General features: G+C 44.8%; 1 protein-coding gene across 1 annotated transcript; it reads right to left on the bottom strand.

Moving 5' to 3' along the window:
* Positions 1-13,045: 13,045 nt before the first annotated feature.
* On the bottom strand, positions 13,046-66,378 carry HSPA12A (heat shock protein family A (Hsp70) member 12A). Its single transcript, XM_075215582.1, has 12 exons — positions 66,165-66,378; positions 46,119-46,207; positions 41,285-41,412; positions 38,570-38,756; positions 35,361-35,465; positions 32,400-32,516; positions 25,897-26,047; positions 19,033-19,119; positions 16,823-16,927; positions 14,691-14,949; positions 14,150-14,253; positions 13,046-13,914 (listed from the first exon to the last, which is right to left on the bottom strand). Exons 1-12 carry the CDS (start codon positions 66,190-66,192, stop codon positions 13,280-13,282), a joined length of 1,995 nt encoding a protein of 664 aa, XP_075071683.1. The 5' UTR covers positions 66,193-66,378; the 3' UTR covers positions 13,046-13,279.
* Between the last annotated feature and the right edge of the window lie 1,535 nt (positions 66,379-67,913).

Below are 67,913 nucleotides of genomic sequence, written 5' to 3'. Positions count from 1 at the left end.
AGAGTTTTGATCATGGTGACCAATTAATAACAGTAATGAATAATCTGCGTCATAATCCACAGACTGCAGCGATCACTGTATCAGTTATACTGAGCCTGTTGTATTTACACAGCACTAATCATATTGTACAGCGCTGTGCAGGCTCTGCACCATTAGAGCTTACAATCTATTTTCCCTACCACACACCCTTGGGTCCATTTTGTCAGCAGCCACTTAACCTACCAGTATGTTTTTGGCATGTGAGAGTAAACCGGAGCACCCGGAGGCAATCATGCAGGAGAACATATAAACTCTGCGCCGATTGGACCCCACCAGAATCAGGTCAGCTGACAGATTCTTCTACCTGTTCTTGTGGTCTCAATACCTCCTGCTGCCCATGTCTTAGGCTCATTAAATGCTTGATTGGATGACGGAATGTTGGGGCTCTGTTTGGAAAATGGGATAAGTACATGAAATAAGAAAACTCAATTTGCAGTGCACGTGCCAAGCATATCGACAGCTAAAATACTATTTACCAAGACTCATATAAAAGTGAGAATTAGCTTTGTGACTCTTTTATCAGTCTTTGGGGGGCTGTGTTTGAATTAATATTGTGCTTAGTTTTAATTATTTTAAATGTATATACTAATTAAGTATATGTAAACAGTCTATTTAACCCTTCCTTAGTTTTGAACTGAGAAGAAGAGGGAGCGTCTGGGCCTTATACCAATATCAGCAGAACTATTACCTGGGACACGTGTTGTAGGAAGTGGTGCTGATCTAGCAATGTAAGGAGACCACGAACCCAAAGGCAGGGCCGTAACAAGGGTGGTGCGGGCGGTGCCGTCGCCTAGGGCGCAAGGCCAAGGGAGTGCAGCAGCCGCCCGCACCTGCCTCCATACCTTCAGCCTTTAAGTTCCGCTTAGGGGCCGAAGAGAGAGAGAGATATAGTAACTTACAAGAGTCTGATGCTTCTGCCCTTAAGTTCTGCAGTGGAACTTAAGGTTAAGGGCAGAAGCATCAGACTTTTGTATCTCTCTCCCCCCACCCCCCGTTAAATTCATGCCCACTACAGTTTATGTAATTAAGTGCATAATATATGTTAATTTATTGGAATCCCACCACTGTGTGTGTGTTTGGTGGTTTGGTGTATATATATATATATATATATATATATATATATATATAAGAATTCTTTCAGTAAAGTGCTAGCCACACCCACACATTAGGTTGGCCACACCCACTTGTCAAATGCCATTCCCACTTAGATGGTGGGCGTCGGTGCCCTGTCTCGCCCAGGGCACTAAAATGTCTAGTTACGGCACTGCACAAAGGCACTACTGTCTGGTCTAACATACGTTCTGAGCGCTGTCTGCTCTAACATACGTTCTGGGCGCTGTCTGCTCTAACATATGTTCTGAACGCTGTCTGGTCTAACATATGTTCTGAGCGCTGTGTGCTCTAACATACGTTCTGAGCTCTGTCTGCTCTAACATACGTTCTGAGCACTGTCTGCTCTAATATACGTTCTGAGCGTTGTGTGCTCTAACATACGCTCTGAGCACTGTCTGCTCTAACATACGCTCTGAGTGCTGTCTGCTCTAACATTTGTTCTGAGCTCTGTCTTCTCTAACATACGTTCTGAGCGTTATCTGCTCTAACATACGTTCTGAGCGTTGTCTGCTCTAACATACGTTCTGAGCGCTGTATGCTCTAATATACGTTCTGAGCGTTGAGTGCTCTAACATACGTTCTGAGCGCTGTCTGCTCTAACATACGTTCTGAGCACTGTCTGGTCTAACATACGTTCTAAGCGCTGTCTGCTCTAACATACGTTCTGAGCGCTGTCTGCTCTAACATATGTTCTGAACGCTGTCTGGTCTAACATACGCTCTGAGCGCTGTCTGCTCTAACATATGTTCTGAGCGTTGTCTGCTCTAACATACGTTCTGAGCGTTGTCTGCTCTAACATACGTTCTGAGCGCTGTCTGCTCTAATATACGTTCTGAGCGTTGTGTGCTCTAACATACGTTCTGAGCGCTGTCTGCTCTAACATACGTTCTGAGCACTGTCTGCTCTAACATACGTTCTGAGCGTTGTCTGCTCTAATATACGTTCTGAGCGTTGTGTGCTCTAACATACGTTCTGAAAGTTGTCTGCTCTAATATACGTTCTAAGTGTTGTTTGCTCTAATATATGTTCTGAGCATTGTGTGCTCTAACATACGTTCTGAACGCTGTCTGCTCTAACATACGTTCTGAGTGTTGTCTGCTCTAACATACGTTTTGAACTCTGTCTGCTCTAACATACGTTCTGAGCGTTGTCTGCTCTAATATACGTTCTGAGCGTTGTCTGCTCTAACATACGTTCTGAGCGTTGTGTGCTCTAACATACGTTCTGAGCGTTGTCTGCTCTAACATACGTTCTGAGCGTTGTCTGCTCTAACATACGCTCTGAGCGCTGTGCACACAGATATGCAGATGGTAGCTCTTGGTTTTTATTCTGGTGCACCAGACGATGTACCTCATTCAGCCAGCATGGATAAACCAAGTACAGGGCAATCCAGGATGGAGATCACGAGTGATATGCTGGCAGTGTATAGAGCCCTTTTCAAGGACTTACAAAGAGCAAGTGGAGCAAACACCATTTTATACCCCATGATCATCATCATCACCAACTATTTATATAGCGCCACTAATTCCGCAGCACTGTACAGAGAACTCATTTACATCAGTCCCTGTCCCATTGGGGCTTACATTCTAAATCCCCTAACATACAGACACACACACACAAACCCACGCAAACACGGGGAGAACATACAATCTCCACACAGATAAGGGCATGGTCGGGATGCCAAATGGCAACTCCTGATGTTAATTAATACATATAAAACAAACAACCCTTTTACAATATCCTATTTTGTCCATGGTAATTCTAAAGCATAATGCATCTTACATAATATAAATATTCACATAATATAATCTGGATGTCATTAGATTGAACATGAGGGTAATTAATTGATAACTTTTAATGCAGGAGAGCTGGCTCCTCCTAAAACAAGACACAAGGCAGGGTCATACAAAGAGAATCATAATGTAGTACAACAATGACATCAATACTAACATCACTATATAATAATATAGTGTTGGTCTGACTGCAGGCTAATAGATGAAAACACCAAAACCAAATTATTTATTATATTTTGTAACTAAATATATAGTATAAAAGTAAGTTAAAAACAACCATAAAACCGCGATGCCCATCAGGCAACAGCAAATACAGAGATAAATTGTGATATTAGTCCCATCAAATGTGTGATAAATGTTCATGTATTTAAAATCATATTTCCACTTATATTTACCTGACAAATACTGATATTTAGAGCTCCAGACAGACATGCGGACAAATCTCACTCTAATGATAACAGATGCTGCATGAGCAGGCGCCCAATCAGAGAATGTCAAACAGTGATAGAGCCTCCTCATAGGCGTGAACTAAGGATGAAGTACCGCCCACATCAAGTCTGCAGTGTAGAGCCATTAGGAATGATGTCCGTGATTAAACTGCTGGAACAGCCAATTTCCAGGCAGAGTAGGGGAAGAGAGTGGATTTCCAGGCAGCTGGAAACTCCCCCTCCCCCAGTGTGTGCTTGATATTGCTTGTCTAAGTAGGGGTGCAGAAACATTCATACCCAACAAGACCTGGAGAGGAGAATGGGAACCCCGTCAGTTCATGGAGGAACTCCCATTAGGTATCTTTCAGGGAGTTTACAATCCACTCTCTCAAATGTGCCAGTTGTGCGCAATGTAATCTGCTTTCAGACTGGTGAGGGCCATCTGAGGGATTAGACCTGTACAGCGTAGGCAGTTTAGTATGGGGTCTCTTTTCCCCCCAGACCAGAGTGGAGAGAAATGTATTTATCTTAGAGAAAATCCACCCTGGAAGATATAGGGGAGCATGTGTAATGGGCATAGAAATGTGGGTTGAAGGATCATCTTAATTAAGTTAACTCTACCAGACATGGACATAGCGGTACTCAGTCACCGCGACTCGCTTCCAGTGCCCTCCAGGTCAAGGTGACGGCCGGGACGTCATTTCCGGGCAATGGTCGGACGCTAAACCTCCTCAGCGCCGCGTCCCAGCAAGGTAGGAAGCCGCACGTGCGCGCAACATGCTCACCAGCCTGCGGGCTAATTAAATATATTATTGTTGCCAATTAGCAGGGGCTGTGGATACTCTCAGAGCTAGGCTTTGATTGGCTGTGTCTTGTATTTAAGGCAGGGAGGGCTTAGCCTCCCTGCCGGTTGTAGCGTCTTAGTTTTCTACTTGTGCTGACCTGCTCTGATACTCTGCTGGATTTCTGTTGTGACCTTCTGCCTGTTTACTGGACCTTGCCTGTTTGCTGGTGACCCTGGCCTTTTGGCCTGTACCTTGGATTCTGCTGTTCTGCTCGTGACCTTGACCTTTGGCGTGTTTTCTGACTATTCTACCCTGCAAGTGACCCCTGACCTTGGTTTTTGTCTGGCCATCCATTACCATCTGTACTGTCTCCGGGCCTGCGCTGTGGTTAGTATAACGAACCTACACTACTTTGGAGTTAAGTCCTGGGGGCATCTGAGTACCTGTGAGCGAGTGAAGCTTTACGGGAAAGATGGCTGCTATAGGTGAAGACATCCACCTATCAGTTCTGCAGGTTCGTTATCTGACTAGACAGCCTAGCACATAGGTCGTTCCTTCCAAGTAGAAATTTGGGCATGGAGATATTATAGGACCGTATCAATGTTGAGGGGAATGCAGTCTTGCACAGAGTTAGATATCTGTATTCCCAAATATTTAAACTTAAGTGTCCATTGCAAGAGGTCTTGCGCATAATCAGTTTGGGGTACCCCCCTGCGGACGGGAAACAGGCTGGACTTTGACCAATTGATCCTAAGGTTGGAGAACTCGCTAAAAGCCATTAACAAGGTGTAACAAATTAGTGAGGGAGTCATCGGCATCTTTTAAAAACAAAAGAATGTCATCCGCATAAAGCGCAATTTTGTCTATACTTGTTCCAGCCTTTAAGCCAAGTATCCCAGGATGATATCTAGCCACACATGCCAGAGGCTCAATAGCAGTGGCAAACAGTGCCAGGGAGAGAGGACAACCCTGTCTCGTACTTCTGCCCAGGGTAAAGGGAAACCCTGTTTACACTTATTTTAGCCGTAGGTGCTGAATACAGCAGTTGTACCCATGTCTCTGAACTTAGGTCTGATAATGAATCTTTTCATAACCTCCCAAAGAAAGCCCCACTCCAAAGAGTCAAAGGCTGTAATAAGTGTATGAGCTGGAGCTCCATGTGCGGAGGTTGAGATGGGAGTCCATGAATTCTCTCAACAGCAAACTGAGGAATGAAAGCGTCTTTCCCAAATTTGTGTGTGGGCCAATTTCTAACAAACTCTCAGGATTGGAGCCCTCAGCCTGCTCAGGCAGACCCAAAAACCTCAAGTTATCTCTTCGAAGTCTGCCCTATAAATTGTTATGATCTGCCTCTGGGACTATTTTGGACTTTATTGTTATGTTACCCTGCAGTACATGTGGAACACCAGAGGTGCCGCTGTTCTGTCTTATCAGGGGTTAACTAGCACAGCTAGTCTCATATATATACTGAGGGTCTCATATATATACCTGCCTCTCCCAGCTTTCCTTGCTGGTCATTAATGTTCCTGAGCCTGTTTATGCTTGTACCTTGAATTACTGCCCTTCTTTCTCTGTGTCTGTGGATATTTATGCTTAGCTAGTTCCTGGTTCCTTGTACAGCATTAATCAATCACCTGTATTTTCTCCTGGAGGTAACCTGATATGTGCATTACTCTTGCTAATCTGCTATACCTGAGAATCTGATTATACTCTGACCCAGTCTGTGTTCATTGCATCACCTGGATTGTTGTTTTCTCTGCAATAAACAGTTCAATGTTTTCACCATTTGTCTGGCTCCATGGCTATAAATGCAAACCCTGGTTTGTGGAACAGATTTCGGAACACAAATCAGGCATCTTTTGTTTGCATATGTTGATTTAAGTCACCAACTGTGAAATTTGACCTTTCATGGGATTTGTAATATCTTCCACCCTTTCTCTTATCTTCTGCACATCCTGGTGAATAAGAGACAAATCGGAGTGTACTTCTCCAGTCCTACCCATCACTCTCTTCTCAAAAGAGGTGATTACAAGGAGGATCTGTTGAAGGGAGGAAGTGTTGTCTGGGACTTGATCAGTTGACGCTGTGGAGGGTCTTGTAGAGCCACGGGCGTCTCGGGGTTGCTGGCAGAGGAAGAGCTGGCAAGGTTTTCCAATTTTGTTGACTCTGGGTTTCTATTAGTTTTCCCCACAGTGGCAGAAATATATAGAGAAAAACATGTCATGGTTATGTGCGCAGTCTGAGGGAAAGTAGCACAGGGTGTATTTAAAGATAAAGAAGTAGATTATCTTGTTATTTAATGGCCACTAGATGGCAGGATGACACACATGGTGACTTAAGTACTTTCAGATGCAGAAATTTCTTGAGCCACAGGGTGGCAGCACTCATTGGCCCACATCAAACACACAGTGTAGTTGTAGAGATAGATCAGTTCACAGGATAATACGTGAGCTGCAAATATACTTTGTTTAGAAGGCTCTAAGCAGCTGACTCTGCAGCCTGGAGTAATGACATAATACTATTGCTGGTTACAACAAGAATGATGATTGCTGATCCCAGGGTAAAGTTTATCTGGCTGAGCAGTTTCTTGCATTAGCTTGCTGGTAAGATGGTGCTGATCTAGCAAAGACCCCGAGTGTCCATTACTGGAGAAACATTTCAGACAATCAATCAGCAAAGTCCTGTCCTTGCCTGCAGAGCTTACCATCCACTCGCCACTTCGATGTCTGCTGTCACAAATTACTATGGGATCTGTCACTGAAGTCATATTTCTGGGGTATTTAATCACAATCAGGGTTTCTGTTTCCACCTACTTAAAATATTAATTGTTTGGTGCTGATCTCTAAATATTACATTAAGGGGGAGATTCAGTTAGAAAAAATATGCGCAATATTTCCGCGGAGCGGCCGTGGAGACATCTCGCGCTTATTCTTTAGTGAGATATCCGATAATTTTTGCTCGCGCCCCCTAGAGCTGTGAGCAAAAATAAATAAGCGGATATTGTTACTGTGCTAATGGTATAAATGTTCTCAGGAACATTACGGCTAATTGAATCACATCCTTAATGTGAGTTTTGCTCCCCTCAAAGTGCTAATTCCTGCGCCGTTAAATGACAGTGCTGTATACCTCGATATAAGGTCGGAGAGAAGCTGAAATACAACGTTCCCATATGATTGGCTGCAGAGATTGGGGAACACATAGCGGACTATAGGTATATACATTGTGACTGATGTGTAATGTATCAGAGCGAGGACACAGAGTCACACACGAGGACAGACTGGCAGAAGCGCACTAGACAGTATTTGCATATATCAAGGAAGTAAATGTTCATTGTTCTTTCACTATATATTTATTAATTTTATTTAATAATTTATGAGTCGTCCAAAATGACTGAGATGTTAGAGACTGACAGGGAAATTTTTATTCACCCCGCGATTTGGCCGCCATGTTTCTGCAGCGGAGACGTTGTTATTTATCAAGCAGTGCGCCAGTAACCCAGCGCTTCCATTACTTTTACTGTAAAATAAATATCATCTTCCTTCAGCCCTGATAAACCCTCTTACGGCGTGTAGCACACAGTACAGTAGGTGCACCTGGCGGGATGGACTAAATACACCCACAGGTAGAGCTGGACCTGCCCCTGCGGGGGCAGGACACGCCCCCTGGCGTGTTATTTGACCAATATCCCTGAAATTATAGGCAAGTCACGATCAACGTTGTGTCCAATGCAGAAGCTGCAGTGACTGAGCTGTACTGGTTGCCACTTGTATAACTAGTAATATAGATACATTGTAACATTAACGTTCCTCTGATGTTCTGGCAAAACTTTATTTAGGATCTTCCCCTCAACAAAAAGAACAAAGCAGGAGCTCTGGTATCTCTTAATTACTCTGCACCATTCTCAGTATGTCTCAGGTACTTTACTGATAGAGCCAGATACCTGCGCACTGGATGGTGGGTGTGTCCCATGTGTGTGTCTGTGTGTGTCTGTGTGTTCCACGTGTCGGTCTGTGTGTCCCAAGTGTGTATGACATGGGAGAGGAGGGGGACACAAAGCCCTAATTTTAGATGCTTTCTAACACTGTTTAGTAAAATACAAAGTCATACTATGTGCTAGCAAATTTTGAGGGGTATTCAATTGTCAGCAAATTTTTTGACCGCGTTAAGTCATTTTAACGCGTTTTTTTTTTTATAATTTTCGAGCGGGTTAACTTTACCTGTGATTCAATTCCATTTTTAAGGCTATGTTTTTTTTTCATGAAACGGTCGCGCTCCAGAGAAGATCTATTGAAAGTATAGGGTGTGTGAGAGGCAACTGTGTTAAAAGCTATTCAATTGTTTTTTAAAGCGGCGCGTTAAACAGGCAAATATGCTGCTTTATCTCGCACCTCCTTGGGGTGTGTTAAAAATAAAAAAAACTCTGAAAAGTATTTGAAATAACGTAAAAAGTTAAACTTATGTTTATCACTAACGCCTAACTTAAGTACCGTATTTGCCGGCGTATAAGACGACTTTTTGGACCTGAAAAACATGCCTCCAAGTGGGGGGGTCGTCTTATACGCCGGGTGCCAAACTCAGGGGTCTAAGGGGTGCCGCGGGCCAGCCATAAAAAAAAAAAACCAGAAACACTTACCAATCGCGCGGCGCCGGGACCCAGCATCCTCCTCTCTCACGCAGCCTGTCATCAGTGACAGGCTGCGTGAGAGAGGAGGATGCTGGGTCCCGGCGCCGCGCGGATTGGTAAGTGTTTCTGTTTTTTTTTTTTTTATGGCTGGGGCGCGGCAGAGGGGGGAAAGTGAGAGAGGGAGAGAGGGACAGATGAGAGTGACAGGAGGGGGACAGAGGAGAGTGACAGCAGAAGAAGGTAAGTGTTATTAGTATGTGTTATGTTATGTTTGTTTTATGTTATGTCATGTCGATGCAGAGTGTGTGATCAGCATATATGAGTGTGTGTGTGATCAGCATATATGAGTGTGTGTGTGTGTGGGGGCCAGTGACTTCATGCAGTGTGTGTGTGGGGGCCAGTGACTTAATGCAGTGTGTGTGGGGGCCAGTGACTTCATGCAGTGTGTGTGTGGGGGCCAGTGATTTAATACAGCGTGTGTGGGGGCCAGTGATTTGATACAGCGTGTGTGGGGGCCAATGATTTAATACAGTGTGTGTGGGGGCCAGTGATTTAATACAGTGTGTGTGTGGAAGGTGTGCGGAAGAGGGGGTAGTCTTATACGGCGAGTATATAACAAACTCTATAATTTTGAGTGGAAATGTTGGGGGTCGTCTTATACGCCCAGTCGTCTTATACGCCGGCAAATACGGTAAGTTGATTTTCTTGTGAAAAAATAATGACATAAAATCACTAATTAATTATATTTATGTATGTGTTTGGTACAAATATGAATGTAGTAATGTGTTTTGACATGGTATAGATGATTCTATGGTAAAAAATAGTTCAATTAAAAAATATGCTAAAGAAAGTACTGTAATGTAGATATTATCAATGTGTTATACAACCTAATGTATGGAAATGTATGCAAAACCTTTTTTTTGTGTTATACATGATTGAGTTAAAACTCCCCTAAAATCTCGCAAACACAATTTTTAACGCGTGGGGGCAGCGTTACCTCGCTCACAATTGAATACCCCCCAATATGTCTTTATATTTCATTGAATAGTGATTAGAGCTACAATTAATTTAAACCAATGAAATCTCCCGACCGTTCAGTCCCAGACTCCCACTTAGAAATCTGCACTTTATGCTCCAGCTGGGGGAATGTTAACTTGCAAACAGGGTTTAAAGCGAGTATTCTCTGGAACATTTTTTAAAGTTCAAGTATAGCTGATTCCCTGCGAGCATCCGGCGATATCAGTGTCACCATCGCAGGTCGGCTGTCCTGCAAAATGACGGTGGTTTCATATGAACTATATATTTTAATTGTAAATAAAAGAATTGAAATAAATTCAGCCTTATTCTTTGGAATTTCACACATATTTGTCACCATTATGTTTTTGCTAATCACAATATTTTTCCCATTGGTGCGCCCCTAAATGAATCACGTGGAAAGCGTGTTGTAGATGTGTCACAAGAGAACCTCTGGGTTATAAAGTGTTGTCATTATGTATTATACAGTATTATAATCAGTTATAATTAACTCAATAGAGGGACATTGAAACCATAGAATTCTACCAAATGCAGGAACCTCTTCCATAGGGCGGCGGCTGGAGGGAGCTGACCTGGGAATACCGCATTTCGGGTGATTTTTCTAATGGTTTTCTTGACATTGTAGGTTTGTATAATGCTCTTGGTACATCTGGGGGTAAATGTAGGAACCTCCGGATTCTTCAACTCCGGCGAGTTCAGCGTCTTCAGCGCTTAAATTTAAAGCGGCGCTGCCTTGTAAAGGGAGACTTCCCTTTACAAGGCAGCACCGCTTTAAATTTAAGCGCTGAACTTGCCGGAGTTGAAGAATCCGGAGGTTCATACATTTACCCCCTGGAGTTAATTATGTGCTAATAAGCTGCTAGGATACCAATAGATTGTAAGCTTATAGGAGAGAATCCACAATCACACAAAGACAAAGTGTGTTTCACATCTAGTGAGTATTTATTATTTGCAGAAGAAGACAGGCTATGCGGGATGATGTATAAACCTTACAGGCACAGTGTGGTTTCCACGGTGTTAAATAAAAAGAGAGAGAATATTGTGGCTTGTTGTGAACCCAGAGCGGACTCGTTACACCGAGAACTGATACATTCTGCAGATTCTGTGTCACAACCAACGTGGATCAAGAGATGCTGAAGTTGTTGCAGAGGTTTGTGGATTCCAGGAACATTATTATAAATAACCAGCTAGATGCAGAAACTGAATTAACTTAATGGAGCATGGAACAGTAGAAATAAACATATGTACATTATTGTATATACAGAAACTTATATATAAAATATCTTTATTGTTATGAGGCTGTAGAAGGGGAAAACATGGGGGTCTTTAAACCCCCATCAACCTGGAAAATGTCTATAAATTATATTGCCTCAGACGTCCCTGGTTTATAACCCATAGAACCAATCAGATATTAGCTTTTATCACTCTCACTTGTTTTACAATGAAAGCAGATCTCTGATTGGTCGTGATGGGGATCTGCTAGTAATTAACCAGAGATAGGCTAATGGCGATGGCTGTGTGGCCGCCACCGTACTGCAAACATAAAACATGACAGAATATTGGACAAAGCGCGGAGGACTCGGATATGACAGATAAGAGGGCGTCTGGCATCGCTGGGCAGATTGTGACCTGATTGCTCAGGAACTGGGGCGTTACTAGACGTTTGTGGGCCCCATAGCAATAACTGGGTGAGGGGCCCTATGTACGGCCCAATGGTGGGGCCCGCACAGGGAAGACAGACCCCCAGCTCCGGGCTTCATAGCAGCTGCTCCTGTGGGAGTTACGACCTTGCTCAGGAACATTGATTGAGATTTAGGCTTTGCCAGACATTCACCGAATCACCAGCCAAAATACATTCTCTCTTTACTGGCCAGTGAGCAGGGGGAGGAAGCGATCGCTTTATTGAAGCTGCACAGCACAGTGTAAGCGTTACATAGTTTCTGCAGAGTCCTTCCCTCAGATAATGACATGGCTGTAGTCTAATGTGTACGTATAATTACTGGTAGGGGTCCTGGACTGTAAACAGAGGTGGATGGGTGCTAATAACAGGGGGCAGTCATGCGTCATAAGCAGGTTAAGGTTGGATTGTTTGTGGCTAGAACATGCGTGGAAGCGAGAACTGACCGCATGTTACCTGCGGCTCAGATCCGGTCTCCTTTATCATGTGACGTACCTCTATGTATACCGATCGGTCACACTGAGTTTACACAATGGCAGCTACTGCGGAGCGTCGGGTCTGGGCATGGAGTATGGTGGCTCTTTATTAAGTAACATATATTGTGTATGTTATGTTTAATAAAGTACGGCCTTTCGGACTACAAAATGATAATGAAATATAATAATTATTACGTTTATTAGTGCACATCTAGTTAATGACATGGAGCACCGGTACATTGATGACATAGGCCTATTTTTTGTGGTCTACTAGCTAACAACCCCCTGTGATAGGACATTATTCTCATGGAGTTTAAAGAACCTTCTTAATGTAAACATCCATCAAAATGTTTCTGTCTTTTATGCTTTGGTAAACTGTATAATGTGTAAAGTGTAAAGTGTAATGTGTAATGCCACTTATGTTGTATCCTTGTTATAGTACATTTTAAAACAATTTATATTACTAGTGATGGGAATTTCTGGCCAAATTGGAGGCTTCTGCAACTTAGTAACACTAAAGTGGATAAAATATTTAATTATTATACTTTATTTTGTTATCATCTTTTAATTTCTAGTAGAGAAATACGCCCAAGTGTGTAATAAAAGGGGAACAGATGGTGTCTGTGAAGGAGAGTGTTTAAATACTACCTGTCCCATGTGAGGCTTGAGAGTACCACTTATAATAATAGAGCAGAATAGCATCGGATTACCCTCTATAATTGTGGTTCTCTAGTCATTCTAGCTGCCTAAAGGCGAATGACATTTTCTCCATTCACACATTGATAAATGACTGCTATAAACTAAGGCCAGATCATGTCAGATATACTGCAGAAGGAACCTGCGTTCCAAACTCATGACAATAAAAGTGACAGTTCAGTTATGACCCTGTGTTCTGTGGCCCACATACCATTACCAGTAGGCAGTCTGGGGACAGATCCTCACTCCCTATGGATCCAGGTAAACAGTAGCTGCCACTGTGCAAATTAATTGCTAAATATTTCAAAATTGGACTATTGGATAATCTCCTGGTGGTCTGGTATGATAAAGGAAGACAGGAAACAAGAGGGGCCTGTGGTGGAGGGCAGGGGACACAAGAGGGGCCCGTGGTGGAGGGCAGGGGACACAAGAGGGGTCTGTGGTGGAGGGCAGGGGACACAAGAGGGGCCTGTGGTGGAGGGCAGGGGACACAAGAGGGGCCTGTGGTGGAGGGCAGGGGACACAAGAGGGGTCTGTGGTGGAGGGCAGGGGACACAAGAGGGGCCTGTGGTGGAGGGCAGGGGACACAGGAAGGCGAAAGATAAAAAAGTTCTAATTCAAGAAATCAATGTTGACTTTTACACTTTTAGAGGTGGCGATGTCGACCGCCATAGCTTTTAGCTCAGTGTCCCCAAACTGCATGATGGTTTGGATCTCCCTACGGCTCGGAACCCCAGAACTTTCCACTCCTGTGAGATCGAGCCTCAGCGTGCCACACTTCCGCACTCCGGGGTCGGTGATGAAACTGACGTCTTCCTTCTCTGAGCTGTAGATGTTGATGATGATGAGTAGCTGAGAGGGTCTGGATGGGGTATAGCTACGTTTCACCGTCTCCCCCAGAGCCACCGATTGGTCAGCCAAAATGAAGGTGTCGAAGACATCTGTGCACCATCGGGTGCCGTCCTTGAGGAGGAGTTTCTCTGGCGGGTGTTTCCCTTCAACATAGCGGTTTAAGACGCCCACTCCGTATGTCATAGGAGAACGGCGTACTTTAATCACAGCAGGATCCAGCCCAAACAAGACAGCTCCTTTCAGGATCGTTAATCCTACATCATGGGGGATGATGACTCGACACTGGTTCCCAAATGCTTGCTGCACAGCCTGTTGGAGCAGGGGGGATTCTGCAAACCCACCAACCAAAAAGAGAAATTTCACTCCGCACACCTCAGGCTTTTGGAATAGATTTGCTGCACGACAGAAGAGAATTGGCGGGTCAATAAACTTTTCAAAATACAAGTATTAAAACAGTTCACATCCTGCATTAGAGACATCCTATCCTGCACTCACCAACAGCATCTAACCATAAGACGTGAGGTACCTTCAGCAGTAACTGATGTAAATACAACGAGATGTGGTTTGATACTTAGTACAATGAGACCTTTATTTCAGTTCTCATGGGTAAAAAACCCGACTTGTACTTACATAAGTGTTCAATTATGTGGTCAACAGTGGGCTTGAAGAGAGCGTTCATTGCATCTGGATTCATCCGCAGCATTCCCTGTGAGGACCACTTGACAAAGTCCACACTGAACAGGAAAGAGACGTTAGTGGGAGAATTTCCAGACGGTACAAGATTCTCATTACGCTGCACATTGTTAGCATCGCTCTTAGCCGGGAGGCCCTGTGATTATGGGGAGAGGCTGCTTTTCTCATTCATTTCTAAAGAATCACAGATGTAAAAACAGCTGATATTTCCCAGCTGGGAGAACAAGTAGCTCAGAAGGGAGAGATGGAGGATGGGGCTAATCCAACTCTGTCCCTCCTGTGACCACTAAGGGTTATATGGACGGATGTACCATGACGTGTGGTTTATAAAGTGAAGAATCAACCACAGGGAATATAACATTATTTACAAGGGAAGATAAATGTGTATTCTCCTATAAACACTCACACGACATTCCAGATATTTATATCAATACCAGAGGTGACATTAACAATACTCACGTGTGGATCTCACACTCACTTGCTTTTACGCAGAGCGTGCTCCACGCTGTGCCCCCGGAACTTCTTGTAGTAATCAATGAAGGAGAAGGGTAACGTTATGTTCAGCGGGTTGGTCCGGTCAGGGGCCGCAGCCCTTTTGCGAGACTCGAAGGCGATCATGAGGTCCACCCAGGCTGCCGGACGCTTCACTTTAAACTGGTCGATGAAATCGTCTCCAAAAATTTTACAGAGCAGTTTCTCAAACTCGTAGTCAACACCAAGAGAGCCGTACGGTCCCCCTGAGACAGCAAAGAGTTAAGGATGGTCTTTACCATTGTAATAATTATAGTCTTTTTACTACAAAGCAGTGTGATCCTATAACCCCAGATAGTGTCGTTGTATTAGGCATCGTTCCCAAGGCTGTATGGTCAGTAGCACCACACATTCAGTGGTCTCCATCGTGCACAAGATACAAGTCAAAATTATAGCATTAAACATCCACGTTCTCGTCAATGGTCCAGCTCCTTATATCTCCTCCGTCACCTGCAAATATTCCCACCCAAGGTACCTCTGCTCCATATCAGACCTCTAATGTCTCCAAGACTTCTCTCACGCTGCACCTGTTACCCTCATGGCACCACCAGGAACTCCATTAGTCTAAAATCCTTTACAAGCCTAGGTGCTGGGATCTGACTAGTTGGGCACCAACAAGCAGACATGAGATTGTGTTTTGTTGAACAAGATCATTTACATTAGATTCAAGGAATGGATATAAGTCCCAACATTTAGAATTATGAAACTGGGACAAAAAAATTCCCGCCCCTGTTCCACCCAAACCCCGCCCATAAATGTGCAAATTGGGTAACTCTCAATTCCGTTTTGGTTAAGTCCCACCTCTTTTGCAGCCCGCTAAGCAGGGTGTTCCGCCAAAATCAGGATTGTTGGGTGGTAAACATAGAGAATGTGCCTTTATGGGACGCAGAATATTTTACCCCCCGCAAAAGGGTTTATATTGTATACATCCTCGGACATCACGGAAAGCAGGTTATACTACCGCTGGGACGAAAATTGCCCCTTCCGGGTGCAGTTTCAAAGGGAACTAGAAATTTCAACCAATATAATATTTAAAAACAAAATAATACACAGTCCCGATTTACTGGGGTAACTAGAATTCCACTGCTATTCTGTTGTGTTGGGTGGACTCGTGCACCAAAGTATTTGTAAATACCCCCAATATTCTGATAGGAGGACGTTCAGATCCTTACTGTACAATCAGTGACCAATAGTTATTATAGGGAACACGCAGATCCCACCTATACAATCAGTGACCAATAGTTATTACAGGGAACACGCAGATCCCACCTATACAATCAGTGACCAATAGTTATTATAGGGAACACGCAGATCCCACCTATACAATCAGTGACTAATAGTTATTATAGGGAACACGCAGATCCCACCTATACAATCAGTGATCAATAGTTATTATAGGGAACACGCAGATCCCACCTATACAATCAGTGACCAATAGTTATTATAGGGAACACGCAGATCCCACCTATACAATCAGTGACCAATAGTTATTACAGGGAACACACAGATCCCACCTATACAATCAGTGACCAATAGTTATTATAGGGAACACGCAGATCCCACCTATACAATCAGTGATCAATAGTTATTATAGGGAACACGCAGATCCCACCTATACAATCAGTGACTAATAGTTATTATAGGGAACACGCAGATCCCACCTATACAATCAGTGACCAATAGTTATTATAGGGAACACGCAGATCCCACCTATACAATCAGTGACCAATAGTTATTATAGGGAACACGCAGATCCCACCTATACAATCAGTGACTAATAGTTATTATAGGGAACACGCAGATCCCACCTATACAATCAGTGACCAATAGTTATTATAGGGAACACGCAGATCCCACCTATACAATCAGTGACCAATAGTTATTACAGGGAACACACAGATCCCACCTATACAATCAGTGACCAATAGTTATTACAGGGAACACGCAGATCCCACCTATACAATCAGTGACCAATAGTTATTACAGGGAACACGCAGATCCCACCTATACAATCAGTGACCAATAGTTATTACAGGGAACACACAGATCCCACCTATACAATCAGTGACCAGTGTGTACCTGAGGCTTTGTACAGCTCTTTCAGATGACCTTCTGGTAACCTGATTTGATGGACGGTCAGGTCGACTGTGCCGCCACCACAATCTACCACCACATAACGATCACCTGTGAAAAGGAAAAAACAAATATATTATGATGGAGCGGAAATAATAAAGCAGATTTCGTATATTGGCTGAGGGATGCAAGAGAGCCCTCCTGATTGGCTGCCTGAGTGTTAACTAGCCGGGCTCGTCGGAGATTGGATCAGTTTGCAACACATGCATATTGGGAGCGTCCGGTCCGTTTCGTAGGGTGTTTCTTTCTCCTTATGGATTAAAAAATTCCCATTGAATTAGGATCAGGAAAGAACAAAGATTTATAGGGAAGTATTTATTTTGGTGCCAACATTTAGGGTCTGATTCATTAAGGATCTTAACTGAAGAAACTTCTTATTTCAGTCTCCTGGACAAAACTATGTTACAATACAAGGGGTGCAAACTAGTTTTCTGTTTTGCACATAAGTTAAATAATGACTGTTTATTCATGTAACACACAAATACTTGATAGCTTATTTGTACACTGAAATTTAAAGTTGATATTTGTGTGCTACATGAAAAAACAGTCAGTATTTAACTTATGTGCAAAACAGAATATTAATTTGCACCCCTTGTATTGTAACATGGTTTTGTCCAGGAGACTGAAATAAGAAGTTTCTTCAGTTAAGATCCTTAATGAGTCAGACCCTTAGTTATTAGTTATGAGGACAATATTTCATTAGTACATTATTATCACCGGGGACTATTATTACAAAGGGCATTACTACATTATTATTACCAGGGGCATTACTACATTATTATTACAAAGGGCATTACTACATTATTATTACCAGGGGCATTACTACATTATTATTACCAGGGGCATTACTACATTATTATTACCAGGGGCATTACTACATTATTATTACCAGGGGCATTACTACATTATTATTACCAGGGGCATTACTACCTTATTATTACCAGGGGCATTACTACATTATTATTACCAGGGGCATTACTACATTATTATTACCAGGGGCATTACTACATTATTATTACAAAGGGCATTACTACATTATTATTACCAGGGGCATTACTACATTATTGACAATGGAGACAATATTTCTTATTTTATAGTGAACATTTGTGGCACTACAATTGTGTAGGTCCTTGTGCCAAGGTGCAGGCTGGGACTTAAGAACGTGTCATCCATTATAAGCAACTATTTCTGGTGATTTTCAGTAAAGATTCTGGGCTACATGTTGTCTCTTATTCCTCATTAGAAACCAGTGCGATTGTTCCTGGTCTGACAGAGCGCAATAACTCCGCAATTCCAGCAGATGGCGCAGTGGCACCAAAGTGCATTACCCACAGGGCCGGTGCTAGGGTCCATTGCGCCCTAGGCAAAATTGGCGCCCTCTCCCCACCCCGCAAAAATCGGCGCCCTCTCCCCCCCCCCGCAAAAGTCGGCGCCCCCCTTCCATCCTCCCCCCTCACCCCGTCTTTTCTTACCTTGTCTCACCACCGCCGCCTCTCTGCTCTGTCTCCTCCCCTCCACTCACTGACACTAGTAAGTGGAGGGGAGGAGACGGAGCAGAGAGGCGGCGGTGGTGAGCAATAGCCTCTTCCCCCCCCTCCCCATGCGTCTGAATGCTGTGCGGCGGCCGTGACAGGTATGGTCAGCGGTCGCCGCACAGTTTTAAAATTAATTTCCAGTTCTGTGGCGCCCTCCAGAGCCCGGCGCCCTAGGCAAGTGCCTAACCTTGCCTAATGGGAGCGCCGGGCCTGATTACCCAGGATGTAACTGTGATTGCAGTGAAGCAGCAAGTTGGCAAATGGCACATTACCCGTCACTGCCATCAGCAGCTATTACAGAGCTGAAGTCCCATTTATCGGATGACACTAACAGACTTATTTCTACCTTATGTCAGTAAGAATAATAAAGCTGCCCTGTGATACTGAGCGAGAGCGGGGAGGCTGCTCAGCTGCCGCATGCGGAGCTACCGGCGATACCACGGCGGTAGCGGTGACAGTCTCTGTAGATGGGTTTTCTATGTGTGATAAATAGGCCGCTGTGTGTTATAATGATCAAGCACAAGAATGGGGGTAGTTCATTCTGTCACTGGTCCTTGTTATACGTAGTGGGGGCGGGGGGTATACATTGTTACTATCACTAATGTTTTGCAGAGGTTGTACCTTGTTCCAGCTCCGACCACAGCTCTCCTATCACATTTTCCACCAGAAAGATCCGACTCTGCCGGTTCCGTCGTACGTGGTCCTTGGCTGAATGTAGACATGAAATAATTATTGTCTCCTGATGCCTACACAGTGATGTATGTCAGCAGCTATAACATATCCCACAATGGTACAACCAGCCCCTCCTAGTGACCCTGTGATCCTAGTGACCCTGTGATCCTAGTGACCCTGTGATCCTAGTGATCTCCTGTGATCCTAGTGACCCTGTGATCCTAGTGAGCCTGTGATTCTAGTGATCTTCTGTGATCCTAGTGACTCTGTGATCCTAGTGATCTCCTGTGGTTCTAGTGACCCTGTGATCCTAGTGACCCTGTGATCCTAGTGACCCTGTGATTCTAGTGATCCTAGTGACCCTGTGATTCTAGTGATCTCCTGTGATCCTAGTGACCCTGTGATTCTAGTGATCTCCTGTGATCCTAGTGACCCTGTGATTCTAGTGATCTCCTGTGATCCTAGTGACCCTGTGATCCTAGTGATCTCCTGTGATCCTAGTGACCCTAGTGATCTCCTGTGACCCTGTGATCCTAGTGACCCTAGTGATCTCCTGTGACCCTGTGATCCTAGTGACCCTGTGATTCTAGTGACCCTGTGATTCTAGTGATCTCCTGTGATCCTAGTGACCCTGTGATCCTAGTGACCCTGTGAATCTAGTGATCTCCTGTGATCCTAGTGACCCTGTGATTCTAGTGATCTCCTGTGATCCTAGTGACCCTGTGATCCTAGTGATCTCCTGTGATCCTAGTGACCCTAGTGATCTCCTGTGATCCTAGTGACCCTGTGATCCTAGTGACCCTAGTGATCTCCTGTGACCCTGTGATCCTAGTGACCCTGTGATTCTAGTGATCTCCTGTGATCCTAGTGACCCTGTGATCCTAGTGATCTCTTGTGATCGCCTGTGATCCTAGTGATCTCCTGTGACCCTGTGATCCTAGTGACCCTGTGATCCTAGTGATCTCCTGTGATCCTAGTGACCCTGTGATCCTAGTGATCTCCTGTGTACAGACCGGTTATTACGAACATGATGTTGCTGGTCAGAGGTGGAACTAGCGACCTGCGGTGCAGGGAAGTGAGGAAGGAACCGGGGCCCACAGCTCGCTAGTTCCGACCCTCTGCATCTGCCATGCAACGGGCCCCATTATCTCTAGGGGCCCCGGTGCAACGCTGTACCAATGGTAGTTCTGCCACTGTCGCTGGTGATATTACTGCTCATAGAGTGGTCGGGGGAGGGCGGATATTGGTCTAATAAACTGCTGCATCTCTTTATTTTTTACATGTGAGAAAATAATATTAATGTCAGTGTATATTATATTGCATTGCTAAAAGAGTAGCAGCTGCTTGGAATAAACAGCCAGCAGAGGCGGTAAAGAAATAGAACAGGCTTGGGATAAACCATTCTGAGAGTAAAACAGGGAGATTAGATGGAACTATTTGTCTTTATCTGCTGCAAATAACCCATATACCCCTGGTTTCTACAGAAGAGGAAATAACGACAGTGAATATCAGATACGTTTATACATTATTATCCCTGATTTCTCTGATTGTTCCCTTATAGAGGTCGTGAGACATCCGGGTGATCAGTAGAGAGGCCTGAACTGTTCCTCTCTCCCAATTGGGAATTTGGGAAGTATGTGTTACAGCTCCTGGCCTCACTGTGAGGGACTCACCGGACATGTCCGGAGACGCTTCAAGGTGTGGCCGGGTTGGAGAGTCAATCAGCGCTCCCCGACCGACCATTAGACTTTGGCGCCGGCTTGGCTCGCGGCAGCAATGTGCTGCCAACATTGGGCGTCAGCGCACCTGCGTCTATTTAAGACGCCTCTGCCCGCGAGTTCGGTCGGCGGTGGCAATCAAGAGGAGAGGACAGCGTGGGACCGCAGCAGAAGCAAGAAGAGAAGACAGCAACGGAGACAGAGAGCCCTTGTCAGGGCTAAGAGCTACTCTGTCTCCTGAAGACCCGACGGCGACAAGAAGAGGAGAAGACACCCGGCGGCAGTTCCTGGATGACGGCGGCAGCAAGAAGAGGACCTACGCCGAGGTAACGAGAGGTCTCCCTGGGCACCACATCTCCCGGGCCCGCGCCTGCACTCTGTCTAACCTAAACCTTCGGCCCATTGCTCTCTCATCGGGCACAAGGCCCGAGCGGCATCCTGGGCACTAGGACTCAACACAAGGTAGGGTGGGCCACGGTAGGCATTTTGGGGCATTATGCAGGGAGGGGGGTACAGCCCCACAAACAGGGCACAAGGCCCTTAGTAGTTAGGACTGGGCATTAGGCCCATAGCCAGGAAGGGGGCACAGCCCCACAAACAGGGCACAGGGCCCTTAGGTAGTTAGTACCAGGCATTAGGCCCCATAGTGAGGGAAGGGCGCATCCCAGAGTTCAGGGCACAAGGCCCTTAGGTAGTTGGTGCTGGGCATTAGGCCCCATAGCTAGGAATTGGCGCAGCCTCGTAGTCAAGACATAAGGCCCTTAGGTAGGGTCAAGTGTATGCCAAGATTCACGGCGAGTAGGGATTAGGCTTTTGTCACCAAGGGCACTAGGCCCGGAATGCCTCCCAGTTAAGCAGCAGGCTCTGTGCAGGGTAGAAGGATTTACTGTGCATTGTGGTACTGTATTGTTTTGTGCATACTGGGTTTTGAGGGGGGTTGTGATTACTCTCCAGGAACAAGACATCAGTGTCCAAATGGAGGTAGGCTCTGCTGCCCGGTCTGTTCTCTGGCCACACTCGAGGCCGGAAGGGGCAAAGGGGAACGGTGAAAGCACCACGCCAGAGGAAACGCCACACGGTAGTCTTCACGCCCGGTAAGTCCCGGCCCCTCGTAATGTTCCAGAGATAGTGATTGGGTTCCTCGCTGGCATTGCAGCACAGCCCTGGGTGTGTTACCCGCGGTTCCATTTGGGTGCCTGTTTCTGAGTTCCGGCAGGTTAGCCTGACGGTTCTAGTGCAGACAGTGTACCGTGGGGTCGGGCGTGGTTCACCTGAGTTCCGGCACTGCTCCTGACGGTTCCAGGTGGGAACCACCAGACCCGGCGGCACTTTGCTGGCAAATATAGCCCTGTCACCTAAACTGCTGGGTGACCCTCACTACTGGTGAGTAGAGCATTTGGGCGAGTACGTTCTCTGTCCCAAATACTCGCAGCCCCCGTGTCCAGACTAGAGTAAGACGGGGTGACGGCAGGCGGAATCGAGTGTGTTTGTTCCTGGTCGTAGCCCCGAACAGCCCCTTCCCTCTCCCTTGATAGGCACGTCTCTCTCTTTTGTCTCGTCTGCAGGAGGAAGAGGAAGGGTACGGACCGAACTACGGTGGGTTAACTACAGCCGGAAGAAGCAACACCTTTCATAGCAGTCCCTCGGGATCGGATGAGTACCTCCAGTGTAGACCAGGGAAACAGCCCTGGTGGGTACGCGGGGTAGCGACCCCCACATCACCATTATTGTACATAGAGCTCAAATGGAGCGTTACTGTATGTACAGCTCCGAGGGAGACCAGCCCCTCTGCATTAATAACAGAATATCGCAACATGATCAGACCAACGCAGGTCCTTTATTATCTCCCCACTGTCAGCACCGATAGACACAGTGTATCATGGATCTAACGGTGACTCCCATCTATCACTGGTTAAATTGAAAATAGTAAAAGGTACAAAATAGTTTTAATGAAATGAAAATAAAATGTTCCTTTGTTTCCAGGTTCTATATTTCGCATGTTTGGTTTCCAGAACTAGCTAATTTGGGTTAACTTTCTAATGTTTTACTAACAAGGTCAAAGTAATTATAAGAAGAATCAGGGCAAAGTATATATGTTTCTATTTTGCAATCTTTTTACTGTAAATGCTGTTAAGAAAATATATATATTCTTACTGTCCCACCTAAAAAATTATATTTGTCCAGAAAAAGACATTGAGGCGTCCACCAGTGTATACAAAACCTACATCATAGAGAACTGTGAAACGTGTTCTGCTGGTGACGGTATAAAGGACTTGTGGCCATGAAGGGGTTATTTTACAAGATGAGGGTAACTCCATCGCCCCGCTGCTGGTCGGGTGTCTGAAGTTCCTGCTCACCCTATAGAGGGTAACACGGCTGTTTATGAATAGACTGATCAATAAGTCTGGTGCTCCTGAATGTAACATCCTATAGAGATACATGTAATACACATCGCACGTACACTGCTCTCTCTAAATAACATATAGAGCCAGGCAGAGAAGTGACGCGTTTCACCCCTTGATAACTAGATCCCTGAATGTCATTTGTATGAACAGTATAAAGTACACCTAATACTAAGTGGACAGTAGGTGACATTCAGGGCCTAAGTCATTAAGGCAAACAAGGAGTAAATGTTCTCTGGAACAAACCATGTTACAATGAAAGGGGGTGCAAATCAGTTTATTATTTTGCACATGAGTTAAATACTGGCTGTTTTTCCATCTAGCACACAAATGCTTGATAGCTTTATTATTACACTGAAATTTAAAGTTGATCTAGGACATGTCCTACCCTAACTATGAATCTGTCCCCACATTTTAAATTTACCTCCCCCTCCAATGTAACATGGTTTTGCCCAGGTGCAAATGTTACTCCTTTTTTATGCTTTGCTCTCCTTAATGACTCAGGCCCTCAGTGTACAATACATAACGTCTGTACATGTACAGCCTCTCGCAGTGATTCCTGAAGCAGTGCGGACCCTGAAGGTCATGTGGGCTCTGGCGTTATAATCTTGCATAAACTAAGAGTTCAGCGCTTAATATTACTGCTAGACTCCAGTCCCTATATAACAGGGCATGTCACAATAGTCCTTATATAAACAGGGCATGTCATGACAGTCCCTATATAACAAGGCATGTCATGATAGTCCGTATATAACAGGGCATTATTATTATTATTTTCCTTTATTTGTTAGGCGCCACAAGGTTTCCGCAGCGCCGCACACAGTACAAACAGAAGACTATACAGGGTGAAACAGTATAAAACAATAAACAAATATACCAATACTTCAGAAACTCCAGACTGGCTAATGCAATAAACACGGAGCAGAAGAACAGGTATGTAGACAGGAGGGAAGAGGGCCCTGCTAATGTGAGCTTACATCCTAAGGGAGGGTAAACAGAAAAGGCACAAGGGGAGCCAGATGAGGCAAGGGGGAGAGAGGGGAAGCAAGTGGAGGAGATGAAGGGGCTATGTGGATGGTTGGTAGGCTTTAAGGAAGAGGTGGGTTTTCAGTTCACGTTTGAAGGAAGGAGCACAAAGTAGGAGAGAGACGGATAGAACGAGGGAGGTCATTCCAGTGTAGGGGTCAGCACGGGAGAAGTCTTGGATTCTGGAGTGTGAAGAGGTGATGAGAGTGGAGGAGAGGTGATGATCATTGGTCGAGCGCAGGGAGCGGGCAGGAGTGTGAATGGAGAGGAGGTTAGAGATGTAGGGGGCAGTAGAGTGTGAGAGAGCTTTGTAAGTGGTGGTGAGGAGTTTGAAAAGGATTCTGTAGGGGAAGGGAAGCCAGTGTAAGGCGAGGCAGAGAGGGGAGGCAGAGGAGGAGCAGCGTGAGAGGAAGATGAGTCTTGCGGCCGATTTGAGTATAGAGTGGAGGGGGGAGAGATGGGAGTGGGGGAGGCCGGTGAGGAGGAGGTTGCAGTAATCCAGGCGGGAGATGATGAGTGTGTGGATGATAGTCTTGGTGGCATCCTGAGAGAGAAAGGGACGGATACGGAGGTGATGTTGCACAGTTGGAAGCGACAGGCTTGGGCAAGGGAATGAATATGGGGGGCAAAGGAGAGAGAGGAGTCGAGGGTGACACCCAGGCAGCGGAGTTGGGTGACAGAGGAGATGGTGGTGTTGTTGACAACAATAGAGAGGTCATGGTGAGATGGGAGTCTGGACGGAGGAAAGACAATGAGTTTCGTTTTAGAAATATTGATTTTGAGAAAGCGTGCGGACATCCAGGAGGAGATGGCGGATAGGCAGTCTGGGCATGTCATGACAGTCTGTATATAACAGGGCATGTCACGACAGTCCGTATATAACATGGCATGTCACGACAGTCCATATATAACAGGGCATGTCATGACAGTCCATATATAACAGGGCATGTCATGATAGTCCGTATATAACAGGGCATGTCATGACAGTCCGTATATAACAGGGCATGTCATGATAGTCCGTATATAACAGGGCATGTCATGACAGTCCATATATAACAGGGCATGTCATGATAGTCCGTATATAACAGGGCATGTCATGACAGTCCGTATATAACAGGGCATGTCATGATAGTCCGTATATAACAGGGCATGTCACGATAGTCCGTATTTAACAGGGTATGTCGTGACAGTCCATATATAACAGGGCATGTCACGATAGTCCGTATTTAACAGGGTATGTCGTGACAGTCCATATATAACAGGGCATGTCACGACAGTCCGTATATAACAGGGCATGTCATGATAGTCCGTATATAACAGGGCATGTCACGACAGTCCGTATTTAACAAGGTATGTCGTGACAGTCCATATATAACAGGGCATGTCATGACAGTCCGTATATAACAGGGCATGTCATGACAGTCCGTATATAACAGGGCATGTCATGATAGTCCGTATATAACAGGGCATGTCACGATAGTCCGTATATAACAGGGCATGTCACGACAGTCCGTATATAACAGGGTATGTCATGACAGTCCATATATAACAGGGCATGTCATGATAGTCCGTATATAACAGGGCATGTCACGACAGTCCGTATATAACAGGGCATGTCGCAATAGTAAGTCTATATATAAGGCTTGTGATGATAGAAATCCACAGACCTGGGTCAGTGGGGCTGACGCCGTTGATTGCTGCTTTACTGCTGAGGTCGATCATTTGGTGCAGTCGGAGTTTCCTGCAGTATATTGAAGCCCCCTCGGGTTCTAGAGAGATGATCAGCTGTTCGGGGTACTCAGGAGACACCATTCCAGCCTATCAGATGAGACAGAATAACAGTATTAGAATATGTATAATGGATATTTAATCCTATGATAAAATAGATGCTGGAAACGTGGATCGATTCTACAATTTTACTGGGGGTTTGGTTTTTCTTTGCGAACCTCAAACACGAACTTCAAATACAATAATGTTCACAGTTCACATTAAATGTGTTCAAATACAAAAATTATAGTAAAAATATTTGAGAACACAAAGTGATTGGTGACCACAAACCTCAAGAACAAGCGGTGACCACAAGCTACAAATTTTGAACTGTAACTCTGAATCGGGCTGTCACGGGCACTAGGAGTTTTACCCAGAATTCACCAGGTGTAACTACACTTACCAGAAGTGCGGACCTCTGGGTAGTGTGGTGAATCAGTGGAACCATACAGTAGAATAGAGGAAAGGAATGTCAATAGTATAAATGCTGAGTCTTGGCACCGTGGAACTGTGATGGTTCAGCAGTTTAGTAAACAGGATAAAATGAGGAAAGAGTCCAAGTGCCTTAGCACGCAGGTAGCATATAGCAGGCCAGTACTTGATAACTGGATAACATTAGGCAAAGACCAATCAACAATATAGTAGAAGAGTCAGCGACTTGCAGCTATAATACAGAGGCACTTGTAGACTTTAGTCCAGCTAATAGGTACCATACAGAGTAGTAGCTATATCACAAGGAAACATGAATGGTCTACAGCTGGTAAGTTTCACCACGGATATGTAGAGAAGACTTGTCCAGCGCAGATATGTAACGGAATAGCGTGAGTGGTCTGCAATTGGCAAGTTGTACCACTGATGTGAAGGGAAGACTTGTCCAGGCGCAGGCATGGAACGGAGTAATGTGAGTGGTCTGCAGCGGGTAAGTTCTACCACTGATGTGTAGAGAAGACTTGTCCAGGTGCAGGCGTGGAACGGAGCAACGTGAGTGGTCTGCAATAGGCAAGTTGTACCACTGATGTATAGAGGAGACTTGTCCAGGAGCAGGCAGGTAACGGAGGTAGCGAGAGTAGTCTGCAGTGGGTAAGTTCTACTACTGATGTATAGAGGAGACTTGTCCAGGAGCAGGCAGGTAACGGAGGTAGCGAGAGTAGTCTGCAGCGGGTAAGTTCTACTACCGATGTGGAGAGGAGACTTGTCCAGGAGCAGGCAGGTAACACGAGCAGAAACAGGAAACACCTCAGAGTCTCAAGGAATGAGAACCAAGAACAGGCAAAGGTAATAGGGCAGTACTGAGAGGTGATTAATTAACCAATGAGACTAGAGGCGAGGTATTAACAGTTCAGGGTTTCTGCACATGCGCAATCTTAGTCAAGATGGCGGACGGCCGCGGCTCAGGAGAGGCGCCGGCAGGAGCGAGAGAGGCCCATGTCCCAACCTAGAGGCACTAACAGTCCGGTGAGTGACACTGGGTTTATAGAAGATCGCACCACGAACACGTTCGGGGTCTCAGAACCGGTGAAATTCAAATGACTTTCGAAAAGATTTGACATTTTTGAACATCTTTAGTTACAGTCTGTGATATGAACCTTGATGATCTCATTAATAAGTCTGTGTATCAGGTTTAACAATGTGACATATCCCACTGATATATAGACATGAAATGTAGACATTTGCGCAGCGCCTTTGCGGAGCTGTCACTCATCACAGAGGCGCTATCGGATATAAACAGCCCGAGTCGTCTCCTCCAACACCGCGTCTGAATGTGATCACAGAAAGGTCTGCGAGAAGCTCTTTTCTCTTATTATTTTATCAATATCTTTTAGCAGTTGAGCAATTTACCACTTCAACCTACTTTACTACAATTTTCTAGGGGAAAATGTGGTTATATTGAAATCCTAATGGCCGTCTTCTTCAAGTGGTTTCAAGTGCCATTGTCAGCAGTGGTGAGAATACGGCTTTGTTTACCTCCTACAGAATCGAGTGTTAACTTTCTCACTATGTCGGGTGGATGAGTGGGTACGCCAGGGCCTGGGGCCTCTTAGCAGATGCATTATCTCGGGAATCTTTTCCTATGCATCCTATTATAATGACATAGACCATCGCCATCCATTGTCTGCGCCTCTGTTAGTGCCCATTAGTCGTCTCCTCCACCTACATCTACAGGGGATTCTGGTGTTCAATAGAAGACTTGTTTGATGCCCATTTAGCTCTGAGAAGAAGACTGAACATAAACCCTTTTAGTAAAAGCCTTTTCCAAACTACTAATATATTTGGCAGAAGTACCAGCTGCTAATTATGACATTGCCGGGGGCTACACAACAACGGCAATGATGTGGCCATTAAGCCATTGGCTGGAACATAAGAATTACATAGTTTGCTGATGTCGTGACATATTATATGATACTAGATTATCACTAAATAATATTATTTTTGCCTCAGGAAGCACATTGGGTTTCTATAATGTTATGTAATCTATATCTGGAGAGTCTGGATTTATGTCTCATATACCAAGAATAAGATTATTCCACTGGTTTATTGGGACCCCATAAGGACGCCAGCAGAAGGATACATTAGTGTCTCAGTGGCCGGTCCTTAAACGTGGGTGACAGGAGAAGCCGAACCAGAACATGTCACATACACAGCTTTACTGATACACTGATAACATGGAAAGAAAAGGACGTATTGTACCAATGTTTGTAACGAAAGAGGGACTGCTGGAATGTGGGAGTGAAACACAAGTGACAAATCCAGTATTAAACCAAAACAATGATCTTGGGAAACTGACTCAATAAAGAAGGTAGGACATGGGACAATTGGTTATTCACACTTACATGAGAACACCGGGACTGTCTGTATTACACGTGTCCTGAGAGTGAGGGGACACCGCGACTGTCTGTATTACATGTGTCCTGAGAGTGAGGGGACACTGGGACTGTCTGTATTACATGTGTCCTGAGAGTGAGGGGACACCGGGACTGTCTGTATTACATGTGTCCTGAGAGTGAGGGGACACCGCGACTGTCTGTATTACATGTGTCCTGAGAGTGAGGGGACACCAGTACTGTCTGTATTACATGTGTCCTGAGAGTGAGGGGACACCGGGACTGTCTGTATTACATGTGTCTTGAGAGTGAGAGGACACCGGGACAGTCTGTATTACATGTGTCCTGAGAGTGAGGGGACACAGGGACTGTCTGTATTACATGTGTCCTGAGAGTGAGGGGACACCGGGACTGTCTGTATTACATGTGTCCTGAGAGTGAGGGGACACCGGGACTGTCTGTATTACATGTGTCCTGAGAGTGAGAGGACACCGGGACTGTCTGTATTACATGTGTCCTGAGAGTGAGGGGACACCGGGACTGTCTGTATTACATGTGTCCTGAGAGTGAGGGGATACAGGGACTGTCTGTATTACATGTGTCCTGAGAATGAGGGGACACAGGGACTGTCTGTATTACATGTGTCCTGAGAGTGAGGGGACACTGGGACTGTCTGTATTACATGTGTAATGAGAGTAAGGGGACACAGGGACTGTCTGTATTACATGTGTCCTAAGAGTGAGGGGACACCAGGGCTGTCTGTATTACATGTGTCCTGAGAGTGAGGGGACACCGGGACTGTCTGTATTACATGTGTCCTGAGAGTGAGGGGACACCGGGACTGTCTGTATTACATGTGTCCTGAGAGTGAGGGGACACAGGGAATGTCTGTATTACATGTGTCCTGAGAGTGAGGGGACACAGGGAATGTCTGTATTACATGTGTCCTGAGAGTGAGGGGACACCGGGACTGTCTGTATTACATGTGTCCTGAGAGTGAGGGGACACAGGGACTGTCTGTATTACATGTGTCCTGAGAGTGAGGGGACACTGGGACTGTCTGTATTACATGTGTCCTGAGAGTAAGGGGACACAGGGACTGTCTGTATTACATGTGTCCTAAGAGTGAGGGGACACCAGGGCTGTCTGTATTACATGTGTCCTGAGAGTGAGGGGACACCGGGACTGTCTGTATTACATGTGTCCTGAGAGTGAGGGGACACCGGGACTGTCTGTATTACATGTGTCCTGAGAGTGAGGGGACACAGGGAATGTCTGTATTACATGTGTCCTGAGAGTGAGGGGACACCGGGACTGTCTGTATTACATGTGTCCTGAGAGTGAGAGGACACCGGGACTGTCTGTATTACATGTGTCCTGAGAGTGAGGGGACACCGGGACTGTCTGTATTACATGTGTCCTGAGAGTGAGCGGACACCGGGACTGTCTGTATTACATGTGTCCTGAGAGTGAGGGGACACCGGGACTGTCTGTATTACACGTGTCCTGAGAGTGAGGGGACATCGGGACTGTCTGTATAACACGTGTCCTGAGAGTGAGGGGACACTGGGACTGTCTGTATTACATGTGTCCTGAGAGTGAGGGGACATCAGGACTGTCTGTATAACATGTGTCCTGAGAGTGAGGGGACACCGGGACTGTCCGTATTACATGTGTCCTGAGTGTGAGGGGACACCGGGACTGTCTGTATTACATGTGTCCTGAGAGTGAGGGGACACCGGGACTGTCTGTATTACATGTGTCCTGAGAGTGAGGGGACACCGGGACTGTCTGTGTTACATGTGTCCTGTGAATGAGCGGACACCAGGACTGTTTGTATTACATGTGTCCTGAGAGTGAGGGGACACAGGGACTGTCTGTATAACACGTGTCCTGAGAGTGAGGGGACACCGGGACTGTCTGTATTACATGTGACCTGAGAGTGAGGGGACACCGGGACTGTCTGTATTACATGTGTCCTGAGAGTGAGGGGACACCGGGACTGTCTGTGTTACATGTGTCCTGAGAATGAGCGGACACCAGGACTGTTTGTATTACATGTGTCCTGAGAGTGAGGGGACACCGGGACTGTCTGTATTACATGTGTTCTGAGAGTGAGGGGACACCGGGACTGTCTGTATTACATGTGTCCTGAGAGTGAGGGGACACCGGGACTGTCTGTATTACATGTGTTCTGAGAGTGAGGGGACACCGGGACTGTCTGTATTACATGTGTCCTGAGAATGAGGGGACACCAGGACTGTCTGTATTACATGTGTCCTGAGAGTGAGGGGACACCGGGACTGCTGGGTCGCGTCATTGAGGCTCTCGCTAGGAATTGGGCAGGATGCGGGACCATTGCCTGCTCTCCTGGGCGTCCAGCACACCAACCTGGAATTCGGGAGCTTCGCAGTTGACGCCATCTTTACCTACTACACAATGTGCTGATACCTATAAGTGATGATTAGTGAGAAATAAGCCCCTGATCTGACGTCACAGAACAGCATCTCTGCAGCCTCATAAATGACTTTACTGTCTCTCCTGGATGCACAATAATCAGCCGCTGCCTGGAAATCCGCTCCCTGCCCTTGAAACAACCTCCTTGGACTTGCAGGAAGGAGACCCCAGGGGGCAATAGACTCATAAATGCCAGAGGCTTGATGAATGCTGGACACTAACTGTAATAATGTATTAGAGCCAGCACGTCTCACATCTCCTCAACATACCGCTTAGATGTGCAGTAAATTGGTGATAATCAATTTATATAGCACCAGCAGCACAAGCGTTAATGCAGCCGGATGGGCTCTGACCTCTCCTAAGAGCTTTGCTGGCAGTCCTTGTGCTGAGTAATGATGACTCCCCCCCTGCCCCTTCGTCTGCCCCAGACGGGTGACTTCATCTTTACGTGCTGACCACGCCCAGTGTCCATAAGGACTGTCAGCGGGTAAGACTAGACCTATATGATGGGCAGACATAGGTGGGTGACTTGTATGTAAGGAGGTCAATATATAAATCACACATCAGCATCACTGTGTTCTGCATAATGATTGCACTGTTTAATTACAGGAACATCTAATGGTGACCGGTGTGGATTTATCAAGTACAGTAGCCAATCAGACTTCCTGTAATTCGCACTAGGTTAATCTAAGCTTATTGCTGATTGGTTCTCTTAGTTTTACTTTACATTTCCATTTTGGGACTAAACCCAACCGACTATGTCTCCAAGACAGCAAAATTAGATTGTGAGCTCAGCAGAGAAACTGCAAAATCTGAAAAATTCTATGTACAGCGCTGAGTAAAGCTATCAGCTCTAGTATAAAATAATGATGATTATGTGTCATTTACATTGATATTTAATTATGGCCACAAGAAGTGTATAGATGGCAGCTGTGGGTACAATTTGTGCTGTCTCTTATGTAAGATAGTGTATACATATATATATATACATACACAGACACACACATATATACACATATATTAGACATGTATCTGGTTACCAGTATTACACATGGAAGGCTTGTATTACTCTCTATAGGTGCACATATACAACTGATATCACCTGTAACAGACCCAGGGATTACCTTGTAGGCCGCCTGTCTCATGAATTGCTTGGCCGGCTGCTTCCAAATGGCTGGTACAGTAATGACCCATCTCACTTCATTGTTATCCATCTCTGATCCCGTCTGGTCACTCAGCTCCTGAAACCCAAGAATTAACAGCATAATGTTGGAGACTAAACTAAGGGGCCCCAGAAGACTCTGGGCAATGAGATAACCAGAATTATTCTGAGAAAAAGTACTGTCTCTCAGTACCAGTCATGCCAGCAGGGGTCGCCATTGTACGTGTCCTATAACATTAGTATTAGGATGGATGCAGGAAAGTGAGCAGAATATTATCTTCATTCTGCTTTTGGCTGTGAAATTGTGCACATTTTGGTGCTGGAACTTGTCTTGAAATGTCCCGTCTTACTGCAACCACAGAGCAGAGTGAACTGACCGTGATAATCTCAGCTCTATTCATAGACTAGAAACTCTGCAGATGAACAACTAGCAGCAAACACAGATTGTGATGTTTGTATCACTGGAACTGAACACAAAATTTCTCATGAGCAAAGTTCTTTGTCTCTTTCAGTTACATATAGAAGCTGCGCTCGTTCCCCACGTATCGGCGAGAGTGAGAATTGCTTATTTTTTGCATCAATCACGCTTCTTTTTATTGCTATTTAAGATGGAAAATTGAAGTATATTGTGAGAAACTGATGATGGAGAGTGGGCTGTACGCTCCCGGCTTACATACAGTCAGGTCATAAGCACAAGAAAAGGTTGTTAACATTTGATTATTTGTTTATTAACATTTTAATTGATAGGGAAACCAACACATTGTGGGAGATCGGTTCGGCACCAGGCGTCTCCGGAACCTTCACACACATCGCGCCAATCTTATGGCGGGAATTTACACTCATTTCTCGCACCACACTGAGGTGTACAGGAAAGTGAGCGGAGATTCCTACCGTTATGGCAATGGCGGTCGTACAACAGTGATGTCCACGCCACATTGCTGCAATTTACTCTCTCACATTATCTATTAAGTGTGATATAAAACAGCAGATATCAGCTTCTGTCTTTATGAAATCTATAAAAGTTGTTAAGAAAATAGCAAAAAATTTGTTTTTAAACGAATCCCATATATGTAATCAATGCAGAAAGCACCTATCAGCTCCAGAGGTGAATTCGAAATCAGCCAATCAGAAGCGGCTAACTAGTGCCGTTAACCGTCATCATTATAAGCATATATTTGCTCCTGGGCAGGTCTGTCTCAGCCGGAGTCATGTAAATACGCTCTTACTGTCTTTGGCCTTGGTTAGACGTCCCCTGTTCTGCCTCTCAGCCACAAGGAGGCCGAAGTGTCAGATACTCGCAGGTCTGCGTGTGCGTGTACGTGTGTGTGTACGTGTACGTGTGCGTGTACGTGTGCGCCCTCTGGGCATGCGCAGTGCAGGTCGTAATGTACACTATGCAAACTGGCAAATGTCCAAGTCTACGTCAGTCCCTGAATCTCTTCCGGCCGCCCCCGAGTCCTCTGGAAGGAAGTTAAGAAGTTAACATAGAAGTTATGGTTTGGCCGTTAATACATTTATAGACAGTGATCATATGTCCCCTTAATATTATCTTCTGTAGTGCAAATAAATGTACCGTATATACTCGAGTATAAGCCGACTTTTTCAGCTTTTTATGCTGAAAAGTGAGTGAGTGAGCGAGTGAGTCCCATTCTCTCAGCTCTTAACTTCCGCAGTGAAACGCATGTGGGTTCCAAATGCCGAACTTCCTGTTAGTGGAACGCAAATGTGCGTTCCACTGCGGAGGTTAAGTGCTGAAGTAAATCCCTCCCTCCCTACCACGCACAGAGGAGAGTAAACACAGGGGGACACCTCCAGAGCTCCTCATCAATGAGACAGAGAGGCAAGATGTGTGTACTGTCCTAAAGACAGCCTAGCAGGAGACGGGCGCAGTACCTGGGGTGAGCAGTTTATCTAGTAATTATTAATGACAAACATATCCTCTCCAATGTGTTCCAAATTGTGGGACCTGCTATCCCATGTGAACGCTATATACACTATATATATATACACACGCTATATACACCTTACTAATATGGTTGCTGATTTTTTGGGTACATTTGGAGACATTTTGGGAGCCTGAGCTTATTAAAAGTAGCAAGTTATTTCCCACCCTCGGCTTATACTCGAGTCAATACGTTTTCACAGTTTTTTTCTGGTAAAATTAGGTGCCTCGGCTTATATTCGGGTCGGCTTATACTCGAGTATATACAGTAACTCTGAGATCTTCCATAGTAATTATTCATTTAGTTGTCCTTCTCTCTACCATTGGTGCAGCAGGTGCGGTGCCCATGGAGATAATGGGGCCCATGCACGGGGAACTAGCGAGCTATGGGCCCCGGTTCAGTCCTCCCCTCTTCCCTGGTCCAGGGCCCACCTCTCTCTAGTTCCGCCTCTGCTATCTCTGGTTCCCAACATTGAACTCCCAGGAGAAACCTCACCGCTGCCTTATAAAGGACAGTCCCCATTTTCCACGCCTGAGGGTAAATGTATTAAGTAGCAAATGGCCGATATCCAGCAACTTTGCCGGCATAATTTAATACGGCAATGGGTTTAATACCACTCACAGATGCTTATGAGGAAAATAACTCTTTATCTGGATGCACAGTCAGGGTCATAGACACAGTATGTTGGGAATACAACTAGTTCACAGAAGTTCTGTGCGTTACAGGATGGACCAGATCTTGTTACGTAGCTTTAACTTAGTGATGGAGCGGAGATGGGATGTTGTAAAGGGACCTGGGCACATTCAAATGTTTGCAATGAGGCCCAGTAATTTCTGAACATGCCTCTGTATATTCACACGTTGGCAGCTATTGACATATATGCAATTAATTGGCCAATATGGCCTAGGTGCATTGCAATTCAGAGCACCTCGTGGGAAGAAATAATCAGTCACCTGATGGAATGAAGTGCTCACTCTCACCTTTAGTGCCTGTTCCTTGAAGTACTGCAGAGCGTAGGCAAAGATCTCCAGGGCTTTCACTTTCTTCCCGTTGGCAGCTATAAGATCTGTATCCATAGAAAGGTCCTATGAGAGGGGGAGAATAGATTTATATTAAGCTCTTTTAGGCTGTGTGAAAGGATTAAGCAATCCCTGCGTGGTTGTCTTTTCCTGTTACCTGTGTAGGGAGTGGTCCCTCTTTTAGGTCAATGCTGCCAAGGAGAACCTTTAGAATGACCCTGTTAACTTAGTTGTGAATAACCCAAGATCTCTATTAACTTTATTAGGGAGAAACTTGACACCGTTGCCCTATAAAGCAAATCTGTGGTAAGTGAGAGCAGAAACATAATCCAATAGTTACGTTTATTTAGACAGGAGTGAGAATAAAGAAACGACCACTCATGTCCAAGATCCCAAGCTATTTAAGGTACAAACTACCTTATGTCTTTATTAGGAAGTATGATAAACATTTGTGCGCCTGTCTTTCTGTTCTTTTGCATTTTGGGCTACTGATTGCAATTTTTCATATCACTCTATTGTTTACCTTATGGCTGAAATACAAGCTATTGTCTACAGATTATGTGTGTATTGTAGATACCAGCAGATCGGTCTGTCTTCCGCTATATACACAATAGGCAGCCCTGAGTCATATGACTAATTGTGAGAGTGATGTATGATGGAATGTATATTAATGAGTAAAGGGAAGACGTACAATTAACCCTTTCTGTCTGCATCCTTGTTGTTAGTTTATGTCAGCTGCCTATATAATTACCTGTGTGGGATAAGTACATTATAGTGAGGACTTAATTACTCATTTATAGTGAACTATATTATCCTTAGGTATATCTATTCCGCTCTCCTTAAATAATGATGTAATGATTCATCTAGATAACTGTGTTTTTAAGTTATAACACCAGAAATCTTAATTTATAGTAATAGGGGTATTAGGGGATCCGCTAAAAATACCTGGAAAGTTGGGTACATTGCTGCAATGCATTGGTCCCTTTCCATTGTAGTGCGCTACAAATGAGATATACCAGTTAAGTCTTATCTAGTATAATATAATATGTACACATGTTTATTGATGTAACAGCATTTCATTGCCCTTAGAAATCCTGTCATACTCTGTGTAGTCTTCTCACTCTTCTCTCACCACTTATTGATTTGGTTATGGTTAGAGCTGTCTTGCATCCTGCTGGATACTCAGATCTGCTATGGACTTCAGCTGTGCTGATTTGCAGAGTCCACTATTTGAACGCTCACCTGGCACACAATCATTACTAGTGATAGTGTTGGATACCCAGGTTTCCTGGTTCCTGTACCTGTGGTCAATTTGTTCCTCACCTTACATTCGTTGTTCCTGGCTTCACATTCATTTGTCTCTTGATATCTGGATTGCATTATACAAGTCTGCAGGTTCCTGGCTCTGCTTGTATTTGTTTGCTGGCTCCTGGTTTCTGGTCTGCATCTACACACTACTCATATAGAGCTCTACTCAGAGGCCCCAGGGACAGACTACGGTAACTATCTCTTGTGGGGCGTCGTAGTGATTACCGGACTCTGGGTAAATCTGCACCAGCATTGTTTTAGAGACATTATTTATAGCTGTGTTGCAACAAAAGACAGTTAAGCTACTTCATGATTCCTGCATTACATTGTGGCTTATTACGTATCCCTGCATTACCTCAGAGCTCTTCTGTCTTGTGTTGAGATTAATAAACTCCATAACATTTTTATAACAACATAACCTTGTGATTCATGTGATTTCACAACAGAAATCCTGTAATACTCTATGTGATCCTTTCACTCCCCCCTCACCACTTATTCCTTTCTATTGATTGTCATGTAACTGAGGTCATCTGCCCGTATCCTATACTTGGTAATTACAGGGAGATAAAGGAATGCACAGAACTATGCAGGACATCACGGCCAAGGCTACCTACTGTACTACTGTGCAGGACATTGTTACCAGAGCTACTTACTGTACTGCTGTGCAGGACATTGTTACCAGAGCTACTTAATGTACTACTGTGCAGGATTCTGTGACCAGAGCTACTTACTGTACTGCTGTGCAGGACATTGTTACCAGAGCTACTAACAGTACTGCTGTGCAGGACATTATTACCAGAGCTACTTACTGTACTGCTGTGCAGGACATTGTTACCAGAGCTACTTACAGTCCTGCTGTGCAGGATACTGTGACCAGAGCTACATACCGTACTGCTGTGCAGGATACTGTGACCAGAGCTACTTACAGTCCTGCTGTGCAGGATACTGTGAGCAGAGCTACTTACCGTACTGCTGTGCAGGATACTGTGAGCAGAGCTACTTACTGTACTGCTGTGCAGGACATTGTTACCAGAGCTACTTACCGTACTGTTGTACAGGACATTGTTACCAGAGCTACTTACAGTCCTGCTGTGCAGGATACTGTGACCAGAGCTACTTCCCGTACTGCTGTGCAGGATACTGTGAGCAGAGCTACTTACCGTACTGTTTTACAGGACATTGTTACCAGAGCTACTTACAGTCCTGCTGTGCAGGATACTGTGACCAGAGGTACTTACCGTACTGCTGTGCAGGATACTGTGACCAGAGCTACTTACTGTACTGCTGTGCAGGACATTGTTACCAGAGCTACTTACTGTACTGTTGTACAGGACATTGTTACCAGAGCTACTTACAGTCCTGCTGTGCAGGATACTGTGACCAGAGCTACTTACCGTACTGCTGTGCAGGATACTGTGAGCAGAGCTACTTACCGTACTGTTTTACAGGACATTGTTACCAGAGCTACTTACAGTCCTGCTGTGCAGGATACTGTGACCAGAGCTACTTACAGTCCTGCTGTGCAGGATACTGTGAGCAGAGCTACTTACCGTACTGCTGTGCAGGACATTGTTACCAGAGCTACTTACAGTCCTGCTGTGCAGGATACTGTGACCAGAGCTACTTACAGCCCTGCTGTGCAGAATACTGTGACCAGAGCTACTTACTGTACTGCTGTGCAGGACATTGTTACCAGAGCTACTTACCGTATTGCTGTGCAGGATACTGTGACCAGAGCTACTTACAGTCCTGCTGTGCAGAATACTGTGACCAGAGCTACTTACTGTACTGCTGTACAGGACATTGTGACCAGAGCTACTTACAGTCCTGCTGTACAGGATACTGTGACCAGAGGTACTTACCGTACTGCTGTGCAGCTTCATCTTAAACTTCTCAAAGTACAGCCAGTGTTTGGACTCGCTGGGATCCAGGTCATGGTAGAAATCTCGAGCAGCAAAGCCGAAGCTGTGGAACTTTCTGTCTGGCATTAGAAGCATGGTGGTCGGGGTCTTCTGATTGGACACTCCAGGATCTCCCCCCTCCCATCGCCTACAGAACAGGAAAGAATTGTAGATCTCACTACAACACCTTAAAGGGGTCATTTACTCTCTACTGTCGCTACTGTAACCGGGCTGACCTCTGTGCTTGGCATATCTGCCACAAAGGTATATCTATCTGCCCCTCACAATATATAAGCAGCAATGTATAATAATGATGTAACGTCTCAGTTTGTGCACTGCCATGATGTTCCTCCCATAGAGAGCTGCCAGCTGACAACGTGAGTTATATGGACATATCTACGCTACATGCAATAAGCAAAGTAAAGGAACGCCTGTCAGTTCCCCTAGTGAGCGTCAATCTTATTGTACAGTCTATTCCTTTTTATGACCAAAGCCTCAGCCATTTGTATCATACGTATCACATGATGATTTAATATATTTAAAGGAAACACAGGGAAAGTTATAACAAAGTGTCTCTGTAAACTATAAAAATGTTGCAAAAAAGTCAATTGGTTTCAAGATCTTAAACCTTATTCTACCCCACAATCATCACTGTAACTTTCTCCTGTCAGTTCCCTGTTTTTCCTTTCCTCAATACAATCCATACTAAAAGCTGCTTTAGAAATTATTCATAGATCTTCTTTATGTCCAGCCGCTGTGAAACCCACTCCTGGGGGTAAATGTATCAAGTTGCGATTTTTTCAGTGATTTCCAATAGCTGCAAATTGAGATCACTGGCGAATTTATGTGTAAAGTCACCATATGTATTAACCTGCAATTGATATTCCCCACCCCTTAGATTGTACGCTCCTTGAGCAGGGTCATCTCTCCTCCTGTCTTCACCACTTTTAACTCTGCTCTCCAGCTACCTTGCCCTCCTCCTCCCCGTTCCCTCTTGCTCCCTCCTCTCCACTCTGGGGGTTTCCCTGCCTTATGTGCCCTCTTGGGCTCCGCCGTATGCGGGACCTTCCCCTCTCCCCTCCCCCGCCCCTCTAGCTGTGCTTTGAGCTCACGGAGTTACTGTGCATTTTGTTTACTGTATCGTGCTGTCTCACCTTTGTATTGTAACTTTGTTTGTCCCTGTACGGCGCTACGGATACCTAGTGGCGCCCTATAAATAAAAATTAATAATAATAATAATAATAATAATATTCCAAAATCCAATCTCTCTCGATTCGTGAAGATTTTAAACCACCTATCCCGCCGGAGGTTTAGTGAAACTCGCCCGAGATTAAACAGAAACTCGCCTGAGATATAGCAGAAAAAATACGCATGTTGTTAGACCTATCTGGCCAACGTTAACATAACAGGAGACACAAGTTTTTATTATGAGGGTAATCAGGATTTCTTGTTTAGAGGGGCAAAAATTATTATTAATTATCTTATGGGGGACAAATCATTTTATGAATAAATTAGTGGGCCAAATTTCATTAATGATTATATGTAAGGGAATTATTTTATTATATTATAGTGGCATACTATTTCAGTATAATGTTTAGCCTATCAAGAGCCCCCAGAACCTTTACCACGTTGATGGTAGTATTGGTGGCATTTCTCATAGACCAGGGGATTATAGTACTGCCAAATCTACACAACATCCTATCTGTAGGGAAACCAGAACACAGCAGTCAGGGAATCATAATCTGCCAGTCACAGAACAGTCATTTAGTACCCTCACAACTGCTAAAATTCCTAGGGGTGTAGATAGATACAAAGAAGGACAAAGCCTCAATATCAGAGGACAGACTCCAGGAACTGCAGCCGTTCCTTTTTCAAGTTCAGCAACAACAAGTCATTAATAAGTATTTGCCTCGCGTCAACCAGAGGTGTCCTGCCAAGGACAAGATGGTGCTTGAGAAATGTCCAGCTAGAAATGTTGACCAATGGGATCACAATCGATAAGAAAAGGACCAGGAAGTCTCCTGAATATAAGTCCAACACTGGAAAACAAGGGAATTCCACTATCAGCGCTCGAATGGACAGTGAGGACCACAAATTCTTCCTCCACAACATGGGAAGCCCATCTACAGGCAGAGGTGGTACAGGGTGTATGGTCACAGATATGAAACAAGAGCATGAGGAGCAATACAACCCCTTCAGCCACAACTGTGGAGCAAACATTTCAAGATCTTCCCAGACAAGCGCACAGTAGTGATGGTGATTCTAAACTGCTATAGAGAAACAATGAGTATGTCCATGATGATGACGGACAGTGGACAATTTAAAATCATCGGCCGCCCTGCACAGTGTGTATACACAACAAAATGATTCATCCTCAGGAAGGAGCCTATATTCAGAAGTGTATAAAATGGTGATGAGAAGGTTCAAAGTACCACAAATAGATCTAATGACAATAAGTCACAATGCCAAAGTAACTCAGTTTTCCTCTTGTCACAAGAATCCCAAAGCAGAGGGAATAGACGCTCTGACAAAACTATGTAGTTACAAATTAAGTAACAAATTCCCCCCAGTACCCCTGGTATCTCGCACATTGAGGAAACCAGAGAGAGGGGGGCGCTTTGGAGGATATACACGGTGCCATCCTCACCTGGCACGCTGCTGCACTGCAGATATTACCTCATTATATGAATACATTCGGGCTCCTTTGAGAAGCTGTAGGCGTAACCACTGGACGTTGTGCCAAAATCAATGGCAACCACTACAGAGAAGTTTTGCTCCTCAGCCGAGTCTGTCTCCGAGTCCTTCTGTAAAAAGAAATTCAGAGGGAACAGTTAACCCCTTGGTAACAGCATCAGTTTACTAGGATTACACAGCACAGTTTGTGGGGTTAGACCTCGGCCCCCCATCTCACACTGAATGATCTCAGTCATTATAGCTCCGTCAGAGCTGCCTAATTAGTCACATCTATTGGCAGCTATCTGCCCGTATCACACAGCGCTGTCTGCTGATATCAGACACACAGGAGTTCTGCAAATCTGCGTACACCATCCAAACTCAGTGTAACGCTCATTAGTTGAGAAAATCAAACACTGAACTTCTAATTCATTTATTTTCTCATCAATCACCATTTTATATGACACTATTAAATCAGACAGTAGTAGATGTGATTATATATCATTTAAAATACAATTATGTTGAACTCCATCAGTGTTACAATTGCAGTGTCCATGCGACTCTGCACCAGTTCATCTCCATTGTCCATTCTCCACAAACTCCATCACCTGTAATAACACAAGTCCAATGAACCCTCCGTAGTATATCTAAACAAAAGCTCAATGAACCCTCTGTAGTATATATAAACACAACCTAAATGAACCCTCTGTCGTATATCTAAATACAAGCTCAATAAACCCTCTGTAGTATATCTAAACAAAAGCTCAATGATCCCTCTATGGTATATCTAAATACAAGCTCAATGAACCCTCTATAGTATATCTAAATACAAGCTCAATGAACCCTCTGTAGTATATATAAACACAAGCTAATGAACCCTCTGTAGTATATCTAATACAAACTCAATGAACCCCTGCAGTATATCTAAAGACAAGCTCAATGACCTCTCTGTAGTATATCTAAATACAAGCTCAATGAACCCTCTGTAGTATATCTAAATACAAGCTCAATGAACCCTCTGTAGTATATATAAACACAAGCTCAAGGAACCCTCTGTAGTATATATAAACACAAGCTCAAGGAACCCTCTGTAGTATATATAAACACAACTCAATGAACCCTCTGTAGTATATATAAACACAAGCTAAATGACCTCTCTGTAGTATATCTAAATACAAGTTTAATGAACCCTCTTTAGTATATCTAAATACAAGCTCAATGAACCCTCTGTAGTATATCTAACACAAGCTCAATGAACTCTCTGTAGGATATCAAAACAAAAGCACAATGAACCCTCTGTAGTAAATCTAAACACAAGCTCAAATGAACCCTCTATGGTATATCTAAACTCAAGTTAAATGAACCCTCGGTACTATATGTAAATACAAGCTCAATGAACCCTCTGTAGTAAATATAAACACAAGCTCAAGGAACCCTCTGTAGTATATCTAAACACAAGCTCAATGAACCCTCTGTAGTATATATAAACACAACTCAATGAACCCTCTGTAGTATATATAAACACAAGCTAAATGAACCCTCTGTAGTATATCTAAACACAAGTTCAATGAACCCTCTGTACTATATGTAAATACAAGCTCAATGAACTATCTGTAGGATATCAAAACAAAAGCGCAATGAACCCTCTTGTAGTATATCTAAACACAAGCTCAAGGAACCCTCTATGGTATATCTAAACTCAAGTTAAATGAACCCTCGGTACTATATGTAAATACAAGCTCAATGAACCCTCTGTAGTAAATATAAACACAAGCTCAAGGAATCCTCTGTAGTATATCTAAACACAAGCTAAATGAACCCTCTGTAGTATATCTAAACACAAGTTCAATGAACCCTCTGTACTATATGTAAATACAAGCTCAATGAACCTTCTGTACTATATCTAAATACAAGCTCAATGAACTCTCTGTAGTATATATAAACACAAGCTCAAGGAACCCTCTGTAGTATATATAAACACAAGCTAAATGAACCCTCTGTAGTATATCTAAATACAAGCTCAATGAACCCTCTGTAGTATATCTAAACACAAGCTCAATGACCTCTCTGTAGTATATCTAAATACAGCTCAATGAACCCTCTGTAGCATATATAAACACAAGCTAAAGGAACCCTCTGTAGTATATCTAAATACAAACTCAATGAACCCTCTGTAGTATATCTAAACACAAGCTCAATGACCTCTCTGTAGTATATCTAAATACAAGCTCAATGAACCCTCTGTAGTATATATAAACACAAGCTCAAGGAACCCTATGTAGTATATATAAACACAAGCTCAAGGAACCCTCTGTAGTATATATAAACACAACTCAATGAACCCTCTGTAGTATATATAAACACAAGCTAAATGAACCCTCTGTAGTATATCTAAATACAAACTCAATGAACCCTCTGTAGTATATCTAAATACAAGCTCAATGACCTCTCTGTAGTATATCTAAATACAAGCTCTATGAACCCTCTGTAGTATATCTAAATACAAGCTCAATTAACCCTCTGAGGTATATCTAAACACAAGAACAATGAACTCTTTGTAGTATATCCAAATACAAGCTCAATGAACTATCTGTAGGATATCTAAACAAAAGTGCAATGAACCCTCTGTAGTATATCTAAACACAAGCTCAATGAACCCTCTATGGTATATCTAAATACAAGCTCAATTAACCCTCTGTAGTATATCTAAACACAAGTTCAATGAACCCTCGGTACTATATGTAAATACAAGCTTAATGAATTCTCTGTAGTATATCTAAACACAAGTTCAATGAACCCTCTGTACTATATGTAAATACAAGCTCAATGAACCCTCTGTAGTATATCTAAATACAAGCTCAATTAACCCCCTGTAGTATATCTAAACACAAGCGCAATGAACCCTCTGTAGTATATCTAAACACAAGCTCAATGAACTCTCCGTAGGATATCTAAATCTATAAACCATCTGCAGCAGTGGTCGCAGTGGTCTGGTACACGGTGGTATGTCACACTGCCACTTTTCCTACTGCCTTCTTCATAAAAATATCAAATTCCATTCACTTACATATTCCGCCACCAAATTTCCACTTTGACCACTGTTCTGCAGTATTTCTAAACACAAACCCAATGGACAGTCTTCAGTGTGTATCTTAAGACAAGTCCAATGAACCCTCTGTAATATATCTAAACAAAAGCTCAATAAATACTCTGAGCTATATCTAAACACATCAACATCATCACCGTTTATTTATATAGCGCCACTGATTCCGCAGCGCTGTACAGAGAACTCATTCACATCAGTCCCTGCCCCATTGGGGCTTACAGTCTAAATTCCCTAATATACACACACACAGACACACACAGAGACAGAGAGACAGACTAGGGTCAATTTTGATAGCAGCCAATTAACCTACCAGTATGTTTTTGGGAGGAAACCGGAGCACCCGGAGGAAACCCACGCAAACACGGGGAGAACATGCAAACTCCACACAGATAAGGCCATGGTCGTGTTAGGAACCCCTCCAGCCGGCACAACACAACCCGGAGTCTACTCTGCCAGTCAGGTGTTCACTGGAGCCCCTAATGGTGGGGACAGACTGGGCTGCAGACTAACGGAGGGTCGTGAAGTGTGTACCGGCTGGGGAGAACCCAGGCAAGCGGAGTAAAAGTCCAAGGAGAGGTCAAGGGCCGGCAGCAGGTAGAAATTCCAATAAACAAGCCGAGGTCAAGGGTCACGAGCAGACAGGGAGGTCGGTAAACAAGCCAGAGGTCAGGGTTATGAGAAACACAGGCAGGGTCCAAATCCAGGCAAGGGGTCATACACAGGGAAGCAGTCCAACAGGTTTTCACCAATACCAGGCAGGAGCAGGAGCAGATTAAGCTGACAGGTAACTGGACGCTATAACCGGCAGGGAGGCTAAGCCCTCCCTGCCTTATATACAGACTTAGGCCAATCAGGACTTAGCCCTGAAATGCATCCCAGGTGTGCTACCAATAATAACTAGCCCGCAGGCTATCCTAGCGCATGCGCCTGGCTGCCTCAGTTGCCGGGGCGCACCACTTGCTACACTCGGGCCAGAGAAACCGAAATTGATGCCCCAGTCGTCATGGAGACGGCCGGGACGTTCACTGGCACAGGAAGTGAGTCGCGGCGGTGCCCGAGGCCGCCGCGGCTCCTGACAGGTCGGGAATTGAACTAGGCCACCATCTTAACAAGGGATGATTTAAACATAGTTTTTCAATATATCAATAACCATATTCGTGGTGGGAGAGAAGCTGAAACTTTGTCTGCTCACAATAATTTAGAAACCAAGGAGTAATTAGTCAGCAGTGGAGAGCAACTAAATCAACCAGGATATTCCATGGCCTCTATGGCCTGTATAACTGGTCCTGTGTAGTTTAGTTATTTATCAGTGTCATAAAGCACCGTGTTAGAGCACAGTTCATACTAAAACTATCCTCTGCCACTAGCAGCTCCTGGCTACAGGATTTCTTCCTCTATGTAATGAATAATTCATGAGCAGCAGAGACCATTCTGCATAATTAATTATTTAATTTCGATAGAACGCATCCTACATGTGACTTGCAATCTCCATCAAGTATAAAGTCTTTAGACCTCAGCAGAGGAGCAGATCCCCAGCGTGGTCTTATGCTGCAGTATATCAGCAACATGTTTTAGTTATATCAGTGTGAGATGGGGATTGTTCTGTGAATGCCTCAGACGTCAGACAATGCAGCACACAGAGAGGTAACCGCCTGCAACTCCCCAGATCTGCCATCTGTTCCTCCTACACAGCACCATAATTACTGAAAGAGGAGAAAAACCATCACTTACCGCGGCGATGTGTGAGGGGGACAGCGGGGTTATGCCTGGATCCCCCAAACTTCTGGCTGGTGAGGAGTAAGCGGAGGTGGAGATCCTCTCTGCAGAAAAGAATAGAGATTAAGGTCAGATATATCAAAGTATGATTTATTACGCTTTGGTTGCATCTGTAGATTATATATAAAGTTGCACATAAGATTTGTGTCTAAATATCATTTTTTTTATACTTTGTGGCTACAAATTTAGGATCCATACTCAAAACGCAGCGAATCTCTCTAATGAGAACCACGTCGAAGAGTGATGGTGTGCAAACAGAAAGGGGGTGTCATCACACTGACATACGTAACTTGGGGTCCCAGAACAATCTTACACTGATACTTGAGCACCGCAGGCCTAGAGCACAAGTCCTGGATATTGTCTGGATGGAGGATAAAGTCATTAAATAAGACGCTTGTTATTATCTATACGTAGATAGATGGATATATAGTAGTATAAAGCAATGAGCCTACAACCAGGGCTGGTGGAACATGATAACAACAAGCTTATTGACACACTCCGCTAACCCGTCTGGTCCCAAAAAAATTTTTTATGGTCCAGTCGCTTGCCCCCTCAAGTCTGAGTCCCGCTCTGAACAGTGCAAGATTTGGAAGAGGCGCTGGGGTATGGCGGTGCGAGAGGTGCACTCTCCAGCAGCCGGCAATTTTATTCTCCAAATATTCATATATCATACTTGCCAATTCTCCCTGAATTTCAGGGAGCCTCCCTGAAATAGGGGTGATCTCCATCACTCACTGAAGATTCTGGCATTCTCCCTGATGCTGAGCCAGTACAAGACGTGGTTGGCTTCGCCATCTGTAGCATGATGACACAGTTCAGAAATTGTGTCCTATGTCCATGTATTGATGCCTATGGAGGTGGCCATTTTCATGGAGACCAAGATTTAATCAGACTGACAGGTAAGACCAGTGCCGTAACTAGACATTTTGGTGCCCTGGGCGAGACAGGGCACCGGCGCCCCCCATCTAAGTGGGAGTGGCATTTGACAAGTGGGTGTGGCCAGCCTAATGTGGGTGTGTCTAGCACTTTACTGAAAGAATTCGTATATGTATAATTGTATATATATATATATATATATATATATATATATATATATATATATATATATACACACACACACACACAGTGGTGGGATTCCAATAAATTAACAACCGACTCTCTGCCCTAATGACTATTTAAAGCATGCAAAAAATAACTCTGACTGATCTATAAATGCCCAGCACACTGTGTATATCTCAGATGACACGTTTGAACATTTATATATAACTGCTGCTTATACAAAGCATTTCAAGACATTGTTATAGAAACAAAGGGGAGACAGGGGGGGGGGGATAGAGAAACCAAATTAGGATACAAGCAGCAGTAAGACAGACTGGCAAACATGGAGGGAAGGAAAGGGGGGGACCATACCTTGCACATCAGTGACCCATTCATTCTGAAGGAGCCTCTGAGCGCTTCCACTTCTACTGCACAGCGCGCCCCAGCACACCTCAGATGAAGCCACTCAATAATAGTGCCGGCAGGAAGTAGGTTCAGAAGCTCTCCTGTGATACATGTGGTCAGAAGCGAGAACGGGGCATTCACATGTAAACAACAGAAGACTGTGCCTGTAAAAAGTACATAGCCGTGCTGTGCCTAACTAAGGCAGCGCACAGCTGAAGAGTGTAGTCTATATCCCAGCCTCCCCCCACGCTGACGGCAGCCTCCTCCACCCCACCAGTGAAGAGGGCGGAGTGATTGATCAATCATCGCCCCCCCCCCCCCCCCCGCAAGCTAGTCCAACGCTGGCAGCGGAGCCTTTCACTCACGATGTGCCTTTGACTTCTGCAGTGGAAAGCATGTGCGTTCCACAGACAGGAAGTTCGGTATTTGTAACTTCCTGTCATGCGTTCCACTTCGGAAGTCAAAGGCTTTTCTTAACACTGGCAGCAGAGCTAGGTAGCGGGCGGCTGCGCCCTCTTTGGGCTTGCACCCGGGGCGACGGCACCGCCCGCACCACCCTAGTTACGGCTCTGGGTAAGACAACATGACTTCAGTAATGGAGACAGAAATGTAAAAGACACTTCAGTCTCTAGAGATTCATTAGCTGCTTTTCTTTAACGCATAGTTGCCTACTCTCCCGGAATCTCCGGGAGACACCCGCATTTCTGGTAGACCTCCTGAGCAGGGCAACCTCACGGTTCTCTTCCCCACAATAGATAAGAGGCAGAGGGTGGGGTTTAATGATGCAAATATCGCATCATCTTAGCCCCAGCCCCTGCTGTAAATGGCCAAACTTGTGACAATCGTTTAGGGGCGAGGCCAAAATGATGTGATTTGTCAAGCCCCGCCCCCACACGCCCAGCACCCCCGGGATCTCCCTGAAGCCAAGGAGGAAAAGTTGGCTAGTATGTCATATAGTAACATGAGTCTGCCAAGAAAGAGCAAACCATCCACTTTATAACAATGTGATACTAGTTTTGCAGAGTGGTATTCCCGGCATTATTGTAGTATTAGCATTGCAGGGTGGTACTGTGATACTCCACTAAAGCAGGATATACCTTTAAGATATTCTGGGATAGCTGGCAGCCATGTTTGTGGCATTTGGAGTGAAAAACTACAGTTCCCATCATGCTTCAGGACTTTGGAGGGAAAGAGCTGAACTACTGGAATGAGGATTTTGCGTTTGCTGCCAGGGAAAGAAATGGATAAAATTAGAGGAACCTACAGCTGGGTTTGATTTATGATGGTAAACAAGGGAAAGAGAAACAGTAGCAGCAGGTTGACAACAGAGACTGAATCTAGAAGCTGTATGCAAAGGAGAGGACCCTCGGTGCAAAGACCCCTGAGTGAGTTATCGCCTGCACCCAACCACACTACACACTGGGACAAACCATGTTACAATACAAGGGGTGCAAATTAGTTTATTATTTTGCACATAAGATAAATACTGTCTGTTTTTTCATGTAGGACACAAATACTTGATAGCTTTATTTTTATACTGAAATTGAAGTTGATCTAGGACATGTCCTATCCTAACTATAAATATGTCCCCACATGTTAAATTTACCTCCCCCTCCAATGCAACACGGTTATGCCCAGGTACAAAGTTACTCCTTTTTTATGCTTTGCTCCCCTCAATGACTCAGGCTCTCCATGCTTTAATGTACAGTAAAGGCAACAAGTATTAACCCTGGATTAACAAGCTCAGGACTTGGTTCACTTGTCCACCTGATGGACCGCACACTATCTTTCCAGAAGACTCCCAAAAATCGGGTCGAGTCTCCCAAACTCCCGGAGAGCTGGCATTTCTCCTGCATCCCGCAATTCCCCTTGCTAAAATGACGCGATTCACAGAGAATCGCATCATTTTGACCCTGCACCCCCGCAACAAAACGTTATCTTACTCGCCCTCTAGTCGTGCCCCTCTCCTGGACTTCGCCTACTGAAAGTAGGCAAGTATGGATTAATGTATCTGCAGAACATTGTGCAGAGCTGGTGATATCTGCAGAGCATATCAACCCTTACTGTCCATGAATAGTGTTTAATCTGCATCATTCTAATTATATTACTGCTTCTAAGCTGCAATAATCACGGAACCTCCTCTTCTGCAAAAGATTTCCTGCAGGAACATTCCCCTTCCACCAGACACGCAGATATTTGGGGAGGGGGATACACTGAGCTCTTCTCATGCACTAGGAGTTGCAACTCTGAGAAGTCTCTCTCTGTATTAAAGGCTGTTTCCAGGTCTCATCACGTCTGCACTTGGCTGAGGTCAAATCATTAATGTAAACAGAGAAAAAACAATTCCGCGCAAAACAAAGTCTGCACTCGGTATATCCCATACTGTAATTAGTGTTATGTCTCATGTGAAATTATTATATATTAAACCAGCGGTTCCCAAACAGTGCGCCGTGGCTCCCTGGGGTGCCACGACGATCTCACAGGGGTGCCGCGGCCAGGGCTGGTGGTAAGCAAGGCGGGGGGCTACTTTATAATTATTTTGGCTTAGGGGGTACCTTGAAAAAATTATGGAGACTCTAAGGGTGCCTCAAAGTGAGAAAGTTTGGAATCCACTGTATTAAACTCTTAAGCTGACCGTGCGTAATCCGTCCCAAGTGCTGACTGCAAAAGTACCTGTTTCCGATTTGGCCGGACACATTGGAGATGGGGAGGTCTAAACAGATTCTTTGAACCACCACAACGTGCTGCCCACAGTGGCTCAGTGGTTAGCACTTCTGACTCACAGCACTGGGGTCATGAGTTTCAATTCCCGGCCATGGCCTTATCTGTGTGGAGTTTGTATGTTCGCCACGTGTTTGCGTGGGTTTCTTCCGGGTGCTCTGGTTTCCTCCCACACACACAAAACATACTGGTAGGTTAATTGGCTTCTAACAAATTGACCCTAATCTGTCTCTCTCTGTGTGTGTGTGTGTGTGTGTGTGTCTGTGTGTATATTAGGGAATTTAGACTGTAAGCTATGGGGCAGGGACTGATGTGAGTGAGTTCTCTGTACAGCGCTGTGGAATTAGTGGCGCTATATAAATAAATGGTGATAATAATAATAACCACATTACATAATTTAATTGCATTTTTTAAGTTTCTAAGTTAAGAAATCCAGAAAGAAGAGTTAAAAGGTCATTCTAACGAGGACCCGGCCAGGTTTGGCAGCTCACAGGACACATCGTTGGCCAATAGTCATCATTTGTTTTTAGAAGGATTCTTGGGGGCTTATTTATCAACCTTCTTTTTCATATTTAAGGATCCCGTCAGTTTATCACTAGGGCCTGTCCCTGTCATAGGTTTCTATGGAGACTGCTAATTTGCGCAATTTATTAAGTCAAAGGTTTTTGGTACTCAGACTCCCACTCGTTCATGGTAGTTTTTAGCTCCACTCCATGTGTAGAGGGATCATATGATGCCCCCCTCTCACATGTACATTGCAGGGATGTTTGTGCGTATATCCGAGGTCTTTAGACGGAGCACGCGCACATCTACAATCAACGCAAATCTTATCGGGAGTGAAGACACCGAGATAAAGGAAAGTTGTCAGTTTGCAGGAACAGCAGTTTATCGTGTCTACTGTCCCTAAAGAAGAGTTTTAATAAACAGTCCCAATCTTTCATACCTTATGATTGTGTTAAGGAATGAAAATGATCGTGTTTAAAATGCGGTGTTAAATATGCCTCTTAGGGGCATATTTAACAAATCACGGTAGTGCACTATTGTGCACTTACCGTGGAATTAAAGTCCTGATGTGCCCTCCGCAAATTTATTAAAGGTGCATCGCAGCAGATATCATGGATATCTGCTGCTTTGCACTCCTGATCGTTTTTGCGAGCAGTCACCATACAACAGAATGGTGACTGCTCCTGGCTGCAATCTAATAAGTCCCAAAAAAATTTTTTTTTCGGGAACTTGTCTTGATAATGTACCAGCTGAGGCTGGCGTACATCATCCTAATTGAAGAAATGAAGAGCAGAGCTGGACAGCGCATGTGTGGAGGGATCGCAATTAAAGGAAGAAGAGGAGATCCCGAGACAGCGCGTCTGAAGAGGGGGGTAAGTGTGATTTTTTTTCCCTTTTTAATAAATGTGAGAAATAGTTCAATCCTTATCCTTGCGATAAGGATTGATAACTATTTCTCACTTTTGCCGATTAATGATAAATGTGCCCCTTAGTGGAGGCAGCGACATTGGCCCCACAGTTAGACCACAGTAAGAGTCCCAGTGGAATCACACGCACCTTCACATGTGTCTGCAAACAGGAGCGTTATGTCTCATATGACATGATATATATCAGTAGTAGTGTATGTGCTGTCCACACCGCCGTCATATCACTGATACAGAACATAGGAAGACTTTTATCTTTCAGCTACAACAAACTCCCAGCCAGAAGAGTCCTACTGACCTATATATCACCTATATAATCACCCATATACCATTACATACCGTATGTAGCACTGTGAGAGGGATATTAACCCCTTTGCATCTGTTAACCTCACATGGCATCCGAGACCTCTCGTCCGCAAATTGCATTGATAAATACAGTAAGTCATTTGCATTAGCGCAGGGCAAACGCTGCTTTGTGATGTCACCAACACTCCACAGATGTATCTTCTTATGATATTGGCATCTGTGTGTGTAGACGGTTAGACGCCGCATCCTCAGATCTCAGCTCATCACCCCACGTTCTCTAGAACATTGACCCTTGTTCCAAAAAAACAGCAGATGGTGCAGTCTCAGCAGAGGGGACCAGGAGGCGGTAGAAGTGATGTATTCTGCCCATCTGTCCCAGGACAGATTTCAGCTCGTCCCCCGGGACCAGCAAGTTCCATATATAAGGAGAGGCCATGGTTAACCCTTCCTCTACCCCACGACGGGGCATTGAATTATTTCTCACAGATTCTGACGTCCAGTTTACAATCTACTGACCAGCTCCATCAGCATCTCTTTTATTCCTTTACAGACTGAGGATGTATTTATCTATATGTCCCCAAACGTCCGCCATAGGTTGTATTTTATTGCCGCAGTACTCGGTTACCCAGCAGTACCGGCGCGGTAAGACCATACCTCCATACAGTATGTATTTATGGAATGGAGTCAGGGACGTGATAACCTCATTGCTGTTGCCACAATAACAGAACAGGTATCGGTACAATTAGCGCCATGATAGTTGTTGTATAGGTTTCCCTGTGTATCAGGTGAGGCGATAACAGGAAACGCCCGTTTCCTCCAGCGATATCGCTGCTTCCGTCTGATAAATATGCTGCTCTCATCATCACTATTTACACGTTCTTTAATCCCTCTCTATCTAGTGTGTGTAACCAGACATTACATAGAGCCGTCTTTATGAACATGGATAATCTGAGTGAAACTACTAAATAAAGACAATTAAAAAGAATAGTAATTGCAATAAACAGAAACCATTTCTCTGCCTCCCCAGCTGATCTGTGACTCTCTAGGACTGAGCCCAGTCTGGGCCTATAGGACAGTCCAATAACGTTATTTATGTATAGAAAGTACATAACGGCTTATAGGGCTCAATGTATTAATATTGGGCAATATAGGAGATTGATTTTTGCAGCGATAGAAAATCTTCTGTCACCCAATGCAACAAGAAGAGGCCACGGGTATCTGAGCGACGCTCACTTCAACAATATCTTTATGTAAGAAACAAAACAGGAAGACTGCTTAAATAATAAAGCATTGTTGTTGTTTGGGGAGGACGTTGTCTGTACTTGTATATCACTTGCAGTTTCCTAAAGTGTGACACAGGTAAAGCTTTGTGCAATAGTTATTGGTGCAGGAAGTTAAAACTAATTAACATTTATAACAACATGGCAGCATTTCCAGATTTCCTTGTTTATTTATAAATGCTTACACACTAAACTCAAACAGTGCAGACCTGCAGTGCTTCCTATCCGCCATGCACAGTCCTACTTCCCTGTCTCTTACTAATAAAACCAATCTGCACCTACACTGAGGGATGGGCGGATACGCTAAATAATACATATGGTGCGCGGAGCAAAAGCAGCCTAATAAAGTTCGACCTCTGACACATCAATTTCTGTTATCTTCCTAAAATACTGTTAGATTAATCCTGAGAGTGAGAGGACACCGGGACTGTCTGTATTACATGTGTCCTGAGAGTGAGAGGACACCGGGACTGTCTGTATTACATGTGTCCTGAGAGTGAGAGGACACCGGGACTGTCTGTATTACATGTGTCCTGAGAGTGAGGGGACACCGGGACTGTCTGTATTACATGTGTCCTGAGAGTGAGGGGACACCGGGACTGTCTGTATTACATGTGTCCTGAGAGTGAGAGGACACCGGGACTGTCTGTATTACATGTGTCCTGAGAGTGAGGGGAATCCGGGTCTGTCTGTATTACATGTGTCCTGAGAGTGAGGGGACACCAGGACTGTCTGTACTACATGTGTCCTGAGAGTGAGGGGAATCCGGGTCTGTCTGTATTACATGTGTCCTGAGAGTGAGAGGACACCGGGACTGTCTGTATTACATGTGTCCTGAGAGTGAGGGGAATCCGGTTCTGTCTGTATTACATGTGTCCTGAGAGTGAGGGGAATCCGGGACTGTCTGTACTACATGTGTCCTGAGAGTGAGGGGAATCCGGAACTGTCTGTATTACATGTGTCCTGAGAGGGAGAGGACACCGGGACTGTCTGTATTACATGTGTCCTGAGAGTGAGGGGACACTGGGACTGTCTGTATTACATGTGTCCTGAGAGTGAGAGGACACCGGGACTGTCTGTATTACATGTGTCCTGAGAGTGAGGGGACACTGGGACATGTGGCCATATTCTATGTGTGACACTTATAATTACATTGGTCACAGCGCCTACAAATGCACTTTCCTGGAAGTGGTAAATTGCGTCTCTCTCTAAGTATAGGATGGGACACATTCGCTGGGAACGTCTTGCCCTATTGGGGGCACGATAAGGGGACACCCATTTACTTCATTTAAATATTCGCATCCAAAATGAGATCTTGATTCTGAAAGTTTACACACTCGCGCTCCTCGTTACTCAGCGAGGAACTATGTCCCCAAACACATCCCCTCAGATAGTGTAAACGTTTGCACTCCAATAGAAACTGCCACCATCACCTATAAATGTATGCTCTTTACCATAAAACCGGGCACAAAACAGCATCGGTACCGTAGGGCTGCAGTATTCTGGTGTGAATCTTCCTTGTTGTTTCAGGTCGGCTCCAGCTCTATAATGTATTATATATTCCCTCGCTGTAGTGCAGCTTCCCCAGAAAATGAGCATAGCTGGTTGGAAATTTGATTTGGTTTTCACAGACCCCTACAAGGCTTATTTTGTCCTGATTTTCACTGGGTAAAGGTTAGGATGTAGGGGGAGATCTCCCTGGCAGACCATACCTGCTGCAAGGTTGGCAGAGCCATGTGGAAGGTGTTGAAATGTCCCGTCCATCTATAAGTATTAACCTATGAAGCCCAGATAATAAGATTACAGAGTAAAGAAAGCAGATAAAGATCATTTTATTGTGTGGTTATAAATACTGAAAAGTAGGGACATGTCTTTAAACCCTGGAAGTGTCCATGGAGAGGAGGCAGTTGGCAGCTCTGGGAGGTGCTGCTGCCAGTGTGATTGGGTATAAGGCAGCATCAGCAAGATATCTGGCGATACGCCTCATCCTCGCTGCAGTCCCAGTTTTATATCTATATACGGCCCAACAGTCCCACTTTTATTGCAGAAATATGGGCACGGTAATATTTTTACTATTCTTTGCATTTACTTACAGTTCTGACTGATACATTATATTAGATTATATATACTACATAACTCGGAAATATAAAATGGGACAACAAAATTATAAATAAGAAACTTGGTAAACCCATGATGCAAAACAGTCCCAGTTTTTGTGGAACAGACCCAATGTTCTTTGTAAAGGATGCATGACCCATAATGTCCTGATTTTCACATTGGGAATGTTGGAATCATATTGGAGCATGTTTTTTACAGATCTGTATTGTTAGTAGAATCTCAGATTTTTAGTATATTTATATTGTCATTAAATTGATGTTTGGCAGCTATGGTCCAGTAGAACGGACTGAACAGATCAGTGGTACGGCCCAGGTGATGGGGGCATCTTCTATCACAACATTCTCTGCAGCTTCCTGTCTGCCCCGGCCCCCTGGGGATTCTTGCTGCCCGTCCCCCACCTCCCTCGAGAATTCGGCTTTCCATCTACTGACATTCTGCAGCTGTGTACGTCCAATGTCCCTCGCTCTCCCTGTTCCTGCAGCTCTATATATACTATATTATAAGCAGAATCCTGTGAGAGCACTGAATGTGGGGTTTGTCTTACTCCATTACACACAATACAGTCTATACCTTGTCTATGGATTTGAATCTCAGGCTAAGTGAATATAGAAAGTCTGGACCTGACGTGTGGCAAAGCAGCAGAGATCAAGGTGTTCTGCGGTACAGATGGGATTGTCAGGCTGGGGGTCTGGCTGTATTCTCTTGCAGGATGTAAGGGCAGAGAAGTTGGGGTCTGGCAAATGATATTAACCCTTTAGAGGATGCAAAAAGAGCAATCTCCCATCCTACAACTTATTTCATCTTCCTGAATGAGGGGGCGTTACAACCTGTCTGGATGCTGCAATGTTTCCCACGTAACTACTCACACTAAGATCACAAGGGCAGAATGATTGCAGCTGGTGGAGGTCAAGGAGTTATGGTGCCAGGCCCCTGTGTAAAAATAGGCCCGCCAAATTTATTTTTTGGCCAGCCTGTTTACTGGCGCTGTGTCTTCTCTGTCTGCTCTGCAGCCGGCTGAGACCTGCTGGCTAGTGTTCCCTTGTATCAGGATTTTCCCTTTGAGGGGTGATCACTGATGGGGACAGGGGGACTGTAACTCTCTCCAGGTACAACCTGCACTTACTGCTTCTTACCAACCAATCACACAGGCAGAACTCAACACAGCAATGCTGACATAAATCACACATTACTCTTCTGTGCATCGATCGCAGCCGAAGGCAGATTATCCAATCAGCCAAGACCATACTTACCTACTCCCGGGAGACTGACCCGAATTTCAGGAGTCTCCCGGACTTTCCGGGAGAGTTGGCAAGTATGGCCAAGACACCATACACAATATAGTATTACCATAAAATGACCCCAATATGGAGGATCAGAGCAATTTATAGCGAAGGGACCAGAGCAGATATTTGAGATATCAGCTGTGGTATCGCTCCCTTTGTTTGCAAAAGCAGTCTTCATGAGTGTCTATGGGGACAGCACTTTATCGTCATTTAACAAATCATTTAATAAAAAATCAAATCAAAGATTTTAGGGACTTGTCCACAATAACTAGCGCCATCTGAAGCATTGCAGTAGAGGGATCTTCGGACCCATCACTGCTGCTTACCTGCTCTCCCCTACGGTCACTAACGCAAGTATTTCTGCGCATGCGCAATGCAATGTTACCATAGTGACCGGAGAGAACGGTAGTTTTAGGGTTAATGAAATCATTACCGGTACAGGCTCCTGGCTTAAAAATAATCATTGTGATAATTGATGATAATTAATGGGGCAAAGCCCTGTTAATTAATAAATGTGCCCTAAGGAGTCTCACTGTGGCTGGATCACTTATAAATAACTTATTGTATAAATATTTTTAAATATTGTGCCAATTTATATAATTGCAAATGTACTGATTTTTGATACTGTGTATTAGGAATGTACTGATTTTTAAGGTATTGATTTCTGAGACAGTATGTCATGTTTGGGTTTTGTAACTTTTCTATAGGAAATCCCAAGTAGCCATATGTGTTGAGGGGATGTGTTTTGCAACTGTCTGGAGACAGGTGATGTCACAGTAACTAGGATGCATGCCCTTCAGATCTTCCTGGCTTGGAACCACTCTTCCAAGGGGAGGCAGATGGTATTCGACAGAAACCCCGCAAGGAGGTATGGACTTAGCAGCCTCTGCCCCAATGCGGACAGTGGAGCAGGTTACAGGGATGTGATAGTCTGCAGAAAGGTAATGACCACTGCTGAGCAGAGGGTAAATACAGTTGTGTGACAGGTAATATCATGTTAATTAGACCTTTCATCGCTGAGTGACCAACACGTCTGCAGAGCCTGAAAGCACAGGAGGGGTAATTAGACTTGCTGGTAGACTTCCTATGTGTGTAAGACTCAGGATGCAAGTGTTCACAGATTAATGTGAATTGTACAAGTTAAATTGCGTTAAAAGCCAGATTAGAGAAATATTATATCCTGATGGTAAACATTCAATATAAAACCTCAGATGTTGTGGTGCCACTAGCAGCAATGTAAAAAGGTGTTATGTGCAGTAATAAAATATAATATATATATATCGCTCATACTGAAGGGGTTTGTTTTAAGTATCTGTTCAGTCCTATGGCGCACCTGACCATGCATTTTTGATACTTGATTTATGTGCAGGCTGCATGAAGCACTTGGATTGGTTAGATGGGCAGGAGGCTGGATTACCCCCTGCCAGGGTATCTGTGTAAATCTGTATAAAAGCGGACTGTTTGACCATGTAATGTACTATTATTCCATCTGTACTTCTGGAGATCACTAGTACCATAAACTAGTGTAACTGTCCTTATTAGGACACTAGAGCTAATAAACATCATTGCTTCAAGACTCTGCTTTGACACCTACTTATCTGCTCCAATTCCTACAGATTAGACCAAATCTAATCCGTAGTTAGGGTTAGGCCCCAGCTTTTCCGGTTCCAACGCTCTGCCCGCTAGGGGGAACCATCCACAGCAAACTGATCTACCGGAAGCGGTCAGGGGCAGCAGCCCAGGTGTACCAGCAAGGGGGTACACTAGCAGCGAGAGTTACCCAGAAGGATGCGGTTCTAGTTGCCGATGAAGGAGTCTAGTGGTGGCAGCAGCAAAAGCCCCTCCTACTGCGGTTAGAGGGGGCATTTGGGAGAAAGAAAGGGGACGGTGGCGAGGCAAGCCCAGTCGGTCCACAGAAACACGGTGACGTAGGAGGCCCATCCTGTCACACTCACAAAACTGCACTTGTGTCCTAATCTTCACCTCACATGAAATTGGTCGCACTGCACTTGTGCACAACTTGTACAAGTGTTATGCTCTACATGCACCTGTACTTGGAGAGGCTGATTATGGGCGTTGACGTGCAAACTGGGTACAGTAGGGCTGTACACACACGTAAAACACGCTCCTTTCAGATGCGTCTTATTTACACTTATCTCTGAAACAAATTTTCTTACCGAGCAAAAACTCTTCTCCTAGACAACTTGATCATGATGGTTGGCGTCTATAGGTATGAGCACAGGGTGTGTGGGGTGTGGCCCAGACACACCCTAATGTCCTTTCATTAACTTTATTTTTCTTAATTAATCTAAACGGTCTATATAATGAGCCCTCGGCCCTGACCACCACACAGATATCTTATAGACTCCCCAGATTGCTGTGTGCTCAGCCCGGGTTTCAGAAGTGCCAAATTATACTTTGCCCAGAGGGGGCCTGATCTGTGACTCCCCGACAAGCAGACACGCGGGTCAGGATATACGGTCATTTCCTCTCTGGAGCAGCACGGCGGCCCAGGAGAGTCTGTGGTGGGAAATATAATGAGGATGAGGGGGTTAATGAAGAAAGATGATGATAATGATGACAGAGGGTTAATAGAGAATAATATTGTAGGCGGAGGGCTTAATGGTGGATGATGATGAAAAAATTGGGTTAATAATTGATAGAGAATGGGGGATTATGGTAACTGATAATCAGATGGGGTAATGAATTCTAATGATGAAGGGTTTTAATTGATATTGATGAAAGGTGGTTAATGATGGAGGATGAGGGTTAATGAATAATGATGGAGAAGGAATGTTAATCATGGAGGGTGGGGGATTAACATTGGAGGGTAAGGGGGATAATGAATAATGACAACAATGAATTGTTGATGGAGGATAAGGGGTTAAATAATATGATGATGAAGGGGTGTTAATGATGGAGAATGTGGGGATAATGGTACATTTTGGAGGGTTAGTAATGGATGATGAAGGGTTAATGATGTGCTGAGCTGTGAATCACCCACTATGTGTCAGGCTGCTTGGACATAGGGGCACACAGGGGGCTATCGTGGGACAACTGCTGGGCGTGTGGAACAGGTTTCAGATAATAGATTCCAAACAAAGTGTTTTACTTGTGCTCTCTGATCCAATAGAAAGTATCATAAGATACGTAGCAGATACAAGTTAATTGAGAATGAGGGTTAAAGGGGGTTAATGATGAAAGGTGGGACAGCGGGAGGGTACGGGGACTAATCCAAATACATTCAGTTATTCAGTTATTATATGTACACAGCTGGTAACTGGGAGCTGGTTGTAGAAAACATCATTAAGTTATAATAATAGAAGCCGTCCACAATTCCCACATAATACAGGTTTATAATCAGTGTTAGATTCCTGCAGGGAGGGGGCAGCTGTGTTCTGTGTTTTGAACCCACAAATACTTCCAGAACAAATGGCTTCCACACTAACAACAGACGGGAAGGAAGGTGCGTAGGAGGCTGCCATTTATTAGGCTGAATGTGACTCTGCGAGTGGGAGCTGAGAAGAGGGGGCTGAGGAGAGATGGGGCTGAGGAGAGATGGAGCTGAGAAGAGGGGGACTGAGGAGAGATGGAGCTGAGAAGAGGGGGGCTGAGGAGAGATGGTGATGAGAAGAGGGGGGCTGGGAAGAGGTGGAGCTGAGAAGAGGGGGGGCTGGGGAGAGGTGGAGCCGAGAAGAGGGGGGCTGGGGAGAGGTGGAGCCGAGAAGAGGGGGGTCGGGGAGAGGTGGAGCCGAAAAGAGGGCGGCCGGGGAGAGGTGGAGCCGAAAAAAGGGGGCCGGGGAGAGGGGGAGCCAGGGCGAGGGGGAGCCAGGACGAGGTGGAGAGGGGGAGCTGAGGAGAGGGGGGCTGGGGAGAGGGGGAGCTGAGAAGAGGGGGGTCGGGGAGAGGTGGAGCCGAAAAGAGGGCGGCCGGGGAGAGGTGGAGCCGAAAAAAGGGGGGCCAGGGTGAGGGGGAGCCAGGGCGAGGTGGAGAGGGGGAGAGGGGGGCTGGGGAGAGGGGGAGCTGAGAAGAGGAGAGCTGAAACGAGCGGAACTAAGAAGAAAGGGAGATGATGGGGGGGAGGTGCTGAGAAAAAATAGAGATGAGAAGGCCGCCGAGGAGAGGGGGAGCTAAAAAGAGGGGACGCTGTGGAGAGAATCAGCTGAGTAGAGGGGGAACTGAGACAAGACAACACACCACTGGCAGCTAATATCACCACCAACATAACTCCCAGCATCATCACAACTGCTGTAACATCACAATGTATCACTAATACATAGCACAGATACAGTGACAACTAGGGAGTAAAGAGAAGAGCATTCAGATATGAGGAAAAACATATTCTCAAACCTACAGTGACACGGGGTCAGGCCTAGGGCGTGACACGTGCCATTATATGACTGGTAGGTTACATACATGTATTTTATACAGAGGGGCGGAGGTGAAGGTTGAACTCTGTGGTGATGGGGCGTGTGGTGGTCACAATGATAGTGGCCAGAGGGCAGAAATGTTAGTGTAGTAATTGTTACAGTATAGACGTGGGCGATACATCTCATCTAAAAATAAGGTTTTGTTACTACGAGGCCGGATGCTCTCTGGGTGCTCAGTCAGCTCACAGGAGACCCCACTTCCTAAGTGGTGCAGTCTGTTATTCAGCTGACACAAGATTCCCCGATGGAACAGGAGACAGACGTCTTCTCTCGGAGTAGGGGGCACAGAGGGCAGGGAAGGACAGAGCCCCCGCACACATATAGAGCAGGGGACGAACAGGGAGGGGGCCCAGAGGTGTATTTACAGCAGATTATATAGATAGTAGCATCTCTTGTTTATTATAAACAATATATGTTGAGGGAGAATATTCAGCAAGTATAGAATATCCGCCAAACGTTCTTTGCTTCTCAGATAACATTATCAGAAAGAGAAACTGAAAAAAATAATTTATAGATGCAAATGTTTAAAATGGGTGAGGATATTGCCCCGACCCACAGAAAATAAATAGATATTACTTTCTAGGGGGCTAGATATAATATAACATAATTATTATATCTACATTATATGTAAAAGGTGAAACCAGGCCTCCAGCTCACCTGGACCACCACGTGGTTTCCATGAAGTAGAACTGGGGCCTCCAGGATTGGGAGTAACTCTGGACAGCTATTACTGCTGCGGCTGAATATAGCAATACCATAGTATTAAATCACTGAGAAAAGTGTTAGTTTAATGAATATGCCCCTAATCTCCAGACTTGGAATATATAGTCATTTTATGTGACAGTACACAGAGATACTTGGGATGTCCCAGAGTAGGTTCCTGATAGTGGGAAGCCAGAGAAAAGGTCCCTCGTCCTCTATCTACAGCCCGGACGAGCCCCCAATAAGATGTACGAGGGTAACATCCTCCCTGGAGGACCCATCTCTGAATGTCTGTGGAGTAAATTATAGCACATGGCGCCGAGCCCACAGCACCAGACTCATTGTGTCCCCAATAAGATGTACGAGGGTAACATCCTCCCTGGAGGACCCATCTCTGAATGTCTGTGGAGTAAATTATAGCACATGGCGCCGAGCCCACAGCACCAGACTCATTGTGTCCCCAATAAGATGTACGAGGGTAACATCCTCCCTGGAGGACCCATCTCTGAATGTCTGTGGACATTATAGCACATGGCGCTGAGCCCACAGCACCAGACTCATGGTGCTCTGTCCAGATCCTCGATCATTGGCTACTTGAGCGAGCTCTTGGTTATCACTACAGGGGTGTGTTGTGGCTCAGAAGTAAAGCAAATCTCCCCAATATATATAATGAAAAGTTAGTTCAAGTAAAAAAAACAAACTATTAAGTTCAGCTCTCTGTCCTCTTTAATAACACAGCATCGGCAGTGATGGAGCCCTAACCTCTGGGTAACCTCCCTGTAACGCTGCGCTCCAGATCCTGCAGCGACACTCACAACACAGACACACTCATATTAATGAGCGCCGCAGTAATTAAACCTGCTGGATTTATGTTTTACTGCAGACAATATATGGAGCATAATGATTCCCGGAATATGGTTAATATGGATACAAGTGTTTCACTTTCTGCACTTTAAATTTAATAAATGAAGTAATAGTTATTGTAAGTTTGTTCATTTATAGCTCAACACAAATACACCCGGGGCCATTAATCCCAGATGAGTCTTTACAATGAGGGCGCTGACGCCAGAACATACATTATTCATATAATGTTTCATTTCAAACTGATACGTAATAAACTTTTGTTACCCAGCACCTCGTAACTATCACTCATGTACTGATAATTATCAGATCATTGGTTACTGACTTTTTTCTACCACTACAGGGGGTAAATGTTGCCTTTAAAAACATTGCTGTTTTAGATTTTGCCTGCAAAGTCGCAGAAAATTGTCGATTTGCAGAAATCGGACCTTAATACATTTACCCCCAGATGCTTATTAATAACCCAACAAACCAGGAATACTACAGCTTAAGGGAACTCTGTTCCTGCAAATAATTCTTTACAGACAAATCACATACACTGTCACGTTACAAAGCAGAAAATCCCACAAATCATTATAACACCCCTGCAAAGGGCCACATTCATTGCGTCTTCTTTCAACCCTTCACTTTCTAGACTAGAAAAATGCAACCTCTGGGTCTCCAGGTCTTGTAGAACTACAAGTCCCAACCTGCCCTGCAAGTCATATCCTAAAGCAGTGGTGGGCATCCTCTGGCTTTCCCGGTGTTGTTGAACTACAAGTCACAGAATGATCTAACAGCCTCGGTAGTTCCACAGTGTCTGGCAGGATTTCTGGGACTTGTAGTGCCACCATGGCTGGAAGCCACAGGTTCTTGAAGAATGATCTATTCTAATGTATAAGTCCCCGGCTGTGTGACAGCTCTCTGTTGTGGTTACTGATTGACAGAGGAGCAACCTTAGGCCATAACTACAACTCCCAGTCTGCCTGAAGATAATAGGTGTAACTAGAATGTTTCCTCTCTAGAATAAGTAAGAGATGACTTCCTGTTCCCATTACATGGACGTCTCACTTAGTGCTGCTGTCTGAGCACTGACCTTGGTGCCAAGGAGAAGGTCGCTCATCCCAGTGTTACTAGGATAAATGGGCAGCAGTGAAGGGGTTAATATACGGGTGTGAACGGATCACACTGGGACATAGTCAGTGCGGGATTCAGCTTATGGTCTGCGGTATACTTGGAGTTATTGATGTGTAGGATACACGTCTATAATCTCATTGTAACATGTACTATAGATGTCACCTGCACATTGTGCTCACTTCATAGATAATTACACATAAAGCCAGGTGCAGGCTGGTTACCCCAACACCGCCCCCCTGATTGCCCCGTGTCAAATAAGTGATCAGGAAAGGTGAGGACAGCACCAAAGACCCAGGTGCATTAATAGGAACCCCACAGGCCCCCTCCACCTCTTCTGGCTCAGCCACTCTCCTCACACGTTCCAGTGTTCTGGGACATCTAGAGAGGACGCAGCCAGCAGAGAGGCCTCTGCTACCAGCTTCATACTGCAGTGCAGACTGGACCCTCCCTGCTGATATCCCCACATGCTGGGGGTGACTGCAGCACAGTCATCATTATTAATGTGCCGAGCCCCCTGGGGGTACAATGTACAGTACAGACAGCGTTTGCCATTTGTGGTGTTAATTGTCATGTAGCAATATGTAATGTGATGTGTGTCATAATGCAGAGAGATGTGAGCTAGCACGTGGTGAGGAGACAGATTGTACAAGAGAGTGCAGTGTAAGTGATGGAAGAGAGTGCAGTAAAAGTGATGGAAGAGGGTGCAGTGTAAGTGATGGAAGAGAACGCAGTGTAAGTGATAGAAGAGGGTACAGTGTAAGTGATGGAAGTGGGTGCAGTGTAAGTGATGGAAGAGGGTGCAGTATAAGTGAGAGCAGAGAGCGGCGCGTGGTATGAGTGAGGAAAGATGGCAGGGTGCGGTATGAGTGACGGAAGAGTATCGTAAGAGTGCGGTATGAGTGACGAAAGAGTATGGTAAGAGTGCAGTATAAGTGACAGAAGAGTGCAGCGTGCAGTATAAGTGACAGAAGAGTGCAGTATAAGTGACAGAAGAGTGCAGTATAAGTGACAGAAGGATGCAGTATAAGTGACAGAAGAGTGCAGCGTGCAGTATAAGCGACAGAAGAGTGCAGCGTGCAGTATAAGCGACAGAAGAGTGCAGCGTGCAGTATAAGTGACAGAAGAGTGCAGTATAAGTGACAGAAGGATGCAGTATAAGTGACAGAAGGATGCAGTATAAGTGACAGAAGAGTGCAGTATAAGTGACAGGAGGATGCAGTATAAGTGACAGAAGAGTGCAGCGTGCAGTATAAGTGACAGAAGAGTGCAGTATAAGTGACAGAAGAGTGCAGTATAAGTGACAGAAGGATGCAGTATAAGTGACAGAAGAGTGCAGTATAAGTGACAGAAGGATGCAGTATAAGTGACAGAAGGATGCAGTATAAGTGACAGAAGAGTGCAGCGTGCAGTATAAGTGATGAGCCGAGTCTGGATTCTGCTGCTGTATAACAGCCTGGAATGCAGAGTGCTGGGATTGGTTTACAGAATATACATGGCTGTGCTCTTAGTGTATTCTGCTTGGTGAAGTATGCTAAGCATTTCCTGGGGTGCAGTCTGTAACAGAAACATTAAACAGTCCGAGACCCCCAGATGTCTCATTAGGTGCAAGTTACCAGTATAACATATATCAATGTCCAGCAATTCCCTATGTACAACAATACTACAGCCTGTCAGAGACTACAGTTTATGTTGCATTTACATGAATACACATTAAGGGCCTCATTCAGAGGTAGCAGTAAGTAAATCCAGCATGTTGTGTTGCAGAGGGAAGGGGGGATTTCAAATGTGCTGATAGATTTGGGAGGGGCACATCCAAGCTCAGCTCAGTATGTGTGTGTTGTCCCTGCAGGCAAAACCATAATGCTTTTGCACCCCAACGTGGTTTGTCCAGGTGCAAGTTTGCCCCTCTGTAGTTGTATTTGCTCCCAACTTAGAATGAGGCCCTTTCCCAGGCACTAAGTGTAATGTACAAACATCCCCATCAATCATTAACATTCACGTTGGTACTGGCTCACGCTGCCCCCTGCAAATCTCTAGAGACACCAAGTCTGAACCTAGGGTGACATAACCCAGTAATCACTAGAGAGCTCCCAGACTGACTAGATACATAACGCACTGCGTAACCCAATATATGTGCAGTATATAACTCTCTTCTACGTGTTCTCTGCATCTAATCCCTGCGTTACAGTGAAACAATATCTATATCATTCTGCATCATCTCACTGGGCAGCACAAGGGTTAATAGTGGCCCCTCACTAAGTGTCCCCTGCTGTGGGATTGTCCCCCAGGCAGATGGAAGGTACTGGGCTCTTACCTGCAGCCTGGACCTCTCTGGCAGACATGCTGAGTGCTTGCTGCAGCCCGGACCAGCTGTTTCCTGCAGTATCCCTGATGTCTGCTGCTACTGATCATGCTCCACTCACAGCCAGTGCAGGAGTGTGTGACGTGTGTACACTGCATTCATCACATCATACCGAATATACCTCCACCCGCCCCTTTCCTGCCTCTCCCACAGACAGGACCTCTGTGTCCCTCTCTATGCAGGATTCAGGACACTGCAGTGCTGATCTCAGCCCCCTCCATCCCTCCACAGTAACTGAGCTGCTGGATCCTAGTAACCAGCGAGGAAATGTCATTCTAAAGACTCAATGAGTTTATCATACAAGGAATATATTCTGTACCTAACACAGTGCTCTATGTAATTCCTCACTTCATGGGTTTTCTTATCCTGTGTGGGATTGAATAATTAGAACTTTTAGGCTTCTTACACTGCATTGTGTAAAAAACAAACAAAAAAAAGATTACAAACCGCAAGTGCCAACTCATATAGACGCTGAGGGGGAGATTTACTAAACTGCGGTTTGATGTGCGACTTGTAAACAGTGCGATTTATTAATCGCGTGATCAAAACAACAGGGTATCAAACATCATTTACTGGGGCTCATTTATCGAAGCACAGAGTGCAAACCATACAGCAAACTGCTGCTGAGTAGTCAGAAGGACGTGGTTGTGATAGGTGAGATTTACCAGTGTCGTCTGTCAGAAAGGACAAAAGATAAACAGTGAAAATAAAGTCTTTCTTCCGTGATATTCTCTAACGGTCCAGCTCACCCATTATCAGGCTCGGTTCTCTGAGAGAGGCACAAAAATATGACTGAGACCCTCATCTAGAGAGTACCGGCCCAATGCTGCCTGGTGTCCTCCTGGTACCACTGACCATTGGGTGCCAGGGTAGAAATATAGCACAACCTATTGTGGCACTAGAAGTGCCAGCATGCACTGGTAGCCCATGAGTGTTATGGATGCATACACTCGTTGTAGTGCCACAAGTGTGCACTCTATATGTCCTCCATAATGTACTACGTATTAGTCTCCAGTCACTTTCACAGTCCTCTACATGTGCCCTGTGGAACGCACGTTCTGTTTGTAACTATATAACCTCCATCCATGATCTCTTCCTCTCAAACCACCTAAACGTTCTGCCAGCAGCAACATGTCTCACACAATCAGACACTGCCTCACCTGCAGCCCTTTCACATGGTGGTCTCCATTTCACCCACACCCCCAGACCAGGAGGTGGGGTTGGACTACGTCTCTCCCCACAGTGCAAGGTCACAGCTCTACCAAATGTCCCACCTTGTGAAGTACATGCTATCTGGATTTTTAACCCATTCTCTCTGCATGTTGATGTGATTTATCTTCCTCCTGGACCATCACAAGAATTGGTTGAACATTTCTCTGCCTGGCTCATTCATTCCTTACCCTCTGACATCCCCACCATTATTTGGGGTCATTTTAACATCCCCATTGATTATCCCCATCTGTTTGTGCCTCCAAACTGCTTTCTGTAACTTCCTTCCACGACCTCTGTTTCCTCTACTCCCGGGATGGCCACTGCCCTGATCTTCTTTCCATCTAGACTATGCTCTGTTTCTGATTTCTTTAACACTCCTTCCCCCTCTCAGACCATCACCCGATCACCTGCAAGCTCTCTTCTATTACTTTAACCGCTGTGCAGTTGAATTCTGTGGATATGAGGATTGGTAGAGTTCAAGTGGCACCA

Source organism: Mixophyes fleayi, chromosome 6, assembly GCF_038048845.1.
Source record: "Mixophyes fleayi isolate aMixFle1 chromosome 6, aMixFle1.hap1, whole genome shotgun sequence".
NCBI lineage: Eukaryota > Metazoa > Chordata > Amphibia > Anura > Limnodynastidae > Mixophyes > Mixophyes fleayi.
This window is presented reverse-complemented; position numbering and strand designations above follow the sequence as displayed.

Coding starts and splice junctions, on each gene's coding strand:
- HSPA12A (XM_075215582.1), bottom strand. CDS start 66,192: ATGTCTGCCAGAGAGGTCCAGGCTGCAG. Junction 41,413..46,118: donor CCCCCTCACACATCGCCGCG/GTAAGTGATGGT, acceptor TTCTTTTTACAG/AAGGACTCGGAGACAGACTC. Junction 35,466..38,569: donor TGAAGCTGCACAGCAGTACG/GTAAGTACCTCT, acceptor CCCCTCTCATAG/GACCTTTCTATGGATACAGA.